At 44.9% G+C, this 64,977-nt stretch overlaps 3 protein-coding genes and 1 non-coding gene across 4 annotated transcripts in view; 3 read left to right on the top strand and 1 right to left on the bottom strand.

Moving 5' to 3' along the window:
- Positions 1-9,539: 9,539 nt before the first annotated feature.
- On the bottom strand, positions 9,540-36,137 carry DNAJC8 (DnaJ heat shock protein family (Hsp40) member C8). Its single transcript, XM_045979040.1, has 9 exons — positions 36,036-36,137; positions 33,059-33,160; positions 21,948-22,004; positions 18,146-18,212; positions 17,542-17,636; positions 15,930-16,001; positions 12,724-12,815; positions 11,082-11,157; positions 9,540-10,028 (listed from the first exon to the last, which is right to left on the bottom strand). The coding sequence occupies exons 1-9, from the start codon at positions 36,111-36,113 to the stop codon at positions 9,906-9,908; spliced, it is 762 nt and encodes a 253-aa protein (XP_045834996.1). The 5' UTR covers positions 36,114-36,137; the 3' UTR covers positions 9,540-9,905.
- LOC123928686 lies at positions 31,587-31,714 on the top strand. The gene has a single exon (XR_006815788.1). It is a non-coding gene; the product is annotated as a small nucleolar RNA SNORA70 (small nucleolar RNA).
- A 2,285-nt stretch (positions 36,138-38,422) lies between the features above and the next one.
- ATP5IF1 (ATP synthase inhibitory factor subunit 1) lies at positions 38,423-40,896 on the top strand. The gene is made up of 3 exons (XM_045993775.1): positions 38,423-38,581; positions 38,674-38,756; positions 40,630-40,896. Exons 1-3 carry the CDS (start codon positions 38,495-38,497, stop codon positions 40,772-40,774), a joined length of 315 nt encoding a protein of 104 aa, XP_045849731.1. The 5' UTR covers positions 38,423-38,494; the 3' UTR covers positions 40,775-40,896.
- A 22,715-nt stretch (positions 40,897-63,611) lies between these two features.
- Positions 63,612-64,977, top strand: part of SESN2 (sestrin 2) — a 17,561-nt gene continuing 16,195 nt past the window's right edge. Inside the window, exon 1 of the mRNA XM_046014761.1 lies at positions 63,612-63,740. Within this exon, the coding sequence (XP_045870717.1) occupies positions 63,651-63,740 (90 nt within the window). The 5' untranslated portion in view covers positions 63,612-63,650. The remainder of the gene's footprint in view (positions 63,741-64,977) is intronic.

Raw genomic sequence — 64,977 nt, 5'->3', positions numbered from 1 at the left:
GGTTTAAAATGATGTACATCAAAAGATGTGATAAAAAGAAGAGGAGAGAAGTCACAGACCAGGAAAAAATATTTGCAACACATATACCAACGAATTTGCAAACATAATATGTTTTTTTAAGAATTTACTTACTTATTTGAGAGAGAAAGTGAGAGAGAGAGAGAGAGCATGAGAGGGGGAAGGTCAGAGGGAGAAGCAGATCCCCACTGAATAGGGAGCCCAGTGTGGGGCTCGATTCCAGGACCCTGGGATCATGACCTGAGCCAAAGGCATACGCTTAACGACTGAGCCATCCAGGCGCCCCTTCAAGCATAATATAATATAAATTCCTTCAAGCCAATCCCTTAGAGACAAGACCAATAGAAAAACAGGTCAAGAAAGGAGTAGGCGGGGCGCCTGGGTGGCTCAGTGGGTTGAGACACTGCCTTCAGCTCGGGTCGTGATCTCGGGGTCCTGGGATCGAGTCCCGCATCGGGCTCTCTCGGCGGAGAGCCTGCTTCCTTTCCTCTCTCTCTGCCTGCCTCTCTTGTGGTTTCTCTCTGTCAAATGAATAAATAAAATCTTTAAAAAAAAAAAAAAAGAAAGGAGTAGGCAATTCACAGAAGAAAAAGCCTGAATGGCTAAGAAACATAAAAATCTGATCAACATTTTGGAAAATCAGTTCAAATTAAAACAACCAAATACCAGATCAGAAAAAGTTAAAGTCTGGCAATTCCAAGTCCTTGGGAGGATGTAAAACAATGGAAATTGTTATCATACTACTAATAAAGATAATACAAATGGCACCACCACTTCAGAAATAAATTTCATAAGAAAATTGAAAATGTGCACATCCTTCCTAGATACACATTGGAAATATTAATATTTTATTAATTGTTAATTATAATTATAGCCATATAATAGATATTTTGTTTATTATACTATATTTATATGTGCTTATAATATTAAGTATTAATAGTAATACAAGGAAACATACGTTTGTATATTTCTGCAATGTAATCCTACACATATGTTAAAATGGAGAGAGCCACATATAATAACATAAACTATAAACATAATGCTAAATGATGAAAGCAAGCTGAAGAGGGATAAACACAGCATGATGTTATTTCTTAAAAGCTGATCACTGCTGGTGAACACAATACATATGCATCAATACATAAAAGCAAATCCAGGATATGATTGGCTCTGGGGAGAAGAGAGGGCAGGACTGGTGAGGGACACAGGAGGCTTCCATTACACCAGTATGTCCTGTTTAATCGGTGGTGGGTACATAGGCATTTGTCATATTTATATATGTAAGTCAAGAGATATGCCACATCGTATATGGAGTTTTACTGGAAAGTTCCAGTAACTAAGACAGAGAGTATAAGCACGAGGACAGACATATATTGCAAAGGAACAGACTAGAGAAAGTGTCACGCGTGGGGGAAGGAGGTTATCACAAAACCAGAGGCCCCTGAGAGCCAAAAACTAACTTGAGCAGGAGGTTCCTTGAGACCTCTCTCTGGGATGCCAGCCCCAACACCTGGCAGCCCAGAACCCTCTCTTCCTCTTTACCACAACCTCAGTTTCCCTCTCTGACTCTCTCTGGCTCATGTGCGCGCGCTCTCTCTCTCTTATTCATCCTTCCTCAAACTTTAGGAGTTTGAATCCCCACTCTGCCACTCAACAGCCAGGCCCCCTGAGCCTGAGACCCTTGTCTGTAAAGTGAGGCCCACACCCCCAACCTCCCAAGGGTATTAGGTCTGTAGAGGACAGTGCCTCGAAGCTAGTCTCTGTTCTCCTCCTTCCTCTCCTGCACCTTCTCCCTCCCCTAATCAGGCTGAGTCCCCACCTGCTCCCTCTCCAACCTGGGCCCACCTGCCATAGCACACCCGCTCCCCTCCCCCAGCTTGTAAGAGGGTCACCTCATTGGGTCCAGAAGGAAGCCTCAGGGATGTGACCAGGCTGTGGAACTCTTTACTTGCTTACTTGCTACCTCTTTAAACAATAAAAAGTTAATTAAAAATTAATTAAAGAGGGGGCACCTGAGTGGCTCAGTGGGTTAAGCTTGATTTCCACTCAAGTCATGATCTCACGATCATGAGATTGAGCCCTGCATCAGGCTCTGCACTAGGCATGCTTAGGATTCTCTACCTCTCCCTCTGTCCCTCTCCCTCCCGCTCTAAAAAATAATAATAATGAGAGGTGGACTCTGGGGTCAGATGTACCTATATCTAAATTCCATTGCTGTCCCCTGGCCATGGCGTACTGGGCAAGTTTCTTAACCTCTCCAAGCCTCTACCAAAACATAGCTATAAAATGAGAATAACAGCATCTACTTGTTAAAAGTAATGAGTGCATCATTAAATAAGATAATGCCAATTGTCCAAGCATGGAGTGGGATCTCTGGCTCACTGTGGTCATGGGATGAATACTAGCCAGCTTTTCTCATTCCCAGGCTGAGGTGAGTCCTGGGACCATTAGGAAGCAGCAGTCAGCCTGTTGGGGACAGTGGCATCTCTCGTCATGTTCCACGCTGTGGCCAGGACTCCTAGCACTTCTCCTGTCTGCGCCCCCCAACCCCCCATCCCCGACACACAAGCAGGACCTGAGGTGGGAAGTGAGAAGTGGGGATGGTGTTGCTGACTGGGCCCCAGCCCCTGTCCCCGCTGAGCAGCAGCACCCAAGGTCTTGGGGACCGGTTTAGGGGTGAGGAGAGCTTCTGTGATACGTACCTGTGGTTGCCTGTCTGTGTGTGTGTGTGTGTGTGTGCGCGCGCGCGCACGCGCGCGTACGTGCATGTGTGTAGGGCGGGTGTTTGTGTGTCTGTGTGGAGTAGGTTTGTTCGCAGCAAGTGAACCGAGGGTCTTTCCTGTCTGGCTTTCTGTGTCCTCCAAGGGTTTATGTGTTGTGTCTGCCAGCGCCATTGTACGTGTCGTCTGTCTGTAAAGATTGTGTTTCATCCCATGGGTGACAATACGCATCACGCAAGGGGACAGCATGTCATCGTGACAGTTTGTACATTGTGTGTAGTGAAAGGTCATGGGTTCTCGCAGTAGATGTCAAGCGTCTGTTGTGTGTTAGGTATTTGCGAAGGGCCATGAACTATGTCCGTGGGTGCTGAGGGGGTGTTCCGTGTGCCGTGGGTGAATGCTGTGTCTGGTGGTGGTTGCGTGTTAGGTGTCTGTGAGGAGTAAAAGGATGTGTGCTGAGTCTGTGGTGATGAAGGAGGGTTGTGTGTCTGTGGGGGTGTGCTGGTGGGAGGAAAGTCAGACATAACCCAGGTCTGTGGACCCCTCCAGGGCCTGACCAGCCTTAAAGATTCTATGGGGCAGCTAGACAAAGCAGCCAACCTGACCCTTGCACCCAAGCCATCAGACTCTTACCTGAGAAACAGCAGAAACAGTGGTCTAAGGGATGGCAGCAGGCTGAGGGAGAGATGGGGGCCACTGAGAGCATGTTTCCTGGTCAGCTTCTCAGAGGACTCAGGAACTGGCGTAGAAAATAGGAAGGAAGCAGAAGGCAGGCCCAGACCCAGGTGTGTGACTCACTTTACGCTCCAATCCCCAGTCAACAGCTGAATGAAGAATTAGGGAAGGCTTGCCTGCGGGCTCTGCTGGGGAGGACATAAGGCAAGGAAGCCAGGTCCATGGGTGGGGCCCCACCCTGAAGTCACTGGGAATACCCACACCTAGCCAGAGAGTCTCCCTGCGCGTCAGCTCAACCAGCAACCCTGGGCTGGTCCCTCTGATATGGAGCCTCTCTGGGAGTAAGTGTTGGGCTTAGGCTGGCAGAGAAACTGAGTCCCTTGTCTGAGGGGGAGATGAGCACTGACCTAGACAAGGTTCCAACCCTGCCCAGGAGCCCCCAGCCTGAGGCAGGGAGTGGACATGGCCCTGTCCTCAGGAGCCATGTTTCAGTGGTTTGTCAGCCATGTTTCAGTGGTTTCAGGAGTTTCAGTGGTCACAGCCCCAACTCCAGTGAGCCCCAAGCTGACAGAAAAGACTAAAAGCTGCTTTCAGAAGATACCCCTATCTGAGGGGACACTTAGTCAGCCGTGCCCACAGGGAACCGCAGTACAACGGGTGTGACAGAGTCTGCCCACCGATGCCCCCTACCAAGGAAGAGACAGCCTTGCCCTAAGGGATGCCCAGTTTGTTGGAAAAGAGGAAATTCTGCCTTATGAATCCACCCCTCTGAGGGGGAGACACAGCCATCACTGCCCTTGTGAGCCGCCAGTCTTAAAGAGAAGACAGATCCTTGTTCTGAGGAGTCCTTCATCTGACCAAGGCCGAAGACCGAAGTTCTGTCAAAAGCCTAGAAGTGCCCCAACCCTGTGGGCCTCTGTGTTGAAAGTCACTGCTTGTCTCCACCGCATCCACCAAAATATCTGATTGGGCTTAACAAGAAGCCAAAGTATCAGGGCACAAACAAAAAGCAAACTAGGCCAATGCACTGGCGGACATTCTCAAATACCAACTCTAAGATTCCACTAGCCTGGGGTTTGACTGCTGCCTCTGGTCTTCAACTCAAGCCTCTAGTGAGCGTCTCCAAGCCTCAGTCTGCTGGGTGATGCCACACGTACTCCCTCCTTTACACCTAACATGATGCCTGGCCTATAACAAGAACTCAGTAAATGAAAATCACTTCATTTACCCAAGTTTCTACCTGTGTCCCAGAACTGGGGGTTAAATCCTCTCTCCACATCAGACTGAGTTGAAGAATGTATTAAAAATGAAGGTTTAAACAAAAACAGCTTCTCAGATGCCACGTTAAGAGATTCTGATCCAGGGGTGCCTGGGTGGCTCAGTGGGTTAAAGCCTCTGCCTCCAGCTCAGGTCATGATCTCAGGGTCCTGGGATTGAGCCCCGGATCGGACTCTCTGCTCAGCGGAGAACCTGCTTCCTCTTCTCACTCTCTCTCTGCCTACTTGTGATCTGTCTGTCAAATAAATAAAAAAACAAAATCTTAAAAAAAAAGAGAGAGAGAGAGAGAGATTCTGATCCAGCGGTGCTGGTGATAGGGCCCAGGAAACGAATTTTTAACCAGCACCCAATGATTCCAAGGTGGACGGCCCATTCTGCAGAGCAGGCTTGGAGGAACTTCAGAAGAAGCCAGGGACTTCCTTCCGGCACCCAAAGGCATTTTTGAGCTATGCTCACCTACTCCCCACCAAGGCACAGGGAGAGCGCCGGGCCATTGACATCCCTGACAGAACCCACGTTTCCACCCTCCACTCATCCACTTCCTCAGTTGAACGGACCGTTTTTGTTTTTTTGATTTTTGGGGGGTTTTTTTGTTTTGTTTTTTACTTCTGTATTTATTTTTTCTTCCAAGTTTTTATTTAAATTCCGGTTAGTCAACAGTGTATGTGAGTTTCAGGTGTAGTGATTCATCACTTACAACACCCAGTGCTCATCACGAGTGACCTCCCGAAAACCCCTCACCCATCCAGCCACTCACACCCGCCCACCTCCCCTCCAACACCCCCTCAGTGTGTTCTCTATCGTTAAGGGTCTGCATTACGGTTCGTCTCTCTCTCTTCTTCCCCACGTGTTCCTATGTTGTTTCTTAAATTCCACATGTGCGTGAAATCAGAGTATGTGTCTTTCTCCGGACTGGCTGGCCTTGCCCGATGTCCGAGCATGGGCACAGGGAGCTCCCAGAGATCCAGCTGTCAGTCTCCCCAGCCCTGAATCCTTAGTGGGAATCTTCAGGGAGGCCAGAGACTATCTTTTCACCAAGTTTCCCAGGTGTGCTCCGTTCTCTGCTCTCGCTCCGGATCCCTGGAGCAGCCGTGCTGGAGGAGGGGCAGGGAGGACTGCCCTCTGGGCACCACGCATCCGGTTGCCCAGATCTCCTTAACTCTCAGGGCAACGGGGCTGAAGAGAAGAGGAAGCGGAGGCTCAGAGAAGTTTCTAGGCTACAGTCCCTCCAGCGCCAAATGCGGGCCTGTTGCCTCCATTTACAAGCTTTGTTCTTCTTACAATACACAAACTCACCAGACTTCGTAGTAGTAGAACAGGAACGGAGAAAGTATTTTTACCCTCACTTTATCAAAGAGGAGGAAGCTAAAGCCCGGAGAGGGGAAATGATATGCGAGGATTTGCAAAGCTATTGAGTGGAAGAGCAGATACTGACTGAGCAGACTCCAAGCCCTTTTTGGAGCTCCTGCCTCATCACTCAGGGTCAGACAGCCCCCTGCTCCCAGAGTTCACGGGAAGAAGCAGGGAAGACCTCCAGCAAGGGGTGTCAGGATGGGTGGGGGCGGCGTGGGGAGGAAGAGAGAGGAAATGGAGAGGGGCGGATCCTGCTTCCCTTCTGCACCTCTCCACCCTCGCTGCAGGCCCGGACTCATCCACAGCCTCCCACACTTACTCCTACCTCCCCCTACCTCCCCCTACCTCCTCCTGGGCCCTAGCAAGCCAAGGGAGAGAGGCTCTGAAGGTGGGGCCTGGCTGAGCCACAGCCCCTGGGGTGGGGTAGGGTGGGGAGAGGTGGGGAGAGATGGGGAGAGGTGGGAGGGTTTGGGGGGCAACGACTGATGATTTAGGGGGTCACACCTCTTTCTAAAAATACTATTCCCAGGGCGCCTGGGTGGCTCAGGTTAAAGCCTCTGCCTTCAGCTCGGGTCATGATCCCAGGGTTCTGGAATCGAGCCCCACATCGGGCTCTCTGCTTAGCGGAGAGCCTGCTTCCTCCTCTCTCTCTCTCTCTCTGCCTGCTTGTGATCTCTGTCAAATAAATACCATAAAATCTTAAAAAAAAAAAAAAGATACCATTCCCACTCTATCCCTGAGGAAGCTGAGGCTGAGTTGCACCCCCCATGCTGGGATTCTAACCCTCCCTGTCTGGCTCCTTCCATTTCCCACAGGCAGCCGTGGGCCCCGCAGGGGGAGATGTGAGGGGGTGGGGTGGCTCTCTGCTCCATTATTCACAGTAAACTGCAGGAGGGACAGAAGTGGCTCCCGCAGCCTGTCATTCTCTCCGGGCCCTGGCACTCCTCCAGTGAGCCTTTTTTGCCCCAATAGCCCCTTAACCTGCTCACCGAGGAAGGGTCTGGGGAAGCTGCCACAGCAACACCCCTGAGGTGGAGACATCTTGGCTCTTGCTGTTTCAATTCACTGCCCAAAGCACGCCCCTCTCCCAGGCCGGTCATCACCGAGACAATCACTCTGAACAGTTTTATGGGAATGGGCAGGGAGCACGGCCCATCTTCAAATGGGTCTGCCGCTACCGTGTGCCAGAAAGGAAATGGGGAGGCTTTAGTGCCTCTGGGAACGTAGGATATCATGGCTGAAACCCAAATTCCTTCACAGGAGTTTCTGAGGTCCCCAGCCTCACTTCGGCCCGCTTCTACACTTCTAAGCACAGCATCGGACCCCGCTGGCTCTCTGCACACTGTTCCCTCCACCTGAAACAGCATTCCTCAAGTCCCGGCCCGCCTGCGCCGGACACTTGGCAGTCCCTGGCAGTCCATCTCCCTTTCCTCCTTCCTCACCAGCAAAACTTCACTGGGAACAGTAGGCACCCGCTCCCGAGGAGCAACTCCTGGTCTGCAGCCTGCCCATTCTCCCTTGCTGTTCTCCAAAATTTACAGCTGGAGGTAGCCCTGTGATTCATCTTCTAGAGAATGACATGTCTGGGGGGAAATTTGGCTTCCTGGATGACTTCTTTTGGCTCGCAGCTGGGATGAGGTGCGGCGCTGCCACAACCTTCTCTGAGATGAGGCACCGATAAAATGACAGGCCTGCTGAGAGGATGGAGGGGAAGCACAGGAGAGACTGGTTCCTTGGTAGCACTGTGGGGCCTGCCACCGAGACTGGAAACTGCCTGCCACCAGACTTCGTGAGCAAAATACTCCCCTACTTGTTTATGCCAATTATTCCACACAGCTGGAAACATTCCTAACGGATGCATCAGACGTGTCACTTCCCCTGTCGCTTCCCGGGGCGCCTGGGTGGCTCAGTCGGTTGCATCTGCCTTGGGCTCAGATCATGATCCAGGGTCCTGGGATGGAGTCCCACATCGGGCTCCCTGCTCAGTGCGAGAGTCTGCTTCTCTTCCCCCTGCTCGTTCTAATAAATCAAATCTTTAAAAAAAGAAATGTCACTTCCTCCAGGAAACATGCCTTGGCTGGTAGGAACAGGACCAAGGGCCCCTTCCTCGGAACAGTGGACACATGTGCCTCTCATGATCTCTGCACTTGCCTCCTCACCCATGGGCCCCAGCAGTCTGAGGCAGGCATCAGGGCCCCTTGGAGTTCACATTTTATTTCTACGCCAGCCTATCTGTTGAATGCAAGGGCACCCACCACTGACTGCTGGCACAGCTTCCTGGGGGGCAAAGCCCCGGCCCAGCCCTCGGAGGCTTGCGAAAACAGTTGACGCAGGACAACCACAGAACCCCTGAGGAAGGGACGGGTATGTCCACACACATCCGGGAGTGAGGCGGGCAGCATTTGGCCTGGCTGCAAGAGACACTGCTGCTCCCTGCACACGACAGTCTGCATTCCCTCCAGACCTGTGTCACTCAGCAGGGTGACAGAGTATGGGCCCCTCTCTACCCTGTCCGCTTCCAGCTGGAGCCACACCCCCACTCTTTGCTCAGGTTCGTCTGTGGTGTCGTCGACTGTTTAGCTGCACTCGGAAGGACAGCAAGACACCCCAGCTTCTGTCCCCTCCCACAGAGAAGTAAGTCAAACATGCAGTGTCTCAATACAAGACGGTGTGCCTCTGTGATTACTGTACCTCTTTGCTGATCTACAAAACATGGCGTCACATGTAGTTAAGTCACCCAGCTTCTCCTGTTTTCACAGTTTAGATGTCGTCCTTCTGTTTTCCACCTCGTATCCCACCTGGAAGCGGATTCTGTCTCACGGCCAGCAGGACGTTTGAGAATACACTACGAGCTGGGCACTTTCATACATTACTTCACTTAATTCTTGACATAATCGGCAAACTCATTTTACACATAACAGTCTGTTAGCAACACCCTCTGAGCACCACGAGAGCAAACTTATATATGCCATCGCTGACTCTCCCTGAAAGCTGCCACACTGACCTATATTCCCATTTTGTAGATGAAAAGAAACTAAGGCACAGCCATTAAGTGGCAGGGAGCAGTGAGGAGCAGCTCTGTGGAACTCCAGAGCATTTCAGAGTCGGGCCAAGGGCTCCACCCTTGGAGCAGCACCTAAGGAAGAGCACATCGACGGTTGGGGCATAAAAATTTATTCCGTGTGCAGAATGTGACCGCTAGCGAATGCAGACAGGCTAGGACACAACGATACTGGGTGGGAGATGGCTAGCTCTTTGGAAAGTGAACAGGTCTGGGTGGCTCGGAGCCTCATGCCACGCGGAATGGTCAGTCAGAAGGGAGAGCACATGCCGAACACCGCGGGAGGTCGGGGCACTGAGCGGCTGCTCTGGGTGCCCGCTGCCTTCCTGGTCTGATCTGGGGCTTCAAAGGATGCCACGCCCGGAAGCAAGCAACTGAAGCGAAGGGGATTCCTAAGGTGGCCCAGGCTTGTCTCTGAAGTCACGGCAACACCATTTTAAGCAATATGTTTAATTGGATAATTTCCACAAACTATACACGAAGTTTCTAACCATCACAATTCAGTGAAGTACAAAACATTAAGTTACAGGCTGTGGGAAGAGAAGGTAACACTCACAGCGGCACCTTCCAGTCCTGGTTGATCTAGGGGTAGGGGGTGGGGGAAGGTTTTGTGTTTAACTGAGCCCCTCATTTCAATGTACAAAAGAATTACTCTGATTGATATTAAATTGTATTGAAAACAAAACGGACAAAAAGCAACTACTACTCTATGTTGGGGTGGCAATGGGAGGAAAAAATGAGTCCTTCAAAGCAGGAGGGGAGACACTGTGGGAAGGTTCCGTGGCGGTGAGCCCAGCTGGTCACTCACGCTGCTCCATTTTTACTTTTGGTGGTCTCAGGAAGGTCCGATTTTTCTTCTCTTTCTTCCCCTTTGTATTTGCTTGGAAGTTTCGCCAGCTGTCCACACGACCATCTCGACTTTCCTGAGCACAAAAGAGGTTTGGGATGAGGGAACTAGTGAACGAGAAGATGGGCCTGGACCTGCTCTGCCATCCCCAGAGCCCAACCCGGCTCAGCCCGCTGGAATAAACCAAGAGTAGAACAGAGCAGAGCTTTCCTCCCACTTCCACAGGCCCACAAAAAGTGGCATCCCACCCCCAGCAAGCAGGACCAGCTGTGAGCTGGAAGGAGAGGACGACATCATCACAACATCTGCTGGGGACCTCAGGGCTGGAGAGTCGGCAGCTGCTACTTCCAAGGCCCATGAACCAACTGCCTGCCACAGACAGCACGGCTACCATTTCACAAATGACAACCCTGTGGCTCCGAGGTCAGATCACTTTCTCAAAGTCATCTGCGTAGCCAGCAGGATGGCCGCTCTTCCCGCTGCACCTGGCTTCGGTCCCACAAACCTTGGACGGAGGCTCAAAGCCAGCACAATGACCAGCCAGTTACACTGAGAGGGCCATTAGGGTCTCTCCCGGCTTATCAGGGGACCTACTCATTCTCTCTCCCTGTATACCAGCAGGGGGACAGAAAACAGTCATCCACTCTGGTTAACCAGTCCCTAGCCTGAGACCTGAATGTTACAGAAGACACCAAACATGGCTCAATTCAGGAAACTGGCTGCGTACCTGAAAAATGTAACCAGGGTGTTAAAGAGGAGTCAAGTTCAAAAGCTGGGATATCAGGGTCACAAGAACCTCGAGTTTCTGCTAACAGACCTCTTAAGCAGGGCACCACTCCGTGACTACTGCCTAATCTAAAGGTGCAAAGCATTTTTCTCGAGCCCACTTGGCAGCTGTGCGTTCCATAATCTCTAAGATGCTGTTCCCTGCGCTTTCCAAGGCTAAAGAGCACACAGGCAGCTGAGCTGGGACTAGTTCTTCAAAGCTCCTGCTCTTCCCCATGCATCCTCTTTCTCTGTTCATCTGCCTCAGTCAGTCCTGGGGCACTGCCAGGACTCTAACCAAGTCTCTCTGCTGGGAAGTTTTCTTAGTCTGGAATGAGAATCCCTAACCACCCTGGAAACTTACCTCAAAGTTTTTCTGCCACTCCCTTTCTCGTTTGGCTTTTTCTTGAGCTTCAATCTCTTCTTCCCTTTGTCGCTTCCTAGGAAGAACCAGACCAGAGTATTTGTGTGATACTTAGAGATTCTCTTAACCATACAGGTTAAGCAATCTCCCCACAGAAGCAAGTATATAAAGTAAATCAGTTCCCTAGGGTTCTATAAAAATGACTATCTGGAGAAGGCTCAGAGCCTTTTTGCGAAAGTCTCACTCTAAAGCACACAGATGGGACCATGGGCAGGGCTACAGGGCAGGATATAAATACCCTTGTTACACGGACAGATGTGTTAGGTTGTCAAGGCCAGCCAACACCAATCGTAGGTTATGGGCTCTGTCTATAGGTTCGGGGCTCAGTCTGGGAAAAAGCCGTCTCGAAAACCCAGGCCGGCCTACTTTAGTAGAATGACCGTAACAACAGCAGAGGTTCTTACTCAAGAGGATCTCTGGACAAGACCCATAACAAGGACATTTCATACAACCTCAACTAGCGAAACATCGTTACTGCTAAACACTAATCAATAATACAAAATACAGGGGCGCCTGGGTGGCTCAGTGGATTAAGCCGCTGCCTTCGGCTCAGGTCATGATCTCAGGGTCCTGGGATCGAGCCCCACATCGGGCTCTCTGCTCCGCAGGGAGCCTGCTTCCTCCTCTCTCTCTGCCTGCCTCTCTGCCTACTTGTGATCTCTCTCTCTCTCTGTCAAATAAATAAAAAAATAAAATCTTAAAAAAAAAAAATACAAAATACATAAATCAAATTAACCTCAAGATTTCTGATAAGCAAGGGAAATCATACTTGGGGACAATAAATATACCGTAAGTGATTACACTATACAGTAAATACTACAGACTCGACAAAGCTGCAGCCACTAGTCACACAAAAAGTTGTGGCCTCAATAACTGCCTACAGGCACACCTGGGTGGCTCAGTCATTAAGCATTTGCCTTTGGCTCAGGTCATGATCCCAGGGTCTGGGATTGAGTCCCACGTTGGGCTCCCTGCTCAGTAGGGAGCCTGCTTCTCCCTCTCCCACTTCCCCTGCTTGTATGCCCTCTCTCACTGTCTCTCTCTCTGTATCAAATAAATAAATAAAATCTTTTAAAAAATCAATAAATAACTCTATAAACTCCAGGAAATCAGGAATAAAACACACAGCACTCTTGATTAAAAACTACCTAAGGGGGGGCGCCTGGATGGCTCAGTGGGTTAATGCCTCTGCCTTCGGCTCAGGTCATGATCCCAGGGTCCTGGGATTGAGCCCCGCATCGGGCTCTCTGCTCGGCAGGGAGCCTGCTTCCCCCTCTCTCTCTCTGCCTGCCTCTCTGCCTACTTGTGATCTCTGTCTGTCAAATAAATAAATAAAATCTTTAAAAAGAAAAAAAAAACTACCTAAGGACAGGTCTATTCAATATTTCCCAAAAGTCAGAGACAATTTCTTACCCTAGGGATTCCAAAGTTTGGCTGTTTCAGGTAACTATTTTATATAGTTTCTTAAATGATGTACTATATAATTCCTTGATTAGAAAAATCCTTCATTAGGAAAATCCCAAAGACCAATTTTGGTTAATCTAGGTATTTAGATGGATTCAATAAATAGTCTGATGTATACCTTTCATGCATCTCTTTGGCTTCTCTCTCTTTCCTTTTAATTTCCAGCTCGGCAAAGAGTTTCATGGTCTGTTTATATACTGCTTGTTTGAACTACAAGAAAATTAAGAACAAAAAAAATAAAAGTCAGTATTTTACCAGTAACTTGAATCAAGCACTTTTAGATGGGGCCCAAGACAAAAAGCATGTTAGAACCAGCAAGGAAGGAAGATTTCAGAGAAAATTACTTAATGATGCTCTCTCCTGGGAGATAAATAACATAACTGCGTAGGAGATCTTTCCACTTTCACCATGAGGATGATATGCAAGAAACTTGCTCTGGTGAAACACACCAAAGAGAAAAAAACTTCTACCTGCTTATCACAACCATGTGGGAGGACCCTTTCTTCCAAAGAACTTCGAAAAAATAACTCTCAATCTTTCTTTATACAAATATCTTATAAATTACTCTGTGCCAGGCTCCCATCCAGGTACTAAAAGTTGCTACCAAGCAGACCCATTTCAGGAGTCAGTTACTGACTACAGCAGAACTGTCAGAGCTATTGGTTATGTGTCCCCCACCCGCCATCATCTGTTCTCCTGCCATGTAAAATCCCTTATCTTTAGGTACCTGGTCACACAACATAGAAGCCTGTATTTCCCAGGCTTCCTTACAGTTGGTGTGGCCATGTAACTTAGGTTTTAGACAGTGGGACATAAAGAGAAGTGATGCAGCAATTTTCTAGGATGTTCTTAGAGGGAGTACAGGTATCCCTCCGTGTCCCCTTCCTCTATTCTGCTGTTGGGCACATGGGTGAGGTGATGACACATCCTGGACTGTGAGGAGGGAGCCGCATCCTTGTTGGCAGAGCCACAGAGAGGAGAATGAGTTCTCGGATAACACATGGTCCAGTGCTGCCATACCAGCGGCCATCTTCCCAAAGACTATACTACACATGACAGAAAACAAATCACTGTCTTGTTCAAACCACCATCATTTTGGGTCTCAGTTGTATGCAGTCGAACTTATACTCTAACTCATGCGCAGATGGGGAAAAAAATAACACAACGTAAGACAGAAAACAACTATCTTTAAAACTTTTTCCCCCCAAAATACAAAGAAAAATAGAAACTAATCCATCATGCAGATTTCATAGAGCCTAAATCCAAAAGCAGAGACACTGAAGCAAAGAGTAATATACGGAGAGAAAGGGAAGTAAAGGAGCCCCAGAATCTGTCACTTCTTTTAATACTGTTATCTGCCAGCCAGTGCTCAATAAAAGCAACACTGACAAACCCCAGTCCCTAGTAAGGACAAACATCAAAGGAGTGAAGGCATCTGTAATAAGTATTTCAATATCTTTAAAGGCTCCAAACTCTCTTGGACGGATGGTTACTGATGACTGAATTCTCTATATTCTTCTGCTTTTTCCAAATGTCCCATCATTAGCATGTGTTCCTTTATAATCGAGGGAGGAAAAAAAAAGACAACTTAAAAGAGTTAGGGTTCCTAAAAACTCAGGAGGACCAAGGAGTATTTATAAGAGAGTCTTCAAAAAAGACCAGAGATCATTAAAGGAAAATAAGACTGAGGAGCAAAAACTGAAATACTGGGACAGAGTAAATTCAAAACAGGTGGCTAGTGCAAAAGGTGACCTCACAGTTCACAAGCAGTGTTACCACACAGAAGACGGGGCCAGTCACTGTCAGCAAAATCACTGAAGCAAGGAGTTGTAGGCAAGCTTCCCTAGCAAGACAGCTTCTCTCGTATAAATCTTTAAAAACAAGGTAAGTAGGGGTGCCTGGGTGGCTCAGTGGGTTAAGCCTCTGCCTTCGGCTCAGGTCATGATCTCAGGGTCCTGGGATCGAGGCCCGCATCGGGCTCTCTGCTTGGCAGGGAGCCTGCTTCCCTCTCTCTCTCTCTGCCTGCCTCTCTGCCTACTTGTGATCTCTGTCTGTCAAATAAATAAATAAAATCTTAAAAAAAAAAAAAAGCCTCTGCCTCTGGCTCAAGTCATCAGCTCAGGGTCTTGGGATCGGGCCTCGCATTGGGCTCTCTGCTTGGTGGAGAACCCTCTTCCCCCCATCTCTGTCTGCCTCTCTGCCTATTTGTGATCCCTGTCTGTCAAGTAAATAAATAAAATCTTAAAAAAAAAACCAAAAACCAATGGATGAAGCAATGTTCTCCGTTTCTCTGCAAATTATCACCTGGAGAACAGTGAGCACTCATGGCTGGTGTAAAGCCGTTTACTAGCTGCTTAGAGTCACCTGTAGTTGCTTCCAAAGTGCTCTGTGCCAGGTGCAACAACTACTATGAGATTTAAATATCACAGAAATCGATGAATATGGTTATACAAATAAATGCTTCTGACTTCCTTTTAAAACTAAGTGGAATGCTTTAGAAAGATTCAATAAACTTAAGTCCCTAAAAATACTGGCGTTGGGGATGCCTGGGTGGCTCGGTCAGTTAAGTGTCTGCCTTCAGCTCAGGTCATGATCTCAGGGTCCTGGGATCAAGTCCCGCATCGGGCTCCTTGTTCAGCGGAGAGCCTGCTTCTCCCTCTGCCTGCTGCTCTCCTGCTTGTGCACGTACTCTCTAATAAATAAATAAAATCTTTAAAAAGAAAAAATAATCATTAAAAAATACATTAAAATAGTGCTGTGAAATTAGGTACAGGTTGAGACACCCGAAAAAGACTGGAAAACAAATCATCCGGGTGGGCTTGCACTTCCGAAGGCCTTAGCTTGCTGCAGCCTCCTTACTCGGCAAAGCAATGAAGCTATTGTTCCTCTTTATGCAAAAACAAGACAAAACAACCAATGAATCATACACAGCTAGGATTTTGCTCTTGGGTTTTGCTTCACAAATACCTAAGTTTTGTTTCGCAAATACCTAAGTTTCAACGTACTGCAAAAAAACATTAGAAGTACAAACTATGGATGATGCCGTGTGTGTGTGTGTGTGTGTGTGTGTGTGTGTTTTATAAAATAAAGTCAATGGCAAATGCCAATCAGCAGACACACATTGAAAGAAAAGGTCATGGCCCTATGACAAAAGAAAAGGGCGAGGCTTAAAAATAGGTGCAGGGACATACATTTAAATATTTTAAGTTAAAACAAAATGTTTCCAGCACGTATGCGTCACTCCTAAGGCTTCCCTCTCTTGAACCCAGCAATCGGTGGGCTCAAGCTCAGGAGACAGTGTGGCTTTTCCCAAATCTCACTCACCAGCTCAGGGTCGTCTTCCTCCACATTTGTAGGTTTTCCTTCCTTCTTTAATTGCTTTTTTCTCTCTTTCACCTAAAAAGAATGTTTTTCATCAAAAAATTGAGACTATCCATTGAGCTGCACACAAATGGCACATGCACCTTCTGCAGGTACAGGCATGACCAAAGGTTTACGTGGAAATAAAATGAGCCCCTGCCCTCCCCCTCCACAACAATAATGCAATCAAAGGAGAACTACGAACCAGGGGTCCTTCCTCTAAACCTCATCTAAAATCCAATCCACCAGGAAGGATGGAAGGGGACCAGCAGTGAACTTGTCCCCAACTCATCAGATCCTAGGCCAGAGCCAAAGAGCCTTGGATACATTGGACAGATTACCCAACTCTCTTTTGCAGCCAGTAGTTAAGTGTTTATAACAAAGAAAATGTATTTGTCAAGTTTTAGAACAAGCTACCAAATTTGTGGCATTAAGTTTAACTGTTTTCTGGTATTTCAACAACTGCATTATTGATAATTTTCACTGTGAAACCCCCTTAAACCAATCATATTAACTGATTTTTTTTATCACATTGGCCACCATTGAGATCTAAAAAACAAATTACATATACTCCTTCACACAAGAATGTCATTACTCTAATAATCATCCACTACTGCTCCAGCGAAAAGCCAGCGCCTTCCAAGCTCAGAACAACCCTACTGCCACCTTGTGGCCAAAAAGCCTGAGGATGGCTCCTTTATAGGCAAAATACAGAGAAAAAAGTAACTACCACAAGAATTTAAGGAGAATTTGTCAGGTCCTTTTCTGATTTCTACCAAAATCTGGCCTATAGGAACCACTTCCAACATATAACCAACAAGGCCTAGTTATGGCCATCTTTCTCCTCCTTTTACTCATTTTCTTCACACCTAAATTAGGTTCATTATTATTATTATTGGTTACACAGTTCTCTTTCAGATTCCAAAGCGCTTCAAAGAAAAGGTCAAATTCATATTCACTCCCAGTTGAAACAGCTCTTACAAATGGCCTCACAATTCTTGCCCAGCAAGTAAAAAATTAAAACAAAGATCTTTCTTACCTCACGCAAGCCATCTTAACACTTCCCACCACTAGGGAGATTTAGGCAATACAAAAAAATAAAATCAACTAGAACTGAACTTATTTTAGTTGAATTCTTCCCAAACCCTATTCTTAATATGGATACGCACCTCTTCCTATTTTTAAAAAAATTTACTCACGACCCCTTGCCAGTCTTTCTCAAGCCCATGTTCCAACCCCTTCACAGAGACAAGAATAAAAATCTTCATCATGGCTGCTCCACTCTTCCATTCTCAGAACTGGGTAATGTGACAACACTGTGATGAGAGGGCAAGAGAGGACCTCTCTGTGCAGCCTGGGGCTGGCAAGGAAAGAGGGAAGGGCAGCCTCCTAGCCACTCCACATCCTGAGCTCTAGGGCACGCCCTATTCATGAGCACCACAGCAAACTTTCCGAGACCAGATAAGAGGTCACAAGTTACACCAGTAGGTATTGCTATGTTAACATTTACCCTCCTGCAAGGTGCCCAAGGCTTGCTAATACTTCCTGTAAACACGGCAGCACTATAAATACTTACAGTGTGTTCCACGTATTCTTTTCCTGCCTGAATTACATCCAGGGCCCTCTTCTTTTGTTCCTGATCCAGTAGCAACTTGTAAGCTTTGTCCACAGCTAATGCAAAACATTGAAATTAACTGTTTCTGCAAACACCCTCTGAAAGTCTGAACTATACTCAGGCAGTGTAAATGGACTTGTGTCATCTAAAAGCATCCCCTACTTTGTTACATTATTTATTGTCGTTAAACTAATTTAAAAAACATACAACTATAGCAATGACTTTCCTTGAGAGCCTTGGAAAAAATTAAATATACCCTCAAGACTAAATACACCATATCTAGATTAATTCAGTGATATAATACTGCCAGTTATTTTTTTTATGTTCAAAAAAGAATAATGATCCTACGCAGTAACAGTCTTGGCACGTAAAAGTTTTAACAAAGCAAAGTTAAGATCTATTTCTTAAACAGCAACATTCTGCTTTGGAACAATTGTTCTACTGAAAACCACAGCTTCTTCATGACCAGAAGACAAAACTGTAACATTTCTTTCTTGATCCAGGACAAGGAACAGTACCTAGCATTGATAAAATAGTTCTTGGAAGCAGGTAAATTTACAAATACCTTCAAAAGCCTTTTGTGCTCTGTCAGCATCGTCTTGGTTTTTGTCAGGGTGCACCAATATGGATAACTAAAATAAGAGGAAAGGTAGGTTTGTCAACGAGAGGAACATTTAGTAACTCTTCGCCTGCACTGTGCCTCTTTCCAAACCAAAAGCTCTAAGGTGTTACAGAAAAAAACACTGTCAGCTGGAAGCGTTTTCAACAAATTAATAAATATCATAAAATGTGCAGAAATACTGGTCCTTAAAATTCACCAGAAAGTCAATGCACAGCTGAGAGACATGTAGGGTTTTAATCACAAACTTAAGAACAAATAAAAGTCTCACATTAGGAGGACACCATAAGGTTGCAGAAGAGAAACTGAGAAGCACCTGGTTCTATTACGTCCCTTATACTGAGCACTGAAGAGGCTAAAGCACATATGAGACATGATCTCTTTCCTAAAAGAACTTGTAATTTTAAGTGATGGTTCTCTTGGGGCAGGGAGGGGTGAGTACAGAGGATGAGCTAAACAGGAAATGGGGACTAAGGAGTGCACTGCGATGAGTACCAGGTGATGCGTGAAAGCGCTGAATCACTATATTGTACCAGAAACTAATAAATGCTGTGTATTAACTGGAAATAAAATAAAATCTTTGGGGGGAAAAAAAGTAGTGGTTCTTAGTTCTGGCTGCGCTCCAACCCTGTAAAGCCTTTTTTCCTTAAGATGTTTTTACTTATTTATTTATTTGAGAGAGTGCGAGAACGCACACAAGCAGGGAGAGGAGCAGGAGGAGTGGGATACACAGGCTCCCTGCTGAGCGTGGAGCCCAACTCCACCTGATCCCACGATCCTGAGATCATGACCTGAGCAGAAATCAAGAGTTGGATGCCCAACTGACTGAGCCACCCAGATGCCCCCAACCCTGTAAAGCTTTTTAAAAATATAGGTCTAGTTTCTACCCTCAGAACCTCTGATCAGTCTCTGGCAACTGTACTTTCTAGACCTCTACTGGAGTGTTAATTTTGCTAGGTATGACAAGTAAGAAATGCAAGGAAATGTCCTTTTTTTTCTTGGGGGGAAACATGACGATGTATTTGGGGTAAAGTAGCATGCTGTCTATAACTTACAACCATTCAGCCAAAAACATAGAGTTAATGAGGTGAACCATTACACACAGATGATCAGTATATGGGTGTTCACTGTTCTACTCTTCCTTTTTAAAATGTAATTTAAGTTTTTTATAATAAAAAAGTTAAAATAAAAAGCAAAAATCTACAAGGTGATTTTTTCGGATAGCCGGGATTAAGAATCACTGACCTACTGTCATTGACAGACCAAAATCAACTAGTTGGAACAGTGGGACTGTGTTGGGAGAATGATACAAGTGGGAATCAAAGGCTAAGTCCAGCATTACTGGAGAGCCAGAATCCTGAGCTCTAATTCCAACTTTAGTCACCAACGGCTCTAAGACCTTGAGCAGTTCTTTTAGCCTATCTCTGTGCCAGTTTCCTCCTCTGTCAACTGGGTTCTTAAGGATGAAATAATACAAGTAAGAAACTTAACATACTGTCTAACACGCACTGACAACAGTTAGCATATAACTATCATCATTATGTGCATTTTACAAATGTGGTAACAGGCACAGAAAGGTTGAAAGTAACTTGTTCAAACTGCTTATAAGGGGTATGGCCAAGACTGGAACTCAAGTCAAACAGGTGTAGGGCCCACACTTTTTTTTCTTTCTTTGAGAGAAAGAGAGCGTGAGTGCACACGTGCATGCATGAGCGGGGTGAGGGAAAGAGGGAGAGAAGCAGACCACCCGCTGAGCACAGAGCCTGATGTGGGACTCCAATTCGCGACCCTGAGATCATGACCCGAACCAAAACCAAGAGTCAGATGCTTAATTGACCGAGCCACCCAGGTGCCCCTAAGGCTCACATTCTTAACTATTAGATCATATTAATGACTAAAGAACTCTTATTGAGTTCTTTGTACAGCTACATAAATAGTTGTTCTGACTATGGATCTGAATGCTTGTTTATTAAATTGGGAAAGCCTGCTAATGCATTACAATAGGAAGTTTGAAATTTTAGAGAAAAAGAAGAAAAGCTGAATATAGGTGCAGAGTAGAACTCTATAAAAAGCTAGCAAATTATGGGGTGCCTGGTTGGATCAGTGGGTTAAAGCCTCTGCCTTCGGCTCAGGTCGTGATCCCAGGGTCCTGGGATTGAGCCCCGCATTGGGCTCTCTGCTCAGCAGGGAGCCTCCTTCCCTTCCTCTCTCTCTCTGCCTGCCTCTCTGCCTATTTGTGATCTCTGTCAAATAAATAAATAAATAAAACTTTAAAAAAAAAAAAAAAGCTAGGTATTATATAATGGGAAATGCCTCGGTAGGTAAAGATAAAAAACATCTTGGCTTAATAGTAGATCAGAAGATGATTATGAGTCAGCAAAGTGGGGGCAATTACAGTATCAAAGAAGCAGGCACAACACTGGATATTAAGAAGTATGTCCTGCAGGTACTGAGAATTATATTTAGCACTGGTTAGGTCCTCTTAAAATATGAAGAACATAAGAGATATAAAAAAGTTGGGTGAAGTTTAAAAAACAAAAGACATGAAATATACAGAAAATCCAGTTAGTAAAGACAGGTTACAAGGAGTATGATTATTTAACTCCTAGAAGAAAAGGCTGGAGATTACTCAGCTATCACAATTGGAAGCATTTTTTAAAAGGCTACTATAAAATTTTGTAAGCTCAAGTTATGAAACATCAGACTGGGAAGAAAACACTCTGTATGAAACCAGGTATCTCTTGGGTACTAAGTTTGCAAAAGATAAAATAACTGAGGAAGGAGATCTTAAACAATTTAAAAACTGTTATGAAGGGCATCTGGGTGGCTCAGCATCTGACTCTCGGTTTCACCTCAGGTCTCAGGGTCTTGAGATAGAGCCCTGAGTCAGGGTTTGTGCTCAGAGGGGAGTCTGCTTGAGATTCCTTCCTCTCCCTCTCCCACCCCCTCTGTTCCTCCCTCCCTCGGCCTGCTTGCATGTGCTCTCTCTCTAAAATTAAGTAAATAAAATCTTTAAAAAAAAAACCTGTTACAAATCATTTAACATATTCTCCCTGGGAAGGCAGAGAATTAAGTTCTACTGTTCTAAACTGTATTTCTCCTGATTAAGGGGCTGGAAAGATTCTATTTGGATATAAAATTCATTCCATTCAGAAGTCAAATTTGTTCTATTCTGCGCCCTCACTCCCAACCACATGCCTTGATTTGAGAGTGGGTACGCTCCTGTTGTAACCTTCTCAAGTCTGCTGAATGCAGCTGTCGCTGAGCTTTACGGCCTACCAACAAATCTACCGCTGCAGGCAGTGTGAATGTCAGAGGCAAGCCGTGGTCTTTTAAGTTATTTACGAATTTTGTCACTATGAGGTGTTTTTGTTTTGTTTTGTTTTTTTTAAGAGTTATATAGCCTTAAGGGTAAAAAAAGAAAAGTTAAGGGATACCTGGGTGGCTCAGTCAGCTAAGCATCCGACTGTTTTGGCTCAGAGCATGAACTCAGGGTTGTGAGATCAAGCTCCATGTCGGGCTCCCCACTCAGTGGGGAGTCTGCCTGAGAGTCTCTCTCCCTCTCCCTCTGCCCTTCCACGCCACCCCCTGCCACCCGTACACATGCATGCTCTCTCTCTATAATAAATAAATCTTTTTAAAAAAGTTAAATTTTGGCCCATAAGTCATAATAGAAGTCCTAAGAGAATCATGTGCTTACTGTACTCCCAAATCAAGCTCCATCTACTACAGGGAAACAGTACTGTACCTGTCGAAACCTCTTTTTTATTTCTTCATCTGTCACTTCAGGATCAATCTGAAGAACCTGAAAGAATCAAAATCAACACTGTAAAAGAGATTAAAAGAATTTATGAATTTAACAGGTATCCAGTAATTCTATACATTATAATCACCACCTAGAACAGTACTCAGCATTCCAGAATGGTGCCTGCACACAGTTCTAAAAAATGCTCAAGAGGGGTGCCTGCGTGGCTCAGTGGGTTAAAGCCTCTGCCTTCAGCTCAGGTCATGGTCCCAGGGTCCTGGGATCGAGCCCCGCATCGGGCTCTCTGCTCGGCAAGGAGCCTGCTTCCTCCTCTCTCTCTGCCTGCCTCTCTGTCTACTTGTGAGCTCTCTCCGTCAAATAAATAAATAAATAAAATCTTTAAAATAAAAAAATAAAAAATAAATGCTCAAGAGATATAAATGAGGGGTGCCTGACTGGCTCAGTCAGTAGAACATGCAACTCTTGTTCTTGGGGTCATGAGTTCGAGCCCCATCGTGGGTGTAGAGATTATTTTTTAAAAATAAAATATTTTTAAGAAGAAATATAAATGAGCAAATCATTTACACCACTTTAGCAAATAGTTACACCACTTTAGGGTTCTCAATACAGTAGCTACTTTTATTCCATCAGCGGAATTTACCTTATACCCAGAGACATGTTTCCAGGCCATGTTGCATTTTCCCTTCATTCATTACGGAAATTATCCCCTACCCACCCCTACTTATCTTCGCAAATGTGGGAAAAGCATAAACATGCAACAGGGAAAAAAATCAGGCTGGCTCCCTGATTTTCAAACCAGAAAGGTCTACTGGGCTCCATTTTATATCTGTAAATCACATGGGCCAATGGCTCTTAGCCCAGAGTGAACATCAGAATTGCCTGTGAAGACCTGTGAGTGATGCCTGGGCCCTACTCTAGAAAAGTCTAATTCCAACTCATCAGAACTGAGGTACAGCCAAATGGAATCATCTGTATTTTTCAAGCAACCTTGATTTTTAAAAATAAATTTAATCATTCCTCTCCAAGTCTAGGTAAGCTAGTATAGACAGTCCTCATCAAAGATCCTCACTCCACCACAAGTACATACATTCATTCAAACATCTATATAGTAGCTACTATCTGCTGAACACACTGCTATGTACTAGAAATGCAAAGATAAAAATAACAGGGAAAACATATTTTTTAATTACCATATAATAAGTGCTTTGGGGGAAGGGAATGTTAATATACAATTAAAGCAGATGATTTCACAGTGTAGTCCATGGATTCAACAGAGCACCTAGTATTTATTTACTTGGTATTCAAGGCCAGAGGAAGGTCCTGAAAGGGCAGAGGGTGAGAAGAGTTTGTTAGAAATTCAGAAGAGAAGGTCCCACTTCAGTACAACAAGATTCCCAAATGATCTGAATCTTTTCAAGTCTGAGAAGCACCAGCAAGAAATGATGGCATTTAGAAAAAAGTACATTTGAAGTTAGCAGAACTAGGGATCGGTTAGTAGCGGGGTGGGGCGGGGGGGATAGCAGCGGCAACAGCGGGGAGGTAGGGAGCAGCAGCAAAGAGGAAAAAAATGAAAATAAACCTTGAAAGGAAAAATACATACTAGAAATTGAACTGCAAAGTAATCCACCAAGCTCAGTCAGACGCTTGCAGTGTTTTTTAAAAGCCTGGTAACAAGTAACGTCAAAATTATTGCAAGCTTTCAAAACACTCCAACAGCCCACCTATAGTAATAAAGTTATTGGTAGGCAATGAAGCTGAACACCACTGCATTTGCCAGACTTTGGAAGGTTATGACAGAAGCATATCCACTCCCCAGTGCTGGGCAGACATTCATTCAGGGTGAGGGAAAAAGAAGAACTTTAAAGCAAAGAATTTTCAAGATTCCCTGTGTCCTCTCATGACTTCCCAAGGGAGAAAGGAATTGGGGAAAAGTCACTCAAAAGGAAGTATGCAGCCATAAAAGATTTACAGACAAAGGGAAATAGCTGTACCTACACAAATATTCAGAAGAGAATTTCACCTTACCTTGGTTCTGGGGAAAAGAAATGTACTGGAGCAAACCAAAACCCAACACACCCCAGGTGTCCAAAATGAATGAGAAAGAAAACTTCCCACCTTGACACACCAAAAAGACCTCCAATAAAGTTACAGCCCAGAGCTAACCATACCAAAAGGCAATTCATAAACCTTGACTGGTTCCCAAGTTAAACAAATAAAATAGCTATACTGAGATTTGGGGGACAAACACGGCTGCTTGAGTGTGGACTCCATTAGATCATGTTAACGAATTAATGTTTTCCTTAGGTGCCGTGATGGTGTTGTGGTTACACAGAAATTTGTTCTTGTTCTGAGATCTGTGGTAAATTATTTAGGCATGAAGCCTCACATGTCTACAGCTTACTTTCAGATGATTTGGCAAAAAAGAAGAAGGTATGTATATATACACACACAAACACACACACACCAGCCTGAAGTTATTTTTCCAAGAGTTGTATCACAACTGCACATGTGATCACCGGCAACAAATATTCACTGGGAGCCTTCAAAGCTAATCCAACTCCTTCCCTATCTTTAAGAGTTGGAGGTGCCATATGTGGCCATGAAATACAAAGAAAACAGTGGGCCTATCCCTGTGGCCCAAACCTTTCTGAAGCCAGCTTCCCACTCAGTACAAATTTTTGGAGCACCTAGGGCTGCTAGATACTGTGCTCACTACTAATCTCATGGAATTTAACGTCCATCTGGGGAAGAACAGACAAGTAACAAGTAATTTCTTCCAAACATGATAAATGCAAAAAAAAAAAAGACAAAATCCAAAACAAACAAACAAACAAGATAAATGCAATATTACCAATATGGTTCTTAGGAAGCCCACAGATCTGTTCAGATTTTTGGAAGGTTTTCTGACCTCCTACTGTGTCTTGGGCTTTAGGGATACTAGAATGAAGAATCTACAGTCTTAGACCTCAGAGTTAACTAATCATCTCACATTAACAAATATGCCTGACATTTATACAAATTTCTGAATTCAAACTGTAACAGCCTCCCTTGGGATCTTCCTCTTGAAACAGGAATCCAGCCTCTGTCCCATCTGACCTCCATGACCTGTTAATAATGCGCAAGAGAAATACCTTTCCTTCCCAGGTACTTAATAAGACAGAAAGAAAATAAAAGTCGATGATGCTACCTGCTAGCATCTTTAAGTTAAATCAAAATAAGGAACACGAAAAGGATAGGACTGAGCAGGGACACAGGTTCATCTAAGCTTTGGGAAGAAAGTGGGGAAGGGCCCTCAACCCAAGAATCACTGCAGAGCGCAGAAAAAAAGATGCCTTGGGGCGCCTGGGTGGCTCAGTGGGTTAAAGCCTCTGCCTTCAGCTCGGGTCATGATCCCAGGGTCCTGGGATTGAGCCCTACATCGGGGCTCTCTGCTCAGCAGGGAGCCTGCTTCCCCCTCTCTCTCTGCCTGCCTCTCTGCCTACTTGTGATCTCTGTCTGTCAAATAAATAAATAAAATCTTTAAAAACAAAAAAAAAGAACAAGAGATGCCTATGTAATGGCTGCAGGTTAGACACGTGTCCAAATAGGGAGCTGCAGAGATGGCAGGAAGGAAAAGAATGCTCCCTGTACAAGGACTTCTGAGAAGAACCCTCAGACTCCCAGTCTACCTTCCTCCCTTTTCTGCCTACTGCTCAGTAAGACAGTGTCTAGGAAGACCATTCACAATTCAGCTGACAACTGAGATGACAGCCATGACTGCATTATTCTCCTTACTAGAAGACCAGGCGGCTTACCTCTCTAGAAAAATCGGATTCATTCCGATGGCTCAATAGGTGCTGCATGAGAAGCAAAAGTCATTCAATTCCTGGGTCACCAGGAACACCTAAAATTCTGACTTAAGAGTCAATAAGCAACTTTATAAGGAGACTATGACAACGTCATCCACCCTATAAAGAGGCCAGCACATGTGTAGAAAATAGAAAAGACAAATATTCTAATGGATAGTCATGGAGTCCTGCCCATTCAAACACAACATCCCATCTTCCCCAGTGTGTCAACCTTAGCATATTTTTGTGTAAAGATGTATATATTCAAACACATACACATACACACACACACACACTCTCATGCAGTCAACCCTTGAACAACACAGGTTTGAACGGTGTAGGTCAACTTACATACAGACTTTCTTTTCAATAAGTACAGTATACTACTATAAATATATTTTCCCTTATGATTTTAATATTTTCTTTTCTCTAGCTTACCTTATAGGAATACAGTATTTAATACATATAACATACAAAATATGTTAATTGATGTTTTATGTTATCAGTAAGGCTTCCAGTCAATAGTAGTTTTCAACAGTTAAATTTGGGGGGAGTCAAAAGTTATACGTGGATTTTTGACTGTGCAAAGGTTTGCATGCCTAACCCCACATTGTTCAAGGGTCAACTGTGCGTGTGTGCATATATACACATATACGTGTATGCATAATGTATATATATACTCAAACATACTTCCTATAATCAGGACAGGAGCTACAGGGCAGTAACTTCCAGAATCATAGTAACTAGTAGAGCATTAAAATCCGAGCCTTGGGGCACCTGGGTGGCTCAGTGGGTTAAAGCCTCTGCCTTCGGCTCAGGTCATGATCCCAAGGTCCTGGGATAGAGCCCGGCATCAGGCTCTCTGCTCAGCAGGGAGCCTGCTTCCTCCTCTCTGCCTACTTGTAATCTCAGTCTGTCAAATAAATAAATTTTTAAAAAAATCTTTAAAATCTGAGCCTTCATACTGGTCCCAACAATCTGTCACTTCTTGTCAATCAGATCTCCAGAGGAAACATGAATTACCTTAACAAATAAATGAGTAAGTTACATGATCACATGTCCCCTTTCCATGGTACTATGTATAATTTAAGAGTACGGTTAAACAGAAAGGACGTACCATCAAATTCTTTATCACTTCTCAAACAAATTATCTTCTCCATGCCCTTCCCAAAATCAAATCAAAAGTGCTTTTTTAAAGGATTTTGTTTATGGGGTACCTGGGTGGCTCAATGGGTTAAAGCCTCTGCCTTTGGCTAGGGTCATGATCTCAGGGTCCTAGGATCGAGCCCCACATCAGGCTCTCTGCTCAGCAGGAAGCCTACTTCTCCCCCTCCCTACCTCTCTGCCTATGTGTGATCTCTCTGTCAAATAAATAAATAAAATCTTAAAAATAAAATTAAAAAAATAAAAGATTTTTTTAAGTAAACTCTATACCCAAATGGGGCTTGAACTCATAATCCTGAGATCAAGAGTTGAAGGCTCTACCAACTGAGCCAGCCAGGCGCCCCTCAAAAGTACTCTTTAAGCTTTCCATCTTCCCGTTCCCTTTCTGAGCAATACAATCCAAACACATTAAGTGAGGCCAGGCAATTAGACATCTAGTAGGAGACATCTTCTCTGGGTGGGGCGTCAAAATGGCCCAGAGCAGTGCCAGAGCCCGTCTGGGATGAAGACAATGGTGACCACACAGAGAGTAGTAGCCAGTCACACAGTGGTGGAACATAAACAGGTGAGAAGAGCGTCCACACAGAAGGGCAGCCAGACATGGAGGTACAAAGTGGGTTAGGAAGGGCACCTCAGTGGACAGGCAGCCTGGCAAAAGGTGTTAATACCTAAGCAGGGTAAGACTGAACATGGGAAGGTAGCCAAGTACAGGGTATCAGAGCCCAAGAGGGATAAGCAAGGCATCCACATGGAAGCAGAGCCCACCACTGGGTATTTGAGAATGAGCAGGGTCCACAAGGGAAGGTGGCCTGGCAAAGAGTATAGGAGCCCAAGCAAGAACATCTCCACAAAGGCATGGCCTGGCATGGGAAACCTGTGCTTGGTGAGGTGGGTTTCCATGTAGGAGGGCATCCACTGTAAAACAGCCCAACAAGAGGTGTCAGAACCCAAGCAGGATGTAGAAAACATTTGTATGGAAGTTTTTTGCTGGCGCAGAAGTTGGAACTGAGCAGCGTGAAGATGACCTCCACGCACAGGGGTGACCTGGAGCATGCAGTTAAAGCCCAAGTAAGATGAGGAGGGTGTTCTCATAGGAAGTTAGCCTAACACAGGGTTTCAAAGCCAGAGCAGGGTAGGAAGACGCCTGCTTAATGAGGAGGATGCTGGACTCTCTAGGGGTAGAGGGCAAGCACAGGGAGCCTGGGCTGGGTGAGGAACGCACCTATATAGAAGGGTAAGCTGGCATGGGAGTTTTGAGCTCAGGTATGGTGAGAAGGGTTTTTGCTCAGTAAGGCAGCCTAGAGTTGGTGTCAGAATAAAGCAGGGTGAGGAGGGCGTTCACAAGAGGGAGGGAATGGCAGCTGGGAGATCAGATGCAAATAGGAAGATCAATTAAATTTTAAAATATATATATATATTTTTATATTTACGGTAGGGAGAGCCCAAGTTCTCACTACGAAAAGGAACCACAAGCACGGGAAGGAAAAAAAATAATAAATTCTGTAGTGTTAGACTGAAATTGGATGCAAATACATGTATATACACATGTATGCAAATACACCAGCATGTGGGCACACACATGCACACACACTCACCCAATCCTTGGCCCTATCTACCAAGAGGGTCTAGGGGCAGTGACATTCCCAACAGCAATGAGTATACTTAGCACCCACATCTTGACTTCTAAATACATCCTTCACTAAAAGGAACCAGAGCTCCTCACTGAAATGATTAATTTTAGGCTGAGTGAGGAAAAGTACAAGAGTGCCTAGTAATCAAAGAATGATGAAGATATTTTGAAAGATAGGATCTGGCTTCAAAGGTAACCTACTCACCAAATTTGGGACAACCTGAGCAATAAAATAAATAATATCAAAATATAACACACTGAATAAAATAGGAAACCCTCAATCTATACTAATAAATGAATAAATTGAAACTTTGATAAGGAGAGGGTATTTAAAGAGTCTCAAAGTACCTCCCCATAAAACAGTTATTACAAAGAAGGATAAAAGTAACTTCATGAATAAACATAGCTGTTACCTCTTGAAGTGGTACGGTTAACATCATGGGTAATGGGATAAGGCTAATGGAAATACCATGTACTTTATAAGTTGCAAAGAGAAGAATACAGTATCAATTCTGTGATATTCCTGCCAACATAGCATAAACTGAATCCAGTTGAAGAAACATCAAACAAAAATCAAATTGAGAGATACGCTCTAAAATAACTGGCCTCTAATCTTCAGAAATGGTAATGTCACCAAAGTTAAGGAACTGCTGAGGCTAAAGGGACATGACAACTAAATTTAACAGTTGATTCTGGGCTGGATCTTTTTGCTACACAGGACATTACTGAGACAACAGGCAAACTGAATGGGGTCTGAGAACTACATGGTAACAATGTTATTGGTGTTTGTTTCCTGATTTTTATGGTTATATTGTGCTTCAGGAGGAGAGAGTCATCTATAGGAAAAATACATCAAAGTACTGCAGGGCAAAAGGGCAGCAATATGGACAACTTAGTACCAGATAGTCTAAGAAAGTCTTCACAGTACACTCCTAACCTTTCCACAAATCTGAGATTGTTTTAAAATGTAAAAACTCGGTTGCCTGGGTGGCTCAGTTGGTTGAAGAACTACCTTTGGCTCAGGTAGTGATCCCGGACTTCCAGGATCGAGTCCCACATCGGGCTCCCAGCTCTTGGGGAGTCTGCTTCTCCCTCTGACCTTCTCCTCTCTCATGCTCTCTCTCATTCATTCTCCCTCAAATAAATAAAATCTTAAAAAAAAAAAAAATGTAAAAACTCTTGGGGCGCCTACATGGCTCAATGGGTTAAAGTCTCTGCCTTTGGCTCAGGTCATGATCCCATGCTCAGCGGGGAGCCTGCTTCCTCCTACCTCTCTCTGCCTGCCTCTCTGCCTACTTGTGATCTCTGTAAAATAAATAAAGTCTTTAAAAAAAAAAGGTTTTTAATACTCAGTGTTTTTATAAGCTGTAACAATATTCATGCTAAAATTTAGTGGTAAACTATTAGAAACTAGTTTAAATATCCTACAATAAAGGATTACTTAAATAATAATTATAAAGACTTTCAGAAATTTATCTACAGCTTCCAGTGACAAGGTCTGGGGAAGGGGCGGTAGGCACCATGTCCAGCTGTGAAGGTGGTGAGAGAAAGCTCCCAAAGCAGCCCAAGAAACAGGACAAGAAGATGGACGAGGAAGGTAAAGCATTCAAGCAAAAACAGAAAGAGGAGCAAAAGAAACTTGAGGAGCTAAAATCAAAGGCCACGGGTAAAGGCCCCCCGGCTACACGTGGAATTAATAAATCTGGCAAAAAGTAAGCTGTTCCTTGTGCCGGAGGCAACAATGATCCTTAATTCCATTCCTGTTTAAACATCTGGATTCCTTGTCATAGCATCTGTTGCTACTATAGATGCAATGAAGTTTTGTCTTAGATCCTGTTATACATTTAAGAATAAACTTTTATTAAAAAAATAATCAATCACAAAAAAGAAATGTATACAAATATGTGTTTTAAATAATACAGCATTTAAAATATTAAGAGTGAAGTGCATCATCCTCCTTGTTTTAAAATAAAACTTTTTTTTTTAAGATATTATTTATTTATTTGACAGAGTGAGATCACAAGTAGATAGAGAGGCAGGCAGAGGCGGGGGGGGGGGAAGCAAGCTCCCTGCTGAGCAGAGAGTCCGATGTGGGACTCGATCCCAGGACCCTGAGATCATGACCTGAGCCGAAGGCAGCAGCTTAACCCACTAAGCCAACCAGGCGCCCAAACTTTTTTTTTTTTTAAGTAGGCTCCATGCCCAGCATCATGGGACTTGAACTCATGACCCTGAGATCAAGACTTGAACTGGTATCAAGAGTCAGTTGCCCAATCAACTGTGCAACCCAGGTGCCCCTAAAATAAAACATTTAAAATAGCTGATGTATAAACAATTAAGACTGGCTATTTCTCTTAGGTGGAATTACACATGATTATTCTTGCTTTCTTTAAAAGTTTTTTTTTTTTTAAGATTATATTTATTTGTTTGACAGACAGAGTTCACAAGTAGGCAGAAAGGCAGACAGAGAGAGGGGGGTAAGCAGGCTCCCTGCTGAGCAGAGAGCCCGATGCGAGGCTTAATCCCAGCACCCTGAGATCATGACCTGACCTGAGCCGAAGGCAGAGGCTTAACCCACTGAGCCACCCAGGTGCCCCTTCTTGCTTTCTTTATATTTCAAATCTATGATATGGTTATCAAATATATGGTTTACTGGGGCACCTGGGTGGCTCAGTGGGTTAAGCACTTACCTTCAGCTCTGGGATCATGACCTAAGCAGAATGGAGGCCTGTATCATTCTTCCTCTCTCTCTCTACCTGCCGCTTCCATGCTTGTATTCTTTCCTCTGTCAAATAAATGAATAAAATCTTGGGATGCCAGGGTGGCTCAGTCGGTTAAGCATCTGTCTTTGGCTCAGGTCATGGTCCCTGGGTCCTGGGATCAAGTCCCACATTGGGCTCCTTGCTCAGCGGAGAGCCTACTTCTCCCTCTCCCTCTGTCACCTCCCCTGCTTGTGCCCTCTCTCTCTCTGACAAATAAAATCTTTAAATAAACAAATCTTTCCAGCCATTAAGCGGACTGTGCTCTTTCTCCATGGGGTCCAGTATGCCACGGCTGCAAACAGTAGCCTCCTTGGCTATGCAGCCTGTTGATTGTATGAGTTGCCCTAAGGGACCTTGGAGACAGTCCTTTCCAGTGGACATGGAGGTCTGAGTGGACATGGAGGTCTGACCTCATGCTATCTCCAATCTCAGCTGTAAGGAGGTATGCAGGGTGCCTTTGGAAAGCCCCAGGACACAGAAGCCAGGGTCCACATTAGCCAAGTCATCATGTCCATCCATAGCCAAGCTGCAGAAGAAGGAGCAGAGATTCAGGCTCCACGCAGGGCCAAGTTCAAGTTCCCTGGCCACCAGAAGATCCACATCTCCAAGAAGTGGGGATTTACTAAGTTTAATGTGGATAAATTTGAAGACATGATGGCTAAAAAGCAGCTTATCCCAGATGGCTATGGGGTCAAATACATCCCTAATCGTGGTCCCTTGGACAAAACGGAGGGCTCTGCACTCATGAGAACCTTGGCACTGCCCCCTCCCTATTCAGGCCCACCAATAAATCCTACTTCCTGTCAAAAACAAACAAAACAAACAAATAAATAAAATCTTAAAAAAAAAAAAAAGAAATATGGTATACTTTCATAATTAGGAGAAGTTTTAAAATAAAACTAGGGCCACCTCGGTAGCTCCAGACGTTAAGCACCTGCCTTTGGCTCAGATCATGACCCCAGGATCCTGGGCTTGAGCCCTACATCTCGCTCCCTGCTCCCAGGAAGACTGCTTCTCTCTCTCCTCTTGGCTCATGCTCTCTCTTGCTATCTCTTTCTCTCTCTAATAAATAAAAATCTTTTAAAAATAAATAAATGGGGCGCCTGGGTGGCTCAGTGGGTTAAAGCCTCTGCCTTCGGCTCGGGTCAAGATCCCAGGGTCCTGGAATAGAGCCCCATGTCGGGCTCTCTGCTCGGCAGGGAGCCTGTTTCCTCCTCTCTCTCTGCCTGCCTCTCTGCCTACTTGTGATCTCTGTCTGTCATATAAATAAATAAAATCTTTTAAAAAATAAATTAAATAAATAAATAAATAAAATACAAAAACTAAGGAAACCCAAGAAGTATATTTGCTTGTCTACAACCTTATGATCATTTTCGGTCATTGAGTTTTTGATACTTGGTACTGCAGTAAAACAGAAAAGCTGTAATAAGCAAACTAAATCAAGATCCTAAATTTGTCAAGGCTAGCTGTCCCTTCACATCTGAAAATGAAGACGTACATATTTGGGTTGGTAGAAGATGGAGAATATGTAACAAGGTAAAGACCATCTCATTTTCCTTAACATCATGCCTCTCAACCTCTGCTCACAATAAGACCACCAAATCTCAGTTCCAACTATAAGACAAATTCAGGGTGTGTTCTGCTATAAGTCAGTCTGCAGCTGTGCAAAGCTCCCCCATCACAAAGCCGCAGCAACATCAGACAGCTCACCTCAAACGGGTTCAAATTGAAGTAGGAAGAACCAGGACGGGTCAATCTTTCAATCTGATTTTTGGATGTTAGAACTGAATCTCTCTTCTCTATCTGTTTCACCTAAAATGAAGGGAGATAAAAACTTTATTAGTAAAGTTCAATAATAAACTCTGAATTGTTATCTTAAGAAGCTATTGACACGTTCAGCAAACATTTGTCTACATGTGGAAGACAGTTTGCCAAATGTTTTGGGAATAATTACAATAGCTATCATTTACTGAATTCTAATAATGTAAAAACTTTACACATAGTTATTCCTCCCAACCATCCTATACAGTAAATATTACTATTATCCCCATTTTGCAGATAAGAAAACTGAGACGTAGAGACGTTAACTGACTTATTCCCAACTACTCAACTTGCAAACAAGAATTTTAACTGCAACAGTTTGAGGAACCAAGAATATTCAAACATAAATATATCACAGCCGCCACTTTCAAAAAGCTTCCACTGTAATGATGGAAGATGTACCTGTGCTGTTCATATTTAATTTACAACTTTTTAAGAAAAATACAATCGCACTGAAATATATACTGAAAACAGCATTAAAAAAGTATATGGGAGGGGCGCCTGGGTGGCTCAGTGGATTAAGCCGCTGCCTTCGGCTCAGGTCATGATCTCAGGGTCCTGGGAAAGAGCCCCGCATCGGGCTCTCTGCTCCGCGAGGAGCCTGCTTCCTCCTCTCTCTCTGCCTGCCTCTCTGCCTACTTGTGATCTCTCTCTCTGTCAAATGGGTAAATAAAATCTTTAAAAAAAAAAAAAAAGTGTATGGGAGAGGTAAGTAACTGCCTACCAAACTCAGATAGAGTTAGGAAAATCCCTGGCCCAGGTGCTCAATTGGTTGGGGACCCAACTCTTGATTTCCACTCGGAACATGATCTCAGGGTCCTGGGATTGAGCTCTGTGTCCCATTCTGCACTCAATGCAGAGTTTGCTTGGGATTCTTTCTCTTCCCCTCTCTGCCCAAATAAATAAATAAATAAATAAAGTCTTAAAAGTAAGAAAGGAAAAGAAAAAGAAAAAGAAAAACCCCTGACCCAAAGACAATGCTAAGGAGAACAAGCACCAAGCAGTGCCAGGAAAACATCCTTGGCGCCACTGTCAAAACTGTAATAGTAGTTAAAATGTATCACTGGTATATTATATTCCACCTTTATTCCTACGGCCAAAAGGAGTTTGGAAATAATTTCAGTAACATAAAAAGCCATTCCTTCTCAGTATCTTCCCTCTTCACTTTCTTTAAGATAGCATGCCACTCCCTACTCCCTGTACTCTATCTCCTTTCTCAGACTTATTTTTCCTCATAGCATTTATCACTACCTGACACTACATTGTACATGTTTGTTTATGCTTATCCTTCTCTATAGAATGTAAGCTCTAAGAAAACGGGATTTTTCTCTGTTGTCCACCAACAAACATCTAGCACCTAAACAGTACACTAGTACATGTCAGGTACCAAATAACATTGATTGAATGATGACTGAAGGGTCCTCCTTTAGGTACTTTCTCTCATTCAATTCACACAAACCAGGATTGCTTTTCTTTTTTCTTTTCTTTCTCTCTTTAACTAAGAGATGGTAAGTGAAACAATTTCCTGTGTAACCACAGAGCAGTCATTAGAGGTCAATAAATTTTGGTACCAGTTTATCAACATTTTCAAGTTAACTGGGCATCTCAAAAGGACAAACTATAAAAGCTGTGCTAACTCCATTTTTAAATTTAATACTTTGGAGAAACTACTATGTAACAAACACTGTTAAAAATAAAAGATAAGGGGCGCCTGGGTGGCTCAGTGGGTGAAGCCTCTGCCTTCAGCTCAGGTCATGATCCCTGGGTCCTGGGATCCAGCCCCGCGTTGGGCTCTCTGCTCAGCGGGGAGCCTGCTTCCCGCCCCTCTTCCCCGCAGCCCCGGCCTGCTTCTCTGCCCACTTGTGATCTCTGTCCAATAAATAAATAAATAATCTTAAAAAAATAATTAAATAAAAGATAAAAGAGGAATGTGACATAGTGCTGAACTGAGTAGCTCACAGCCTAGAGGGGCGCAATTCCATTCCTCAAACCCATGCCAATTCACAGAGGTCCATCTTTAGCTTTAACTCTTGGACCCTTTATGAAACACAAACTCGTTTAACCTTCATAAAACTCGTTTTAATATTCTCTTTGCTTTACAGAAGTGGAAACGGAGAATCTGAAAAATCAATGCCTTGAAAAAAATTCAACCACAGTCCAATTAACTGCCTTTCAAAAATCCAATCCAAGGTCCTCTGACTCCAAATGGTATGCTTTTCTTTCACTTATTCAACAAATATTTACCAAGCAATCACTATGTCCTAGACCCTGGAAATGCAACAGTAATCGAGGCTCAGACCAAACTGACTCCAGTCCTAACATGATACCAAGCTGTTAATTTGCTTTATGACCCTGAACAAATTATTTCACCTCCCCAAACCTCAGCATCTATAAAACAGAGATAATGCCTACCTGGCATGATGCATTATGCCTGGCGTTCGCGAATGGCAGAAATAACCACTAATACAACTCATTACAGAGCACTAACAGGAAAGAGTGCTTCCGTTTAGAACAAAAATGAGGCCCAAGACAGTTAAGTAGCCCCCAAGAACGCCAGCCTCTGCCAGCCCTGCCAGGCTCCGACTCCGCGGACTTGGGGACCTCTGCACGCGCCCTGGCACTACGTTGGCCACACTCGTCGTCTACCGCAGACGTCGGACCCTGGCCCCTTTTCCGATGCCCAAGGGATTCCCCAAGCAGCTATCAGGCAGAGACTAACACACACCCCCAGCCCCCCGCCTCCCCGAAGGCCAGACAGGAGGAGCCGCCCAACGGTTCAGGCCAGGAAGACCACCGCCTTTGCCCGTTGGGAAAGTAGGACCGGACGGAGTCACCCCGGTGCCACTACTCCTCACTCGGTCTTCACCTCACTATAGAAGGTCATAAATGCTTCCTCGGTGCTCCCTCCGCCAGCCGAAGCCCCGCTCTCTCCTGGAGCCGCCATTTCCCCGGCCCAGCAACCACGTGACTCCCCTGCGCAAGCGCAGCCTCCTGTGATTCTCACAGGCCCCTCTCTAGCCCCGCCCCTTCCTTGTGACTCTTAAAGGGTTCGCAGCCCACCCAGTCATCTCTATCTACTCTTTTTTTAATTGAGGTGAGATATACATAACATATAATTAAAATGAATAATTCAGTATCTTATTACACTCACAGTGTTGTGCAGCCACCAAACTCTATGTAGTTCCAAACAGTTTCATCACCCCAAAAGTTTACCTGGCACCTATTAAGTAGTTCCTCCCCATTCCCCCTTATACTCAGTCCCTTACAGCAATCTGTGTTCTGCCTCGACGGCTTTACCTATTCTGGACATCCCATAAATGCAATCATACAATATGTGATCTTTTGTATATGCCCTCTTTCACTGAGCATAGTGTTTTCAAAGTTCATCCAAAATATAGTATGTGTCATTTTTTCATTACTTTTTATGTCTGAATGTTATTCTGCTACATAAATATACCACAGTTTGTTTTCATTCATCAACTGATAAACATTTGGATTATTTCCACCTTCTAGCTATTGTGAACGATGCTGCTATGAACGTGTGTACATGTATTTGAGTGACAGTTTTCAGTTTAGGGCGGGGTGTACATACCTAGAAGTGAAATTGCTGAGTCTTACGGTAATTCTGTATTTAACTTTTTAAGTCACTGCCAAACTATTTTCCAGGGTAGCTGGACCATTTTGCATTCCCACCAGCAATATATGGCTTACAGTTTTTCCTCATCCTCACCAACACTGGTTATTTTCCTTTTATTTATTTTTTTTAATTACAGCCAATCCTAGTGCCTACACAATCCTTTTTTTTTTTAAGGTTTTATTTATTTATTTGAGAGACAAAGATCACAAGTAGGCAGAGAGGCAGGCAAAGAGACTGGAGGAAGCCGGCTTCCAGCTGAGCAGAGTGCCGGATGTGCGGCTCGATCCCTGCTGGGATCATGACCTGAGCCAAAAGCAGAAGCTTTAACCCACTGAGCCACCCAGGCAACCCACTCACAACTTTTTGCACAAACTCAGTAAGACCTTGCATTGAGTGCCTAGTCTAGGAGATAATCAAGAAACAGCAGTTCCTGAAAAATAGATCAGTTTCTGAAACTAGAATGGCACTTAAATATCACCTAGAAACAAGGGAAATTATTACCACTGGGTAGTGAGCTTAAAAGTGATTATTATTTCTATCCTTCTGCTTTTGTATTTTTCCAAGTTTTCTGCCACGAACATTTGAAAATGTGCCCTGCAGGCATTTCCTATCATTTAAGTCATACAAACTAGGGCTGGTATTTTTCCAACCCTATTGGTATTTTTCCAACTGTTTTTATTGATCAGAAGATGATCAATAAAAACAGTTCTACAATTTCATAGAAAGCAAAGAAGATATTTTTATAATCACAAATTTGATAATCTGGCCCAACGCTCTCATCTAAAGGAAGAAAAACTGGGCCCAGAGAGAAAAAAATGATTTAGGAAAAGGCTATAATCCACTATGGTCTTGTTCACATTTGTGAGATGGTGAAAGGAAGGTCATGTCAAAAACTTCCCCCAGACTCCTCCTTAGCTCTTTTCCACTTCATTACATCACATTGCCAAAAGTCCAGTGATCAAGCCTGTTCAATTACATATTAATACATTTTACAAATATTAATTCAGTGCCTACTTGACCAAAGCCCTGATAACTTCAAATGGTGAAAAGCACAAAGAGAGAGGGATAAAGAACAAAAGGTAGCTGTAATAGAATGACTCGGGAGGTCGGGGGAAGTTTCTGAGGTGACTTTTAAACTGCGTCTTGAGTGAAATGTCAGTGCAACAACAGAACACTGGCATCTCTTAAGAGACATACACATACACTTATAAAAATTTTTCCCCAGAACGCTAAGCTGGAGCATCCTGGACATACCCCCTCCCCCAACCACTACATTAGATATCCTATCGATGCTAGTAGTCCAGGAAAGGGAAGGCTTCCTTTGGGTGTTTAATAACAACTTCAGGATTGGAATCGTGGGATGGGGTGTATCCCTCGCTCTGATGGGTCCTCACTCTGATGGGTCCAAAACCCGGCATTTGGTCTTCTCACAGTGTCTCTAACTCCATTATTATTCTCCAGGCCTTTGGCCCCAAAGACCTTGCTAGTGATTGGCTAAGAATAGGCCCGCCTCTCGCTCAGGACTCGCTGCGAGCTGCAGGAACCCCGCCTCCTCCACGTCCTAATTCGCTACTCCTGGGCTCATCCCGCCTCTCCATCGAAACCATTGGCTGCCTGACTCCCAGAGTCATTAGCGCCTGCGGAGAGGCTCGACTGCCGGTGACTGGAGAGGTCCTGCACCGAAAACAATGGCTGTCGCGATTTCGGCGGCCCGGGTGCGGCTGGGCATGTGGGGCTTTAGGGCCATGCAAGCCCGAGGCTTCAGCTCCGAACGGGTACGCCGGCGGTAGTGTCCGCAGCCCCAGCCCTGAGCGCGGGTTCCGTCTCCCCTTCGCACCTTTACCGACGTTCCCATCTCTCTCCGCAGTCAGACTCCAGCGCTGGCTCGATCCGGGAGGCAGGTGGGGCCTTCGGAAAGAGAGAGCAAGCTGAAGAGGAGCGATACTTCCGGTGAGGTCCACGGAGCCCCGAGCCAGTCCAGATCTCTCGGAGCCCTCCGATCCTTCTTAAACTTACAATCATCCGGGCACCTAGGTGGCTTAGTCGGTTGAGCAGCCCACTCTTGGTTTCCGCTGCAGTCGTGATCTCGGGTTGTGGGATCGAGCCAGGGGTCGGGCGCCGTGCTGGGAGGGGAGTTTGCTTGGGGTTCTCTCTCTTCCTCTGCCCCTCCCCCACCGCTCTCTCGCTCGCACTCTCTCTCTTTCTCTCTCGAATAGATAAATAAATCTTTAAAAAGAAAAAAAATTCCAGTGGCCCTGCTCTTCCCTCCCTGGTCCTTTGGGCGCCCATCCCCCAATAGAACTAGCGGGCCTTGAACCCGTTACCCCCAACACTTGAGGTCCTGATTGTCGCCACCTATAGGGCGCTCCCGGTGCGCTGCCGAACAGTTCGGGGGCCCCAAACCCAAGCCATTTCCACCCGCGGGTCTCCACAACTCTTCCTGAATCACTTATCATGCCCACCCACGGAGTTCTCCCTGGTCTTGTAAAATGGCTTCCAGATTTTTCCAAGATGTCTAGGTCCCACTGCCCAATACTTGAAAACACCCTGAGCCTGATTCCCTCAGCCTTCAACCACCCATAACCCCTGTACTCTCTATTTTCTCCTCCCCATGGAGTCCCTGGCTCTCCAGACCCGCAGCCATTTCTAGACCCCAAGTCTTCAATTCCGCCAGAGTGCTTCCAACCAAGGCAGCAGCTCCTAGTTGGAACCCTCCTACCCTACTTCTTGGAGACTTTAGCCCTGCCCTGCCCTGCCCAACCCAGCCCAGCCAGGCCGCTGGACTGGATAAATTTCTCCTGCCTAAGAGTATAAAGCAGTTTGGACCAAGGGACTCTTTCGTAGCCCTAAATTATCATTTACCGACTTCTGTCCACAGTGGGGAGCAGTGTGGACCTAATCTCACTTCTGCCTCTTCTGCTTTGGTCTAGCTTTTAACTTCTGCCCTTTATTGCTCACTCTTAAGAATTATCAGCATGAGGCGCCTGGGTGGCTCAGTGGGTTAAGCCGCTGCCTTCGGCTCAGGTCATGATCTCAGGGTCCTGGGATCGAGTCCCGCATCGGGCTCTCTGCTCAGCAGCGAGCCTGCTTCCCTCTCTCTCTCTCTGCCTGCCTGTCTACTTGTGATCTCTCTCTGTCAAATAAATAAATAAAATCTTTTAAAAAAAAAAGAATTATCAGCATGGCACCTGGCATACCAGAGAACCAAGGCACAGCCCTTAGATACCATCTAATTCACCATCAACATTTTACACTTAAGGAAAACTGAGGCCCGTAGGTGCCCAAACCAACATCTGAATGTCCCTTCTTGAGACCTAAATTGGACTGCCAAGTACTTTGCCCCCTTCATTTTGGCCTTTACAGTGAGCCATGCATTTCCCTAGGCAAAGAAAGCCCTAGATAAATTGAGATAAGACATGTTTATTTGTCCATCCTTCCTCCTTTTCCTCTGCCCACCCCACCCCCACCCCAACAAGAAGGGATTCTGATCTCTGGGTGGATCCTGTCCTAAGGTACAGGAGACTTACTGTCACACCTCTTTGGAGTTTTCTAAAGAGAAATCTGAAAGGAATAACTCATAAATAATGAAATCTCAGGTACTGGCACCAGGAAAATGGAATCATTTTGGTCATCCTTAAGGTGGGTATATCTCAAGATGGAGTATTCTCTCACTAGTGGGGCTTGAGCAGGTAGAAGAGGATGACCAACCAGATTCCAGTGGGACTGGGACTCCTGTTCTTTGCCTTAGGTATCGTAGGTTATGCTTAAAGGTCTCTGTGGGTTAACGATTGGGATTTAATGCAGAGCCACTGTATCCTTGTAGAGCACGCACTAAAGAACAACTGGCAGCCTTGAAGAAACACCATGAAGAGGAGATCACCCATCATGTAAAGGAGATTGAGCGTCTGCAGAAAGAAATTGAGCGGCACAAGAAGAAGATCAAACATCTAAAAGACGACGATGATTAAATGTGTGCAGTTCCCATAGAATAGCTATATATCATCGCCCATATCTGTGGAAACATAGTTCTGGCTTTATTAATATCTATCTGTGTGCTGCCAACAGATTATAATAAATCGTCATCAATGAATTGTGTCTAATGCCTTCTTCCACCCTCTGGAAGGTACTACTGGACTTCTAAAATGAATCACATAGGGGTGCCTGGGTAGCTCAATTGGTTTAGCTTCCAGCTCTTGATCTGGGCTCAGGTCATGATCCCAAGGTCATGGGATTGGGCCCTGCTTCAGGATTCCTGCTCAGGGCAGAGTCTGCTTGAGATTCTCTCTCTCTCTGCCTTCCCACTTATGCGTACTCTCTTGCTTTCTCTTTTTCTCTCTCAAATCTTTAAAAAAAAAGTTAATCAGGGGCGCCTGGGTGTCTCAGAGGGTTAGGCCTCTGCCTGCAGCTCGGGTCGTGGTCTCAGGGTCCTGGGATGAAGCCCTGCATCAGGCTCTCTGCTCAGTCTTTATTGTGAGACCCCATTACAAAAAGGCCTTCAGGATCATTGACAAAAGTTCAGACAAGTCATTGACCTCACTCCTGCAGACAAGATACTAGATGTCTCTTTCCAAAACACATGCCAGTGTGGATGTGACTAGTGGAAAGTTTATAGACACTCCTGACATGTGAATGCTGAGATTCAAGTGGCCAGCAATAAGATTACCTCAAAAGATGGAGTGCAAAAAATAACAAGTCACACCCCTTCTTTTTTTAACTTTACAACAGTACAAAGTTTGAAAAGTTAAAAAATTTTTTTTAAGATTTTATTTATGTATTTGGCAGACAAAGATCACAAGTAGGCAGAGAGGCAGGCAGAGAGAGAGAGGAAGGGAAGCAGGCTCTCCACTGAGCAGAGAGCCCAACGTGGGGCTCAATCCCAGGACGCTGGGATGACCTGAGCTGAAGGCAGAGGCTTTAACCCACTGAGCCACCCAGGTGCCCCGAAAAGTTAAAATTTTTAATTGAACAAGTAACATCTTCCATTTTGCATTTTTGTGAGCCTCCCCCTACCCGGCCCTACTAAAAGGCTTACAAAATCCCTTAAGTTTGTAGATGATAGTGTTCTCATGATTTCTAATCCGCAATAGATCTATTAGAAGGGATGTTCCTGAGTATACCATCTGCTCTTGAGATCTATTTTAAATTAAAATCACTTTAATAATGATCAAATAAAGCAAGCAAAAAGTGGAAGATGAAGAGTAAGCTTGAATTCTTAGGAAGATAAAATGAATAATTTTTGGTGCAGCTTAATTTCTACCTGAAATTTCATGAAAGTGGTAACTCGTGGTCTGTTTGTTGTGACATAACCTGTGGTTAATTTTTTCTATCTTGCTATAATAAAAGCAAGATCCAAATATTATTTAAAAATACAGTTTGAAAATATCTCTTCGGGGCGCCTGGGCGGCTCAGTGGGTTGAAGCCTCTGCTTCTGCTCAGGTCATGATCCCGGGGTCCTGGGATCGAGCCCTGAATCGGGCTCTCTGGCAGGGATCCTGCTTCCTCCTCTCTCTCTGCCTACTTCTAATCTCTGTCTGTCAAATAAATAAAATCTTTACCAAAAAAAAAAAAATCTCTTAAATATATTTGTATAAATAAATTTTTCTAAGGGACGCCTGGGTGGCTCAGTCGGTTAAGGGGCTGCCTTCTGCTCAGGTCATGATCCCAGGATCCCGGGATGGAGTCCTGCACTGGACTCCTTGCTTGGCAGGGAGCCTGCTTCTCCCTCTGCCTGCTCTGCCTGCCTCTCCCCCTGCTTGTATTCTCTTTCGATCTGACAATTAAATAAATAAATCTAAAAATAAAAAATAAATATATCTTTCTTAAAATCCTAAGATAATTTATGTGATTTATTTTTTTTAAGATTTTATTTATTTGACAAAGATCACAAGTAGGCAGAGCAGCAGGCAGAGAGAGTGACAGGGGGAAGCAGGCTCCCCGCTGAGCAGAGAGTCCAATGTGGGGCTCAAATCCAGGACCCTGAGGTTATGACCTGAGCCGAAGGCAGAGACTTAACCAGCTGAGACACCCAGGAGCCTCAATTTATGTGATTTAAACCAGTAACCACAGACACATAGCACAGGTCATAAAATACCCCAGAAGGACCCCAGGTGTTTCTTGGAATTTGGAAAATACTACAGCAGAGGTTCTTCTTCTTCTTTTTTTTTTTAAAGACTATTTGTTTGTCAGAGAGAAAGAGCACAAGCAGGGGGAATGACAGACAGAGGGAGAAGCAGGCTCCTGCTGAGCAAAGAGCCCCAGGAGAGACTTAATCCCAGGACCCCAGGATCATGACCTGAGCAAAGGCAGATGCTTAACCAACTGAGCCACCAGGAACCCCTGCAGCAGGGGTCCTTAAACTGCCCACAAGTCAGCAGCATCAGCATTGCCTGGGAACTCGTTGGAAAGGCAAGTTCTCAGGCTCCATCACAGATGGCTAAAACTGAGGATTGAACCCAGAAATCTGTTTAACAAGCTTCCCCAAGTGATTCTAATGTCCACTGAAGTTTGAGGACCACCATACATGTAGTTTCTCATGACATTTGCTAGCATTCTTGGGCATAGAACACTTTTATAAAAGCAGATTATTATAATAATACATCTATCTAATATAGTTCTTCATATGAATGCTATTTCAGAATTAAAACATACATTAAGATTATTCTTTTACATGGGGCACCTGGGTGGCTCAGTGGGTTAAAGCCTCCGCCTTCAGCTTGGGTCATGATCCCAGGGTTCTGGGATCGAGCCCCGTATCGGGCTCTCTGCGAAGCCTACTTCCTCCTCTCTCTACCTGAGAGTCTACAGAGAGGCCTCTGCCTACTTGTGATCTCTGTCTGTCAAATAAATACAATCTAAAAAAAAAAAAAAGATTATTCTTCTACAAACCATATTAACATTGAGAACACAGCATTCCCTGGAATAAAATCCTTTTGTTTTCAAGTAACAGATAACCAGCACAGTCTGGCTTACAGAGGAGAAAAAGAGATATTTTTTAAAGAACAGTGGCTATTGTCTCAGAATCTCAAGAAAACTTAAACAAAACTCAGGAAAGGCAGGGACCAGAGAAGCTCTGACAACTGCAAGAGCAGATTGTTGAAGCAGCTTCAATAACCATCTGTGTCAAAATTATTGGAGTGATTTTTTTTAAGATTTCTATGGAATTTTACACAATGAAGTTATGGAAGTTATTTAACAATTGCACAAAAATACATACTTATGAATATGTCATAATTACTTGCTCATTAAACCTCATGAGATCTGGCAAACAGATCCATGCCATTCATTTTTTTAAATTTAAATTCAATTAGCTAACATATAGTACATACTTAGTTTCAGATGTAGTGTTCAGTAATTTATCAGTAATTTATACACTGGGTGTATAACACCCAGTGCTCATCACATCACGTGCCTTCCTTAATGCCCATCGCCCAATTTCATAAGCAAAGTAACCGAAGCAGGGAATTGTGAAGTTTCTCAAGGTGATACAACCAGGTTTCTACTGAGCAAGAACTTTCCTTCGAAGCTCCTGCTCCCACAGGGGCACCTGGGTGACTCAGTCAGTTAAGCATCTGTCTTGATCAGTCACGATCCCAGGGTCCTGGGATTAAGTTCTGCATCAGGCTCCCTGCTTAATGGGGAGTCTGCATCTCCCTCTACCCCTCCCCCTTGCTTGCGCACACCCATGCTGTTTCTCTCAATCTCTCTCTCTCTCTCTCAAAAATAAAAGAAATCTTAAAAAAGAAAGAAAAAAGAAAAGCTCCTGCTCCTACAGACTTAGGTTGCAATCCCAGTGTAGTGGTTCAACTGCCCATTATTAGTTCCCCCATGAAAACGTGGGACAAGTTGGGGGCACGCCTGAACATCTGGGAATGAGTGGTAATGGTGAAGGTCGCAGGAAGTAAATGTAGAAGTGCCACTGGTTGGTGTTGGCATTGGCATTAGCATTTTGGTTGCATCAGGAACCCTATCGGTATGTCAGTGCTTGCCTAGATGATGCAAACACACATTTGCAATGGAGTCTGGTTTGAAATTTTCACATCAGAAAGTCCAAAGTTGTAATTCCCAACCCAGGCAGCACATCAAAATACCTGAGAGTTTTAAATTTAAGCCAAAGCCTCAGGACCAATATCTCTGAGACCAAGGTGCGATCTTGGGTATTTTCAAAATGCTCCCCCCCACCCCCGCTTTTCCAATATGTGACCAGAGCTGTGAACCACTGGTTTAAAGGATCCCTGCAGATCTGTTGATATGGTTGGGCAGGTTGTTCACTGCATAAGGACACCTAACTAAAGCGGCCAGGGAAGATTAAAATTCAGCCCACACCCTGCTCATCAAGCAGTACACTCCAGTTTAAGGGTGACATCTATTCTGGGTCACCTTTTGTTTAATTCCTATAAAGAGGACCCTGGGTCATTCCACTGTTCTTGAATATGCAATGCTGTATAATCTACATATTCCACTTTCAGATTTTAAAAATGTATTCATTAAAAATTATATTTAGCATCTACTACATGCTGGCCACTTGGCATGCACTGAGAATACAACTACAAAACAATCACAGCTCCTATCTTTTTTTTTTTTTTTTTTAAAGCTGTGCACCCAACATGGCGCTTGAACTCATGGCCCAGAGAACAAGCGCTGCATGTTCTCCCCACTGGGCCAAACAGGCATCCCACATCTCCTGTCTTTGTGGAACCCATAGCCTATTAGGAAAAACAAGTGGTTAAATAATGTGGGAAGTGTTCTAATGGGAGTGAGAGAAGAGTTCTGGAAGAAGGACCCTGGACAGGCATTCCACCCAGACCTGGGACTCAAAGGGACCTCATGATAGAAGAGGTATCACAGGCCAGGTAAAAGGAATGGGGTGACATTCAAGGCTGAGTGACAGCATTTGAAGAAGTCTGGCATTGAGAGATACCACGAGTTATTGGGAATTGACAATAGTTCAGCCTGTTCATGTGGAGGATGGGGGGAGTGATGGGGAGGAATTGGCGGTAGGGTGCTAGTTTCTACCAATCTTCCGAGAGCTGGGTTGGCCACTTATAAGCTTACTCGCTATGTCCTACTCCTCAGTCCTTCCTTCTTCCTTCCCTCTTTCCATCCTCTCTCCCTCCCTCTCTTCCTCCTTTCCCTTTTCTTTTTAGGTAGACTCCTTTATTAGAGCAGAAAACACTTAAACTCCTTGTATCCCACGTTGACAAATCTTAACTTCAAGCACTAGAAATGAACCAAAAGTTTTCAAGCAGGCAAAGGAACAAAGAAGCACGGGGACACACATGCTACTGCTTCACTTGGTGCCACCTGGCGCAACCTCACAATACGGACTTCCACTCACCAAGACCGCACAGATTCCCTCTTGCTCATCACTCTTATTTAATTGAGGTGAAATTCACATAAAATTAATCATTAACCATATAAAGTATGAAATTCAGTGGCATTTGGTACACTCACAATGTTGGGCAAACATCACCTCTAGTCTTTTGACATATTTTCATCACCTCAAAAATTCCATATCCATTAAACAGTCACTCTTCATTCCCCCCACGCACCTAACTACTAGTCTGCTTTCTGCCTCTAACAACCTGCCTATTCTTAATATTTCATCTAAATGTAATCACAGATGTGACCTTCTGAATCTGGCTTCTTTCACTTAACATAATGCTTGCAGGGTTCATCCATGTAGCATATTTTTAGTGCTCCATTCATTTTTTATGGCAGAGTAATATTCCATTGTATGGAGTACTTGCTTATCCATTCATCAGTTGATGGCCCTTTGGCTCATTTCCTTCTTCTTCTTCTTTTTTTTGGGGGGGGGCTATTATGAATAGTGCTGCTAAAACATTCACATAGGAGTACTTGTTTGGACACCTGCTTTCAGTTCTTCTGGATACATAGCTAGGAGAGGAATTGCTGAGTCACATGGCAATTCCATGTTCAACTTATGGGGGAACTACCAAACTTTTTTCCCCACAGCAGCTGCAGCACTTTTATGTTCCCATCAGCAATGTACAAGAGTTCCCATTTCCCTGTAGCCTCACCAAAATTTGTTATTTTTGGCTTTTTGATTCTACCTGTCTAGTGGTTCTGAAATAGTATGACATTAGGGTTTTGATTTGCATTTCCTTGATGACTAATGATATTGAGCATCTTTTGTGTGCTTATTGTCCATTTGTATACCTTCTTTAAGAGACATCTATTCAAGGGGCACCTGGGTGGTTCAGTCAGTTAAGCATCCAACTCTTGGTTTAACTCAAGTCATGAACTCGGGGTCATGAGATTGAGCCCTGCTGACTCAGAGTATATACAGCTTTTGGAAGAACCTTGCCCCCACCCTGCAAGTTAAAGTCACACAGCTAGCACTGAGCCTTCAAAAGGCCATTCCACTCTCCTATCAAGCCAGCTGCTCCAGGATGGTAGGGAACATGATAAAATCAGTGAACTCCATAAGCATGGCCCATTGCTACACTTCATTTGCTGCCAAGTGAGCTCCTTGACCAGAAGCAATGCTGTGTGGAACATTATAATGGTACATAACACATTCTGTAACCCCATGGATGATGGTTTTAGCAAAAGCATTGCATGCAAGGAAGACAACTTTGTTATCCAGGGTGTCTATTCCAGTGAGAACCAAACACTGCTCCTTCCATGATGGAATGTAACCAACCTACTACCATTGGGTGATCACCCTAGGGAATGGTCTCACATCAGAAGGTCAGTGTTGGTCATTACTGCTGGCAGATTTGGCACTTAACAGTAGCTATAGCCTGGTTGACCTTGGTGAGTGGAAGTTCGTATTGCTGAGACCAGGCATATCATCCTTGTTACCATGGCCACTTTATGGATGAGCTCATTAAGTGATGACGGGGTGGCTGGAGAAAAAGGTTGTCTGGTATCCACATAATAGGTCATCCTATCCATTTGATTATTAACATTTCCTTTGCTGTGGTTACTCTTTGGTGAGCATTCATATATGACACAAATATCTCCACATTTTTTTGCCCACTTAGAGAGGTCTATCTACATACCTCTTCCCCAAATTCTCTCGTCATCAATTTTCCAATCATAGTCCTTCCAAGTCCCTTATATCCAGCCAAACCATTGGCCATAGCCCATGAACCAGTTTATAATTGCATGTCTAGCCTTATTTCTTCTTCCAAAAAAAGTGAGCAACCAGGGGCAATACTTGAAGTTCGGCCCACTGGGAGTATTTTCCTTCATTGCTGACCTTCATGATGTCCCAGAACAGGGCTATAGTCCCACAGCTGTCCACTTTCAGTTGGTGCTTACATATTGCACAGAACCATTTACACACCAGGCCTGAGTCTTTTCTTTCTATGTAAACTGATTATAGGAAACTCCACACGAAGCCACAGATACAGGCAGGGAAAGAGAAAGTCATGTAACCGGAGTGGAACCACAGGTATCTGGGATACTTCATGTAACTTACTTGTGCCTTCTGGGTCTGCTCAGGCCCAATCATATATCTGTGCCACTTTCATTTGATGATAAAATGCTGCTGTGCATGCCCAGCTTTATAGCTTTGGTGAGTCAGAAAATAGCCAGTTCATAATGGGCACTGCCGGTATCACGGTAATTTGGTTGGTCCATGACTAAGCATTCCATTTCCTCTAAGGCCCAAGAGCAGGCCAAGAGCTATTTCACAAAAAGAGAGTAGTTGTCAGCAGAGGATAGCAGAGTTTTACTCCAAAACCCTAAGGGCCTGCGCTGCAATTCATCTATATGGGCCTGCCAAAGATTCCAAACAGCCTCCCCATATGCCACTGACACTTTAAGCACCATTGAGTCTGCTGGATGACCCAAGTATGACCCAAATGGAGAAGCCTGGTCTTCTCTCTTGCTCTGACCCCAACTCATAATGAGCAGCTCATCAGGTTTTTCAGCACAAAGGTGGACTAATACACTCAAATGAAGAGCACTGCCTCCAAACCCCAAAAAGTCCTACTAAGGGTTATGCCTCTGTTTTGGTTGTCGTGTTTGGGGTCCATTATCAAAGGAACGAGACTGAGACAAAGTGAAAGTTATTCAAAGCCTTATTCTATGCCAAGCATTAGAAGTTAGACTGACCGGCCAGGGCCGCCTCCGAAGAGAGTGACCCCCTCCAGATCTCACAGGCTGGTTTTATAGGGCATAACCGCAGACCCAAGGTACGTGACTTCTATTGTTAAGGCATTTACTCCCGGAATCGATACCCGGAACCATACCAGGAACTACGAGGGCGTTTATTCCCAGAATGAAGTCCGTGAATGTAAACAACAATATGGCTACCTAGGCAATATGGAGTTGCTCTGGCTAAGCAGACCCTAATAGTTAAACAGGTTTTAACATTAAATTGGCCCTAACAGTAGGAGGGACAGATGAAACAACTTACCCTTCATTTTAGAAGGGCTACCACAGCATGCCCCACATCACTGGATCCCCAGAAATTTCACAAAGGTAGAAGACCCTTGTATTTCTGTCAGATTTATTTCCCACCCTTTCACACACAAATGTCTTACCAATAAGGCTAGATCAGTTGCTACTTCTTGCTCACTAGGTCTCATTAGCATGATGTCATCAATGTGATGGACCAGTGTGATAGCTCATGGAAGGGAAAGGTGACTGTAATGGCCTGAATGTTCATACCCCTCAAAATTCATATGTTGAAATTACAACCCCCTGTGTGATGGTATTACAAGGTGGGGCCTTTGGAAAGTGATGAGAATAGGATTAGTGCCCTCATAAACGTGACCCCAGAGAACTCTCTCACTCTCTTTCTGCCAGGTGAGGATACTATGAAAAGTCCAACAGTCAGTAACCTGGAAAAGGGATCTCACTAGAACCTAACCATGCTGTCTGTCTGATCTTGGATTTTGAGCCACCAGAACTGTGAGAAAAAATTTTCTGTTGTTTATAAGCTACCCAGTCTATGGCATTTTGTTACAGCCGCCCAAATGGGCTAAGACAGTGATCAATTTTCCTTGAATCAAATTTTGACATAGCGTTGGAGAACTGGTATATTCCTGATGGAGAACAGTGAGGGTCTATTGCTGGCCTCAACAGCTGTATATAGTAGTCAGGATTCTCCAGAGAAACAGAACCAATAGCATGCATAGAATTGGCTCAGCCATTATGGAGGCTGAGAAGTTCCACGATCTGCCATTTGCAAACTGGAGACCCAGAAAAGCCAGTAATGCAGTATTAGCCTGAGGTCAAAGGCCTGAGAATCAAGAAAACCAATAGTGTAAGTCCTGATTTAAGTACAGAAGACCTATGTCCCAACTAAGTACTTAGGGCAAAGAGAAAATTCTCCCTTCCTCTGCCTTTTTGTTTTACTTGGGACCTCTGTGGATTAGATGGTGCTCATTCACATGGGGAAGGGCAATCTGCTTGACTCAGTGAGTAAATGCTAATCTCATCTGGAAACACTCTAACACCCTCATAGACTCAGCTTGAAATTGTTTAGCCAAATATCCAGGTACCCTGTGGTCCAGTTCAATCAATACATAAAAATTAGCCACCACACCAACTGAAAGCAAACTGTTTCTGGAGGTCCTTCTTGACAGGTATGGAGAGAAAAGCATTTGCCAGCTCGATAGCTACATACTAGATACCAGGGAATGTGTTAATTTGCATCCCCACACTCATCCTTTTCTCCTCCCACATTGTCCAGTGACATTAGGGGTAACCAGCCAATCTCACTGTATTTCTTAGTTTGACAGGAATGTTCAAAAGTGTCATATCTACAGTCACTCAGATCTTTACTTCTTATAACTAATTGATTTAAAGTATCTAGTTGGGGCACCTGGGTGGCTCAGTGGGTTAAAGCCTCTGCCTTCTGCTCAGGTCATGATCCCAGGGTCCTGGGATTGAGCCCTGCGTTGGGCTCTCTGCTCAGTGGGGAGCCTGCTTCCTCCTCTCTCTCTGCCCGATTCTCTGCCTAGTTGTGATCTCTGTCAAATAAATAAATAGAATCTTAAAAGTATCTAGTGGCAATATTTTGCATATGTCTATTGCCAGATCATACATGGACTATCAGCACAATCTTTACTACTAGAAATAGAGTCATTAGTGTCTTTAAGTCTAATAAGAGTGAAGAGCCAATTCCAGAACCCCTAGAATCAATTCAGAAACTCATATTTAAATTTCTGCTCTAGGACGATTCTCAGTACCAAAATCCATATTTCTCAGGGTTCTCCAGAGAAACAGAACCAATAGGGTCTCTCTCTATATTATATACAGGGAAAGAAGTTTATTACAAGGAATTGCCTCACACAATTTTGAACACTGACAAATCCCAGTGTCTGCATCAGCAAGTTAGAGAACCAGGATGGTGTATTTCTCATCCAAGAGAAAAGGCAGGCAAACTGCTATTCTGGCTCAGGGCAACTAGGGAGGAGAAAACTCCCTCTTATCTGTGTAAAGGTCAACCTTTTTGTTTTATTCAGGCAGTCAGTTGGTTGGGAGCACCTCGGTATTAGAGAGGCTGTTCTGCTTTGCTTGTCTTCTTTTCAAATGTTAATCTTATCTAGAAACACCTTCATTGACACAGAAGGAATAAGGTTTAACCAAATGTTAGGCACCCAGACAAGCTGACACGTGAGACTAACCATCACACCTCCCTCACTGAGCTATAATTACCTGCGTAGCCTCTGGTGGTCTGTTTGTTTAGCGGCTTTTCCAAACTATCCTTCCAGGGAATGCATTCTTTGTCATGTGTGGTCCCTGATGTCGCTATTCTGTTATCTCAGCAATCAGCCAATACCTGATAAGATTTCTTTACTTTTTAAAAAGGTTTTATTTATTTGAGAAAGAGGGGGAGAGAGTGAGAGAGAGCAGGAGCTGCGGGCAAGGAGGGAGAGAAACAGACTCCCCACTGAGTAGGGAGCCTGACTCAGGACTCGGTCCCAGGGCTCTGGGATCATGACCTGAGCTGAAGGTTGACACTTAATCAATAAAGCCACCCAGGTATCCCTGACAAAAATTTCTTTAAACACTGAAATTTAGCAGCCTCTTTCTTTGTTAAGCTGTCTCCTGGTTGCCATACATATTTGATCAGATTCCAGCATTCCAAAACGTTTATTCTGACCATATTTGCCAGTTTAGTGGCTGTTTTAGTGGACAGAACAATTCCTCTAGCTCCCAGCTTTAACATTTTGATCACTGGGGATGCTTTTTATTTTATTTATTTATTTATTTATTTTAAAGATTTCATTTATTTATTTGACAGCCAGAGATCATAAGTAGGCAGAGAGACAGGCAGAGAGAGAGGGGGAAGCAGGTTCCCTGCCGAGCAGAGAGCTGGACACGGGGCTTGATCCCAGGACCCTGAGATCATGACCTGAGCTGAAGGCAGAAGCCTAACCCACTGAGCCACCCAGGCGCCCCTGGGGATGCTTTTTAAAAATGGAAAATTCTAACTTCTACCTCAGATCTCATGAATTAGAATATTGAGCAAGGTCCAGTAATCTGCATTTTTAAAAGATTTTATTTAGAGAGAGCATACATGAGAGTAGAGGGAGGGGCAGAAGGAGAGGGAGAGAGAGAGAATCTCAAGCAGACCCTGCGCTGAGCGTGGAGCCTGACGTAGAGCTCAATCCCACAACCAGGAGATCATGACCTGAGCTGAACCCAAGAGTTGGTCACTTAACTGACTGAGCCACCCCGGAACCCACAGTAATCTGCATTTTAACACAGCTGTTGATCAGAACTGTGACTCAGATCTATGAAGAGTCTACTTTGCAAATTTCCAGCTCTTGGGAATGACTCAGGCCCAGCTCGAATCAGACAACCCCACTTAGTCTAAAGGGCCGGGGCCAGGAGAGCATGGCTATAGTCCCCTCTTATATATGGGGTAGTTTCCATAAGTTGGATTGTAAGCTGGGGAAACATCTTAAGAGTTTTCTCCTGTGATCATTAACTCAAAGACCCTGATGAAATACATTCTGAATGTTTCTTATCAACTTAATCCCTATGCTCTTATGTCTGGTGTATCTTCCTCCATCCTTCCAAACAGATTGAGGTCAGAAGATTCTGGCATTGCCATCAGTTTCCTGACGATGCTGGAAGTGTTCCTGTAGTTGGTGCCTCTAAGTTTCTCATTCCATTCTCAGTATCTCTAGTCCTAAAAACAAAGTTTCCATAACTTGTGGGAGAAAGATGTTATGAATTGAAAATCACCTGGTCTGTGAAATAGTAGGATTCTTCTAGGCATGTATAATTCACTTATCTATTCATTAATATATTAAAACAAACAGTTATTGAATGCCTCTTTTATTCCAGGCACTGTGCTAGGTTCTAGAATACAACAGAAAACCAAACAAAGTCCTGCCTTCCTGGAGTTTCCATAATGTGAGAAAGGTGAAAATTAAACAAGTTTGTAGAAGGAAGTTCTACACAAACAAGTTTGTGGAAGAAAAATAAATCAGGTTAAGGGGATATAAAACGGCCAAGACTGAACTATTTTATGTAGTATAATCAGATCAGGTTGTCACTTTATAGAGTGTCCTAATAAGATACGGGACTAAAGAATATAATAAGAGGGGTCCCTGGCTGGCTCAGTTGGAAGATCATATGACTCTTGATCTTGTGATCATGAGTTAGCCCCTTGTTGGGCGTACAGACTACTTTAAAAAATGATTAATAGGATGTGGAGAAAGGGGAACCCACCTACACTGTTGGTGGGAATACAAGCTGATGCAGCCACTCTGGAAAACAGTATGGAGGTTCCTCAAAAAGTTGAAAATAGAGCTACCCTATGACCCAGCAATTGCACTACTGGGTATTTACACTAAAGATACAAATGTAGTGATCCGAAGGGGCACACACACCTGAATGGTTATAGCAGCAATGTCCACAATAGCCAAACTGTGGAAAGAGCTAGATGTCCATCAACAGATGAATGGATAAAGAAGATGTGGTGTGTATATACAATGGAATATTATACAGCCATCAAAAACCCCCTGAAATCTCGGGGCACCTGGGTGGCTCAGTGTCTGCCTTTAGCTCAGCTCATGATCCCAGGGTCCTGGGATTGAGCCCCACATTGGGCTCCTTGCTCAGCGGGGAGCCTGCTTCTCCCTCTCCCACTCTCCCTACTTGTGTTCCCTCTCTCACTGTGTCTTTCAAATAAATAAACAAAATCTTAAAAAAAAATCCACGAGGGGTGCCTGGGTGGCTCAGTGGGTTAAAGCCTCTGCCTTCGGCTCAGGTCATGATCCCAGGGTCCTGGGATTGAGCCCCACATCGGGCTCTCTGCTCCGCGAGGAGTCTGCTTCCCCCTCTCTCTCTGCCTGCCTCTCTGCCTACTTGTGATCTCTGTCTGTCAAATAAAAAAAAAAAAAAAAAAAAAAAAAACCACCTCAAGTTAATGAGCGAAGAGCCAGATGAGGTAGTTAAAAGAGATAGTGAGATGAGAAACCCTGGTTCTAATTCCCACTCTGCCACGACCTTATCCTTTAACCTTGAACAAGGTGTGTTTGGGCAAAAGTGAACAAGAATAGAAGCAAGTAACTGTGAAAGGGAAGGCACAAAACCATCACAGGCCTTGAATGCCATGTTAAGGAATCTTGACCCTGTCTTAAGGTCTCAAAGTCAGGTTCCTGCAGAGACCAGGCTAGTGATGTAAATGAGTCAAGTGGTCTGGGTGTTACTGTTATGGGAACGGAGAGCTGGAGGAGACAAGCCTGGGTACTTAGTCCTACTGATGGCACCAGGAATGGAGGCCCATTGTTAACATATCTTACTTGTTTCCTAAGATAATTCCCAACTGGGGGATTTTACAAAAATCTCCTAACTTTTAAAGCTTAACGATTTATTCAACTTTTTGTTAAGCCCAGAGGACTGAACAATGTATTTCAGCAGACCAAATATGACCCATTGTATGTCCAAACACAACCTGAACAATGAGGGCCATGAGGAGTTTTGTCCAGTAGTGACTTGGACAGACTATTTTAGGATTCTTTGCTTATCTGAGCAATTTATACTTATTTCCATCTTCCTCACCTGTTCGATCCTGGCAGTGTTCAGCTCTGTACTCCTGCCTGAATCACAGCACTAGCTCCATCATAGACGTTGCTATGGACTGGAATCCCCTCAAAATTTGTGTGCTTGTAATGTAATGTAATGATATTTGGAATTGGGTCCTTTGGAAAGTAATTAGGTTTAGATGAAGATGTGAGGGTGGGGTCCTCATGATGAGACAAGCACCCTTATAAGGAAAGACTCCAGAGAGCTTACTTGCTGGCTCTTGGCCATGGAAGGACACAGCAAGAAGGTGACCATCTGAGAGCCAGGAAGAGAGCTCTTACCAGAACTCAACCATGCTGGCACACTAATCCAGACTTCCGCCTCCAGAATGGTGACAAAATAAATATCTATTGTTTAGACTACCCTGTCTATGGAATTTTGTTATGGCAGCCCGAGCTAAGATAAGCATCAGTAATGTTAAAAATAAACTTCTTGAAGTTTTTACAATTAGCATTAAGAGTCATAAATATATTTGCTCAGAGTCTTCAACTCATGAATTTGTTTCTAGAAATTTAACCTAAGGAATGAATCAGAGATAAAATATAACACTTTGGGGCGCCTGGGTGGCTCAGTGGATTAAAGCTTCTGCTTTAGGCTCAGGTCATGATCCCAGGGTTCTGGGATCGAGCCCCCGCCCCCGCCCCGCCTGCCTCTCTGCCTACTTGTGATCTGTCTGTCAAATAAATAAATAAAATCTTTTTAAAAAATTATAACACTTTTTATGCTAAGAGCTTTATCTCATCTTGATATATTATAGTGGAAAATTGGGATGAAAATCCTAATCTTCCAGCAGCAGAGATCAAGGAATGAATTATATCACACATAAGCATTCTGCAACCATTAAAAATTATGTTTTGGAAAAAAAATTATGTTTGGGGGCACCTGGACGGCTCAGTCGATTGGATGTCCAACTCTTGGTTTCATCTCAGGTCATGATCTCACTTGTGAGTTTGAGCCCCAAGTAGGCTCCAAGCTTAGTGCAGAGTCGGCTTCAATTTCTTTCTTCTCCCCCCTCTGCCCCTCCCACTTGTGTGCATGCTCTCCCTCTCAAATAAATAAATAAAATCTTTTAAAAAATTATGTTTGGGGTGCCAGACTGGCTCAGTTGGTAGAGCATGCAGCTCTTGATCTTGGGCTTATGAGTTCAAACTTCAATTGCAGATAAGGCTTACTTTAAAAAAAAAAAATCATTAAAGGAGCACCTGGATAGCTCAGTTATTTGAGCAATAGACCGCTGGTTTTGGCCCAGGTCACAATCTCAGGGTTGTGGGATTAAGACCCATATCAGGCTCCATGAGATTCTCTCTCTCCTTTTCCCTCTGCTCCTCCCCTTCCCACCCTGCTAGCGTTCTTGCTCTCTCTCTCTCTCAAATAAAGTCATTAAAAATTATGTTTAGGGAGGAGTACCTGGGTGGCTCAGTCAGTTGAGCATCTGCCTTCCACTCAGGTCATGATCTCAGGGTCCTGGGAGGGAGCCCAGCATCATGCTCCCTGCTCAGTGGAGAGCCTGCTTCTCCCTCTGCCCCTGCTTCTCCCCCGCTTGTGCTCTCTCTCTGTCGAGTAAATAAATAAACTCTTTTTAAAAAAATTATGTTTAAGGCATATTAAATATTATGAAAATATCGTGAAATGTAGTAAGTAGAAAAAGCAACCCATGTTACTATAATTTATATACTACAAATATAAGCATAAACAAAAGGCAGAATATACATATAATAGTAATATATAATATGTAATAAACATATGCAAAGAATAAAACCCAATATGTTATCATTGGTTCTTCCTTGGTAGTGGGATTAGCACTTTTTCTTTCTTTCTTTTTTTTTTCAGGATGTTTTCTCCCTCTCTCTTTAAAAGAATTTTGGGGAGGGGAGCACCTAGGTGGCTCATTTGGTTAAGGTCCAGTTCTTGATTTCAGCTCAGGTCTTGTTCTCAGGGTTGTGAGATACATCACTGAGTTGGTGGGGGGTGCCCTCCAGGTTGGTCTGGGAGCCTGCTGGGAGTCAGCGTAACTTCTCTCTCCTTCTCCCTTTGTTCCTCCTGCTCCCCCTCACTTATCAATCAATTAATCAATAATTTTTTTTAAGTTACAGACTTCATACATCTTGTCATAAAAAAATCTAAAAAGTGTATAAAGAATCATCATTTCTCTATTCCCCCTGCACCCCAGAGGCAACTGTATACTGTGTTGCAAACTGTGTATCTTTCCATACAGTTGTTGCTTCTGTGACTCATATAGATGTCTGTGAGATTACTTTATACATATATCATTGTGCAGCTTGTTTTTTGTTTTAACATTAAATTCTGCACACCTTTTCATTTCATAGCTACCTCCTTCTGTTTCTTTGCAAGTTGTTCCATTGTGTGGGCAAAAGTATCTTACTTTAATCAGTAACCTTGAAGGACATTTTGATTGCTTCCAGTTTTATGCTTTTACCACAAGAGAACCACCAAGAGGAGTAATAACCAGTTTTAAGTCAGAAAGCCTAAAAAACATTGAAAAATCAAAAAGGGAAAGATACCATTTCGTATTATTTCTTTTTTACCTTTATACTTCTCTGTATTTTCTAAATTTTTTGCAATAACATATGTCACTTACAATTTGGAAGGGAAACACGAAAACTAAAACCAAACGTTCATTAAAAAGAAGAAAAGGAAAGAGAAAACAAAAAAGAAACGGAAAGCGAACAGAGTTGTCCCTGCCCCCTTCCAGGAAGCCTGGGTAGGATGGAGGGAGGGGCGGGCAGGCACGGTCTGCACCAATCACAGCTCAGTTGATAGGCAGAGTCAGGAGATTTGAAGATACTCCCCGCCCCTCAAACAGCCTACGGGCTTAGTTTCCTTAACCAGCCAGGAAACCCGCCTGCGCCTAGCCTGCCCGCCGCTGCAGGCTGCTATTGGCTGCGATGTAACCCTGCCCATCTGCCTGCTCATTAGCTGCCGCTGTTTACGTAAGAGGAGCCTGTAGCCGAGCGAAAAGAACTGCAGAGCGAAAATGTGGGACTCTAATCCTACTGCCCCTTTGGGTCAAAATACTAACCACCGTTAGTCCATTTCCTGCCAAATGCCAGTCTCTGTGCTCCAGAGTTTTAAATTTTAATGGTTAGATCACCTTTCTTGAGCACCCACTATCTGCCAGTCTCTGAGTCAGATATTTTCAAGTAAGAACAGTAACAAATAATAATAATTACAGTTTATTGAGCACTTGATCTGCGTCAAGCGTTGCTAAGGAATTTGTATGCATTAGCTCTCATCCTCACAACCACCTCTGTGGAGGTAAATTTGCCCTTTTTTTTTTTTTTTAGATTTTATTTATTTATTTTACAGACAGAGATCACAAGTAGGCAGAGAGTCAGGCAGAGGAGAGTCAGAGGGGAAAGCAGGCTCCCTGCTGAGCAGAGAGCCTGATGTGGGGCTCCATCCCAGGACCCTGGAATCGTGACCTGAGCTGAAGGCAGAGGCTTTAACCCACTGAGCCACCGAGGCACCCCCCTGGTTGCCCCATTTTATACAGCAGGAAACTGAGTTTCAGAGGAGGAGAGTGACTTGCCTAGGTTCATACAGCTAGAAAGGGTTAGAACTGGAAACTTCAATCCCTATATCCTGACTCCAAGTCCAACTTATTTTCTGGAGGGAGTAGGTACAAAGAAGTCTTTCAGTAGGAAGAGATGGGACAGGATGGTGACAAGGGCCAGAGACATTACTCCAAGGACAGACCTCAGGGCGACTGTCTGAAAATGGTAAGTGCAGCACTTCTAGGAGTGGAGAAAAGAGGGAAAGAGGGAGAGAACAGAAGAGTAAAATCAGTTTTGTTTTGTTTTGTTTTGTTTCTGGAAATGTGAGGCTCCCAGGGTAACCTACAATGGTGCAAGTGGCCCTGCAGTGGGGGCTTGACAAAGGTTCTGGCCTCTGCCCTGTGATCAACTTTCTGGGGGCCCTCAAGCTTCCTGATGAAAGAGTAAGCCAAAACAACGGGAAGTACATTCAGGCTGGGAGGTCTTTAGGGAGTCTGGCCCCTGCTGGCATCGGAGGAATCCTCAGTAACCACACGATTTTTATTTAGCTGTTGCTTGGACGGACTCTTGTCAGGACCTTCAGGCGGTGGAATGGGACCTGACGATCCTATAAACTCAAAATGGTTTGGGGGTGACCCTCAATCCATCTTTTTGCCCACTCCGTTCTGAACTGTAGCAGAGTATTGCCAGCAGGGGGCGCCGAGGGCTCACTCAGCCGACGAAAGCAAACTGAAATTCTTCATGAATTATCCCAAAGCACCCAGCTGGTCAGTTTTTTTGTATTTTATTTATTAAGAGGGGTGAGGTTTTTGAAACCTGATAGTTTCTGTCCACAGTACACAATTGGTGAAACTGAATTACACTCATTGCCCTATACGAGTCCTCTCTACAGTGGCTCTGAAGGGTTGGAGCTCATTTCAGTTCCTTTGTTTTACAGATGAGGAAAAGAATTCTAAAAGCTAAAAAAAAAAAAAACCCTAAAGTCACTTGGGTTGCCTAGCTAAAAACTAGCACCCTAGGTGCCTGACTCCTGGGTAGTGGTCTTTGGAGACAATTGGCTATGTTTCCTAGAGTCTGTGGCTATCCTACCTCCTAATGCACAACTCCAAAGGACAATTTCAGTTTTGGTTTTAAGGCTTCATAGCTCAGGACCTGTCAGCCAGAAGGATCTTCCTAAGCACCTAGCACAATGCCTGGGTACAGAGTAATTAAATGTGTGAATGAGCCATGGAGGGTGGGTCTGATTTATCAAACCAGTCAGAGTTAGGTTTCTTTCCTGAAAGCTCCCCGAAGGCAGAAATTATATTCCGAGGTGGGGGTGGGGGAGGGGCGGTGAAAACAATAAAAAGAGCTCACAAAATTACAGATGGGGTGATAAATCACAGCCCCAGGTATGGACAGGGTACAAGATTATTACCAGCAGAGTGATTCCAGAATTTGGGATTAGAAAATTAATTCAGGAAGAATGAACACAGAACTGATGAGAATCCCATTAGGGTTAAAATCTGTGAGAGGGTCTGAAGCCGAAGAAACCTCAAAAACATTTCAAATCCAATCTAGCTGTATCTTCAGGGCTGGAATGTGATTGAAGAATAAAAAAAGCTTCGGCCAATCGGTGGCCTCAACATAGCTGATGCAAGAGTCGAGTGAGTATGGCAACAGGAGGTGGAGATCTTAACTGAACCAAAAATACAAGGTGTGGGGGAGGGAAGGAATAAGCCCAGCCTGTGTCACCAGGCCATGCCCTGCTGGGCAAGAGGCTTCCCTCCTGGATTTCCAGAGCCCAGGACAGAGGTGGGTATACACTAGCTTGCCAATAAATACTTACTGAATAAGAGAGAGAAGGAAGAAGCCGGAGCCCTGACCAGCAGATTTGTTCTGAGTAGAACTGGTTCAGTGATTTCATTTTTTCACCGGATTCCTTTGCTCAAAATTCAATTGCTCTAGCCACTTTCAGATGGTGACTTGGCTTTTCATGGAGGCTGTCCTGTAAAGAGGGGTGTGCTGGCCCACCAATTACAGGCCACTTGACAATTATATTTGTCACTCTCAATTAATATATTGTAATTCCGCTTTTTGCATTCTTCCCTTGTGCCAGCCTGCTTCTTAAAATTCAGGTCCTTCTCTCGTCCTTGGTGTGTGTAGTTTTTGTTTTGGAGTCATTTCTGCCTGGGTTTGAAATCCTTACTTGACACATTATTAAGCTATCCTGGCCAACAAACCTCTTGAGCCTCAGTTTCCTCATCTGTCAAATGGGCATAAAGCACACCTCACGAGGTTGTGGTCAGAGTTACATGAAATAATAGATGTATCCTGGACTGTTGTTGGAGCCCAGTAAATGGTAGTATCCATGCCTCTTCTGAGCTTTCCTTCCTTGGAGATTGGGTCACAAAAGCGCATCAAATTGAGAATATCAGTATCCTTTGTGTTTCCTAACTTGGTAAGTGAAGTCATGGGAATGATTTAGTGGCTTCCTTGAAGATTCTAAGGGATTATTCTATAGAGTCACTCATTTATTAATTCAAAAATATTTGCTGAGGACCCACTGCCTGCTAATGGGGGATACAAAGGCAGTTAGACCCTGCCTCAAAGGAGCTCTGGCACAGCCTGGTGCAGTCAAAAGAAGATATGGTACAGCCTTGCCATGAAGCTCTACCTTTCTGAGCTCAAATTTCCACACTTTGCAAAAGTGATCAGTAACATATTCCATTGTCAGTTAGAAGGAAGGGGTAAGACATACCGAGATGATAACAAGGCTGCATCAAATTGGAGATCAGTGGTATAAAGAGGTAGAAACAATGTGTTAAGGAGTGGAGGAGTGGAAGAGATTATTTTCAGCTGAGCTGAAAAAGCAACCTTTCTGTAGGAAGTGGCATTTTGAAGGCTTCATTCAGGCCACAAACACGCATGAAAGCATTGAATGCTGGGTAGGATTTCAGTGGGCAGAGATTTGCAGAAAGAACTACTGGAAGAAAGGTTTGAAGGCCAAACAAGAAACATGGATGTGGCAGGTGATAAGACTGGAAGGGTAGATTGAGGCAGATCTTGGCAGATATAAATGTCAATCTAGAGGTTTGACCTTTATTTTGTAGCTGATGAAATGCCAGTAAAACTTTTTGATCTCAATATTGACATTACAGGGGCACCTGAGTGGCTCTGTCAGTTAAGTGTCTGACTCTTGATTTTGGCTCAGGTCATGATTCCAGGGTCCTGAGATTGAGCCCTGAGTCAGGCTCCATGCTCAGCATGGAATCTGCTGGAGATTCTCTCTCCCACTCCCTCTGCTACTCCTCTCTCTCAAATCAATAAATAAATCTTTAAACATTGACATTACAGAGTAGATTTTAAACATGAAATCTGGGGGCACTTGAGTGGCTCAGTTAGTTGGGTGTCTGACTCTTGATTTCAGCTCAGGCCATGATCTCAGGATTCTGGGATGGAGTCCCACGTCAGGCCCCATGCTCGGCTCAGAGTCTCCTTGAGATTCTCTGTCCCTCTGCCTCTGTCCCTCCCCCTGCTCATGCTCTCTCTCTCTCTCAAAATAAATAAAATCTTCAAATAAAAAATGAAATCTGAGTCTGACATATTCTAATTTAGAGGGGAAGTCAATTCAAGGAAAGATTCAGTCACCGAGGGCATATTATTAGCAGGACACCCGTGGTGGCATAGGGCAGAGACAAAGAGGTCAAGACACGGACTGTGCCCTAAAGGAGCTTATAATCAAGAGGGTCAGATAAGACATGTACACAGAAAATTACAATATGAAGTAGAGCGGGATAGGTGTTATAATAGAGCCCCAGCCCAAGTGCCTTTGTTGCCCAGCAGAGGGTGAAATTCATTTCCCTCTTCCAAGAGCTGGAGGCAGGAGACCAAAGCAGAGGGTCATCCTTGGAATGGTTAAGGCTAGTCTCAGAAAGCCTCAAGAGGGAAAACTGGAGGTCATCTAGCCCACCCATGATTCTCTATCCAGGATAAACAGTGACTTTGAAATGGAAGCAAAAAGTGGAGGTCTGAAGAAAAACTGAAGGAAGAGACTGTGGGAAGGAGATGAATTCATTTTGAGGTGCTGAGGTGCTGGGTGGAAGCAACTTACTCCCAGATGGAGCACTGAAGGCCAGGAAGTGGATGAGATCAGGGAGGGCCAGAGTGTCTGGAGAGAGGAGGGATAAAAACAGAAACTGGGGAACACCCACGTTCTAGGGAGTCAGAGAAGGAGTGGCCAGAGAGAGAGAGAGAGAGAGATGTGAGAAAAGACCCAGGAGAACACCTTGTCTCAAAGTTTCTAGAAAGGGAGTGGCAGGGATGGAAGGAAGACAAGACTGGAGAAGGCCCCGAGGAAGCAAAAGAGAGGAAAACTGCTACATAGGGATTGAGGTTAGACATGGGGTTGCCAAGAAACTTTCGATGAATGGCTTTTCCAGGGACTCCACCATTAAAATGGATTCCCCGTGCCTGGTACATTTTAAGGTGGAGCTCTCCCGGAGGCCAGGGGGACAAGGCTGTGCCCTCTAATCTCCAATGATCTGGGGTTCAGCTCTGTAATTAGCACCAGCTCTCCTAACTCTAACCAGTCCCTGCAGGAACTGAAAAGCTGAAGAACGTACTTGGGAGGGATTTCACACCCGGCTACCGGCCCAGCCCGGTGAAGTCCCGTTTCATCACGCAGCCCTAATGACTCTCTTGGCTGTCACTCTCGGCTGATATTGCCAACAATCTGACTAACCCCTTTTGCAAAACTTTGCAGCATTCATCCGGGGCTGACTACAGCTCCCAGAGTTCCCGGGCGCTTCCCGGTGCCGATTGGCCGAGCCTTCGGCTCCAGGGGACCATGTCGCCCCCGCCTCCCCGGGAAACAGGCATCTGATTGGCTGCGGCGCGGGGCTTTTGTGTCCCCGCCCTCCCCCGGGGACCGCAGCAGGCTGAGCGGCGCTGCTAGTGTCAGAGCCGGGCGAGCGCTGGCAGTTCCGCGGCGGGGATGCTGAAGAGCGCTGGTTTGGCGAGCAGCCGTGGCCACTGCGGACTTCCGAGGCACTCCGGGCCGTGAAAACCCCTGGGCCGAGGCCAATCCCAGGCTCCCGAGGCCATTTACCATTCTAGAAGCCGGCCGAGGGGAGAGTCCGGTGGAGGAGCGGCTCGGCTGTCCGCGGATTCTGGGCTTTCGGAGTGTTCTGGAACCCCGAGAGACACCCCGGGGCTGTAGAACCTCCCCAGCGGCCCCCAGTCCCCGCTTCCTGTGTGCGTCCGTCCCAAACCCCCTCGGGTGCACGGGTCGCCGGCGAGCCGTGGCCGGATCCTGGCACACACCATGATCGTTGCAGACTCCGAGTGCCGCGCAGAGCTGAAGGGCTACCTGCCGTTCGCACCGGGCGGCGGCGGCGGCCCCGGGGCCGGAGAGGTAAGCAGCGGCCGAGCGACGCCACTCTTCCCTTGAGCCCGGAGCTGCAGCCCAGCTTCGGGCTGTCCCGAGCTGAGTGTATGCGCACCCCCCACCCCTCCACAACGCCCCGGGCTCGGGAAGGGGGAGCGGAGCGCGTAACCTGGGAATGGGGTTGCATCAACCGGCTGTCTCGGCCCTCTCTGCCCCCTCCCCCCGGGGCTGTGGAGCCTTCCCTGGTTCCCTCGGACTCCTGGCCAATGAGAGGGGAGCCTTCTCGAGGTTATCCTGGGTTTGGGCTCTTGACGGGTGAATCTTCAAGTCCAGGCAAATCCCGGCAGCTTCGGCCAGACCACTCCTCCTCCCCGCCCCCTTCCGCGGATTCCCTTCCTCTAGGCAGGGGCTCGCGCGCGGAGGACTCTTTCTACGATACGTCCCCATTCCAGTCTCCCAGCGCGGGCATTGAGGCACCTGAGACGTGCCGGGGAAGGTAGACCTCGCCCCCCACCCACACCTGCACCCCCGGTTTGGAGCGGGGGAGCGCGGGCGTTCCGGGGCCTTGGCTGGCTGCCGGGTGCGCGGCGGCGGCCGAAGCTGGGGGATAAGGGGAGAAACTTTGGGCGCCGCCAGCGCGCATTAGGCTGCATCCTACTAAGTGGTCTGAGGTCGCAGAAGTTTGTTTCGCAGGGACTCTTCGCACTGAAGCTAGGAATGGGCTGGGCCTAATCTGACACACCTCCTGCTTCCTCCCCACCCCCCTCACCACCGACACATCTATCTTATTTCTTAAGCACCTACCAGATGCCGGTCTCCGGGTTTTGCATTTTCTGAGTCGTCAGGACTAAACTGGCAAAATAGGATCTACGCTGTAGCCTCTTTTTCCAGGATGAGGAAATTGAGGCCCAGGAGGGGCTGTGGACTTTCTTCACTGTTCCCACCAAGTAGCTCAGTCTTTGGCCTGGGCTTTTCTAGGATTCCCTGGGGGTGCTTGGCACTACAGAGAGTTTTGCTTGTTTTAGTTTCCAGTCCTGGAGCTTGGAGCAAGTGCATTGCTGGGCCTGGGAGTGCGACAAGTGCTAGTCCTTAACTGTGTGACCCTGGGAAAATCGCTGCCTTCTCTGAGCCACTTGGTTTCTAGGAGGTCTTACCTCCCCAGCAGTGGATGGTTCATGTCCTGGGTTTTCTGTGAGCTTGTTTATCCTTCCCCATCATGTTTTAAAATTTTTTAAATACTTTTTAGAAAAGATTTTATTTATTT

Source organism: Meles meles, chromosome 1 (genome assembly GCF_922984935.1).
Source record: "Meles meles chromosome 1, mMelMel3.1 paternal haplotype, whole genome shotgun sequence".
Lineage (NCBI taxonomy): Eukaryota > Metazoa > Chordata > Mammalia > Carnivora > Mustelidae > Meles > Meles meles.
The sequence above is the reverse complement of the archived record's forward strand: the minus strand, read 5'-3'. Positions and strand labels throughout refer to the sequence as shown.

What these genes read in the sequence shown, in the direction of transcription:
- DNAJC8 (XM_045979040.1), bottom strand. Translation starts at nt 36,113, where the DNA reads ATGGCGGCTCCAGGAGAGAGCGGGGCTTCGGCTGGCGGAGGGAGCACC. An exon ending in TCAATTTGAACCCGTTTGAG is followed by an intron (nt 22,005 to 33,058) that starts GTGAGCTGTCTG and finishes TGATTCTTTCAG; the next exon opens with GTTCTTCAGATTGATCCTGA. An exon ending in GCCAAAGAGATGCATGAAAG is followed by an intron (nt 11,158 to 12,723) that starts GTATACATCAGA and finishes GGTTCTTCCTAG; the next exon opens with GAAGCGACAAAGGGAAGAAG.
- ATP5IF1 (XM_045993775.1), top strand. Translation starts at nt 38,495, where the DNA reads ATGGCTGTCGCGATTTCGGCGGCCCGGGTGCGGCTGGGCATGTGGGGC. An exon ending in GAGGCTTCAGCTCCGAACGG is followed by an intron (nt 38,582 to 38,673) that starts GTACGCCGGCGG and finishes CTCTCTCCGCAG; the next exon opens with TCAGACTCCAGCGCTGGCTC. An exon ending in GAAGAGGAGCGATACTTCCG is followed by an intron (nt 38,757 to 40,629) that starts GTGAGGTCCACG and finishes GTATCCTTGTAG; the next exon opens with AGCACGCACTAAAGAACAAC.